At 43.3% G+C, this 72,089-nt stretch overlaps 1 protein-coding gene and 1 pseudogene across 1 annotated transcript; one reads left to right on the forward strand and one right to left on the reverse strand.

The window, feature by feature from the left end:
* Positions 1-434: 434 nt before the first annotated feature.
* Positions 435-26,148, reverse strand: LOC142587587 (uncharacterized). The gene is made up of 5 exons (XM_075698718.1): positions 25,948-26,148; positions 11,001-11,137; positions 10,850-10,941; positions 3,870-3,956; positions 435-654 (listed from the first exon to the last, which is right to left on the reverse strand). The coding sequence occupies exons 1-5, from the start codon at positions 26,065-26,067 to the stop codon at positions 500-502; spliced, it is 591 nt and encodes a 196-aa protein (XP_075554833.1). The 5' UTR covers positions 26,068-26,148; the 3' UTR covers positions 435-499.
* LOC142588242 (uncharacterized) lies at positions 4,015-6,847 on the forward strand (annotated as a pseudogene).
* Positions 26,149-72,089: the final 45,941 nt, after the last annotated feature.

The raw sequence follows: 72,089 nt of genomic DNA on the forward strand, positions 1-72,089 counted from the left end.
CAAGGCCCAGCCAGCGAAGAGTACTCCGAGATAACGCGCGCGCACTCTGCTTCTTTCTTTGCCTCAGTCGCGCATTGCTGCGTCAATATATATATATATATATATATATATATATATATATATATATATATATATATATATATATATATATATATATATATATACGCAGGAAAGAGACGACGAACTTTTTGGAAGACTTCTTCTACTTAACGTTCACGGCTGGTGGACCAGCCTTCGTCAGAGTACAGAGTGACCTACGTCGGGTCCTGCGTGCTGAACTGTGTAGAAAACCCCTATATATATATATATATATATATATATATATATATATATATATATATATATATATATATATATATGTTAGAATTTTTGGTATTCATCTTGCATTCGCATTTTATTTGCACAAGTGTACTTACTCTCCATGAGATTCGCGCACAACCAAACATTATTTCCAAAGTGTTGTCTAATATAGTTTATTTCTGAAGTAACCAGGTCACTTTTAGTGCTCCTTATTTTTGATAATATTTTGACAGGTTGAATTATACAAACTTTTCCATTTCTGCCCGCGTAGGACAACCTTGTTGATCAAATTGAGGCATTTCTGAGGAATGCTTTCCACTGTTGAATTCAACCCACGGAGCTCATACCACGGGCCTAGAAAGAAGAACACAAGACTTTTAACAAGTCGAATATATGACATCGCAACTATGCTCCCTTTCCGGCACCGCTATTATAAACAATATTTCGCACCTTGATATCATCTACATATCCAGCCAAAAAGAAATAGTATTTTTTATTTCAATATTGAAATAAATATATGAAATAAAAATATTGAAATAAAATTAAAAATGCAGCGGTATGAATTCGGATGTGAAATTACTAAACGACAGTTTTCTTTTATAACTTATAGCCCCTACCCCATTTCTTTGAAAAGCGAAGTTTCATATTTACATAACGAATATTATTTCAGAGAAGTGACATTGCCTAAGCGGGTTAAATAGAAAAAATTGTAATCTGTATTTATTGATATATTCATGCCCAATACACGACGCAAATTTGAACAAGAATTTGAGACTAATTTAAATACCCAACAATGAAAAAAATGCTTTGGTCCTGAATATACTAATAGAATTATCGTAGCAAAACAAATGAGATTACTTATTAAATGAAAACAAACATACATTACTGAAATAAATGGTGATAGATCATCATACATCCCAGATATATTATAATACAGGTGCTTCAAGAAAAGTTAAAATGTCTTAACATCACACTTAGAGGCTCCCTCCTTAGAAAAACTCAACCTAAGTGATTTCGTTCGATCGCTGCAAATCCGTTCTCAGTATAACAAAAAAGGAGTAACGTAAGACAGAAAAACTGCACGCAAAATATTGTAATATACACACTATTGTACCAATAATGAGATGGCAAATTATAAATTTTTAGTTCCTCCTGAAGACCTTATAACGAATTTCCGTAAAAGTGGCCAACACGAAAAAAAGGTCGAAGAAGAAGAGATCATTATTGGAGATTTTCCGCGTCAGGTGCTCATTGGAGAGTGATTTTCTCAGCTAAAAAGTGCGTCGGTTCAAAGGAAGTTAGGTTTATGGTAGTAGGCAAGCAAATGTATGCTCGGCATGGTCGCGAAATGTGATTCTGTTGGAGAAATGAATGGACTCCAATCCACGCTGTGAACGTGGTTGGACAGCGAAGCTGTAAAGGACGACTAGAACGATTACCCAATTTGACGTAGCTTGAAATTATCCCCATGGCGACATTCACATGCACTTAACCTAATTGTTAGCCAAAGAGATTTCCACGGCCTCCGACTTGGCGTGCGCTGCTACTTCGTGCATTCGTGCACCTACAAAGTGTGCACGAGAGAGAAGAGAAATGCAGTTAACCACAGTTTCACCGGGCCTTGCTTGTACGCTGTCCTTCAGTAGTCCTCATGATACGTGGCCTTCTCATAACATTGTCACAACATAAATCAGTTGCTAGGCGTGTTCTTCTGTCACATACAAAGGTTAAGTTACAGCCCTTTCTGGTACTTATTTTAGAGTTGCCCCTTACCAGCAACTGCAGCCTACGTAACCGCAATTTTCATCGAGAAACGCTTTCGGTGAAGTGAACGCGTGAACGCGAGCATTGTGGTTGTTTTTTTTTTGCTTTTCCCTGCACAACCGGCGCGACCGCAGGTGCGCGGATACAAGCGCCTTCTGCTGGCGCTATGTTGAACCCAGGGGCGCACGCTTTCCGAGTGTTTGCTTACGGACACGACTGACCCGTCGCGAGGTAGCGTTGAATCAATGCAGCGACACAACCTGTCGCAACCGCCGAAACAAGTTATTTATAGGGTTTGTGCTGCAGCTGGACTCATCTATCGAGCTTCCCTAAGAACAATGGGTGCTACCTAGTGCTCCCACCGCGAAACTTGCGCGTGGCCTGCGAAATGCATGGCACGCCGGTGCATGTGAGTGCGTGAGAAACACGTCATGCGGCAGTCGGCCTACAATCTCGCGCTTCTTTTTGGAACGCTGTCCCATCTACTGATGAAACTCTAGTGATAAGTCCACGCGTGTCCTTCGAGAAGAGAACCGTGGTGCACCGGTATTCACCAACACTGAGAATTCTTCCCTCATATGCCGCACATCGAGCGGCGCATACTCACCAACCCAAGTGGTTGACAGGTTCATTCAAGAGCGGAACATTCTAAGTGTATGTATGGCAAGCTCGATAAAGCGTGGGCGTTAAAGCCGCTCATTCAAAAGCGTCACATACCCAATGCCACTGTGGCGCTGCCTGCTACAGCTTTTGATTGCTGTCCTTGCAAATCGCTTATCAACCGCTTGGATTCAGCCGAGCATCGGAGAAACGTAAAATATCTTTTCGGTATTGTAGAACGTAACATTGCCATTGGCACTTAACTAGTTTCCCCAGTTGGCGTCAAGGACGCGCCTTGAAGAGCGGTGCATACCTGTTCGTGCATACCCAGTGACAAAATTTGCATCCTAGAGGTTGATTTAAGTATAGCGCAGATGGAGTGGCGCATACCCAGTGCTTCAATTCGTAGTCAGAAAGATTCACTGAACAGCGCTAGCGGCCCATTTCCGCATCTAAAGCGACCCATGCCGGCATGAATGACGTTCGCTGTAGAGCGGCGCATTGGTACACATTGCATATACTCAGTGACCCATATTGGTCCGATGTTTGGCTTCCAAACTGGTTCCCTTAGCAAGCAAACACGGGTTACTCTTGTTAGAAGAATTTCCAACATATGCACAATTTTGTGGTAAGTTTAGGACGACAATGCGTGGCCTAAGGTTATAGGTAGTCGAATTCGAATAACACTTGCAATTGCTGAACGAACTTGAGAAACCGATAATAGCATCAGAAGCAGTTTCTAGAACAATAGTAAAAGGCACTGCAGAAAAAGAAGAATGTGGCCTTGTATGACACGATATAGTTACAACCCATTTTACGGTGACGAAACTGTCCCTTTCGATAAGTAGCAATAAAAAATTTTGTGCCAAGTCATATTCTTCAGTGTTACGCAAAGAAGTTTCAGTGCGTACAAACAACGCTTCCAAGTATTACGTGTCAACCACGCAATTCAGTATTTTTACCAATTTCAGGTTAGTTCAAATTCGTTGCCTATAAACAAATGAAAATGAATATTTTCTTACTGGCGGAAAAGACGACTTAAAGAGAGTACTTTCGCTACTTTGAGATGTTTTCTCAGCATTGCTTCCGGCGATCATATTTAAATTGCAACAACGAGTATTTGCCAAAAACATCGAAGAGTCATAAACAGATGTCATTGATTCTGTGCCCATATTTTATTAAATAGCCCCTTTCCCCATACTCACGACCAGATTGTAATTGCACAGAGAACACGCCACACGTTTTTGTTTCATCGAGATATCTGAGTTGCTCCCTGTAAGAGATCATCGCACCTGCAAAAAAACAAACACGGAAGCGGACGTTACAGTAAGTGAATCAAGTAGATATTTCATGCAGCTATCCTACAGCCATGCTCATTATGGAGCAAACAGCGGTAATGTACCTGTCAACTGAGAGGACGTTGAAGAAATTTTAGAATAAATGAGATGAGGTAAGACATTTATATTGTGTAGCAGTTATTTGGGTGTTGCTTAGATATAATTATTCAAAACTACCGCAAGCACAGTCCCTCAAGGCAGATGAGCTTATTATACACTGATGGAGATCAATAAAGCCAACCACTTGCACCTTTTGTAGCATCAACGAACAATGTATTGTTAGCTAACTTCTCTAAACAATCAAACCCAAATTCCATCATCGGGTTTCGGAACAAGCTCGGGACGCAAGACGCCATGATCTTACTGAGAACGAGATAATCGACGATACGACGGGCACCAAGGACCACAGAGCCATACTCGGGCTGGACTTGCAGAGCTCCTTCAATAAAGTGAGGCACTCGGCTATCCTGGCCCAAGTATGCAGGCTAAACATGGGCAGGAGGACATACCAGTACATCAAAGACTTCCTGATGGAACGGACCACCGAAATCTGCGCGGGAGACCTGCAGCTCGAAGAGAAGAAGCTGGGCAGTGTCGGAACTCCGCAGGACTCGGTGGTCTCCCCGCTACTCTTCAACCTCGTGATGATCGGGGTGGCCAACCGGCTAGAAAGAGTAGCGGGAGTCCGGCACACCATCTACGCCGACGACGTTACGCTATCGGTACCGGGTGAAGCGACGGACACATCGAGACAACGCTGCAAGAAGTGGTCAACGCCATCGAGGAGCAGCTGGACGGGTCTAGAGTCGTTTGCTCTCCGGCCAAGTAAGAAAGGCTGGTGATCCCACCGAAAGGAGCGGGCAGGAAAAGAAACAATGTGGAAGTCAAGTACGAGCGTCCCAAGATCACGGTCAAGACAGCGGGAGGTCAAGGAATACCGGAAGTCAAGAAGATTCGAGTGCTCGAGCTGCTCATCCAGCGAAACCGAGTCAACGGTGAAACGGTCAACAAGCTCGCGGGCAAAGCGGCCGCGGCAATGAGACTCATCCAGAGGATGTCTAATAGATGAGCGGGGATGAAGGAGGAGAGCCTGACTAGGCTCATTCAATCCTTCGCAGTTAGCCACATAACGTACGCGGCCGCCTTCCACAAGTGGAGGTGGAGCGAACGTAACAAGATAGACGCCGCCATACGCGAGGCGTATAAGGCGGCACTCGGTATCCTCGGTAGCACGACCACCGAAAAATTCATTGCGCTGGGAGTCCACAACACGCTGGACGAAATAGCCGAAGCACAGTGAACGGCGCCACTCGAGCGTCTCTCTGAAACGAGAACCGGAAGACAGATACTGCGGGATTTTGGCCTCGAGCGGAGGGAAGGCAAGCAGCAGAAATATGTATCTATACCGGATAGCATCAACAGAAAGCTCAGGGTCTGCCTCATCCCGAGGTACGTGAACCCCGAGCACAACAAGGTGTGGAGGTTGGCGAGGGGCAGGGCCCTCGTGGACCTCCACGCCAGAGAAGAAGGCGCCGTCTACGTGGACGCTGCGGAGTATCGAGGTAGCAGCGGCGCATACGGGGCGGTGGTTGTCGGGGCAGCGACGGGTGCAACGAAGACCACGGCGAGCGTCCGGACTCGAGAAGCGCACCGGGCGGAGGAGGTGTCCATCGTCTTGGCTGTCTCCGACCCCGTATGCACTACAGTGTTGTGTGACTCTAGAACGCCAGTGAAGAACTACGCCGAGGGTAGGGTAAGTAGTTGGGCCCGGTGCATACTGCGCGAGGCCGAAGACATCGGACGCAAAAGTGTTGCGTTGATCAAGTTGTTTCCGGCCAACATAGGTAGTGACCTGTCGGAACACGGGAACGTGAACCACAATGAGACGTTTAACTTGGCCGCGCGAGGACTAACCGACCGCGCAGCTGCAAGCACGGCCGACTCGGAGTGTTGGTCGCGGTGCAGTGCCAAGGACAAGATGACTATCTTCAACGAAATAATGAAGTGGTACAGACTGAATAGACAGACTATGCCGCCACCTCACCGGGGCTTAACCGGAAGGAGGCAGTGTTATACAGACAGTTACAGACGGGGTCCCTGCTCACCCCGGTGCTAGCTAAGAACGTGTGTCCGAGTGTGTACGCGAGTGACGTGTGTAGACTGTGCACGAAGGAAAGAGCCACCGCGGCTCACATCCGCTGGGACTGTCGCGTGAATCCGCGAGAAGCCAGCGAGAAGACGATGATCCCGCCGCAGCTAGAGGCTGCAACGAGAAGCTATGATCATGAGACACACCTCAAGGCCGTGCAGTAGGTCTCGGCAGCTCTAGTGAGGCAGCGACCGAGCGAATCCGAGGAGTAGGGGGGCAGCACACCAATAAAGGGGGCGGTGGGCCTCTCGGTACCACGGAAGTTCCGAGGGACCAAGACCTCCAGGAGCACAGCGCACGAGACTGACGTAGTGGCCGCGTCGCGGTAAAAGCTTGTCCCCCCTGCGTGGAGGGAGCCTAACCAATTCTACAGGCATTTTCAATAAAGTTGTTCTCTCTCTCTTTCTCTCGATGTCAGAAGTGACGGTGCCTATTTCGGTAACGCCTGTGGCAACTAAGCCGACTGTCACACTCAAGCATCCGCGTGATCCAAGAATCTTCTGCAGCACTGATGGCGCCAATGTTGACGACTAGCTGTAGATGTATGAGAGGGTGGGCAGCCGCAACAAGTCGGATTCCACAGTGATGCTGGCGAACATAAGTTTCAACTTAGCGGGAACTGCGTGAGTGTGGTTTCGAACCACGAAGACCTCGGTGATTGGGATACATTCAAGCAGAAGCTGTGAGATCTGTTCGGAAAACCATTGGGTCGGAAAGATGTTGCCAACAGAGTTGGCATCATGAGTTAACACGTCTACAGAAGACTACTTCACCTATATAGTAAACGAGATGGCACTCTGGCGCAAGGCCGACGCAAAAATACCGGAGTCTTAAAAGTCGTGCATGTCTTAAAAGCTATTGCCAATGAAGCCTCCAATTTACTCATTCGTGAGAATTGTACTTCAGTTAATGCGACGAACAGGGCGTACAAGCGTTTCGAGCAGGTGAGATGCCGTCGTATTTATCAGTCATTAGCAAGACTTCCGAAAACGGCTGCAATATCATCCTGTGAAGGCCGAGAGGACTCTCCTTAGCCGCAGCAGCTGTCTTCAGAGCAGCTGACGAAGATCGTGTGCCGTGAGCTGGACGCCGTGTGTCCGGCGGCTCTGTATCCACCTATCAACGACATATGCGCTCCTGTGGTTCCACTTCTTAAGGCTATTGTGCGCCAAGAACTCACCAATGTCGGCTTGCAGTCAGTTTCCGTCGGGACCAGTTCCTGGCCAACGGAACAGCGATCGCTCGTTCACGCTCAAAATTTACGGATGCCTCGAGGTTATCGCAACATGGGGGAGTGACGAACACCGGATGACCGACTTGCTTGCTTCAGTTGCCGTTTTCGTCACGTCGCCCGATACTGTCGCTACCGCTGGTCCTCGACAACCTTCTCGAACAGGCCTTGTCCGGACAGTGGTTTTGGGTATATCCAGCCGCAAGCTGACCCAAACCTGCCTGCCACTGATGGTACGACCACATGGCGCCGTCAGTCGTCCATTGTCGTCCAGGTCAACCCAGTCCCGTCACCCGTCGTCTTCATTCTGACCTGGACGCATACCGTCTGAAAACTAGGAGATGCAACTCCAAGGGGCGATGCTGCATTGTCGACGTCTCCGCCAAAGCCTTTCACACTTCGGACCACACGCAATATAGTCGATGTAGAAGTTTATGGCGTATTTATCTAAGCACTTCTTGGTACGGAAGACCATATCTCGGCGATGAGCTGCAGTGTTCGTTGAGGCTTGAGTAATATCCTTAAGCCGGCCGCACCTCGTGCTATCCGGGTTGCTGATGGAGCAACTCCCATTATTCTTAGCATGTGCACTGCCCAAAATAACTGCTGCTGGTTTTAACACTTCCGTTTTATTTGCTGCTCTGAAACGGTGTTCCCGAGACTTGATCTTCGGCCTCGAGTTTTTATCGGGCCAATCAGCACTCACGGAGTGCGCTGCTGCCCCCCTCCAACTCAAGCTCCAACTCACTTTCCCCTTGTAAATAGTTGTAAATACATTTGTGCATCGGGCTTCCTCTTGATCCAACACGGCCACAGCTGAACCAGAAGGCCTGATATCAGGATGTCGCGATTCCTCCGGTTTTTATAGCGAGGACGAGCGTACGAACTTCGAGGTAGATAGGGTACCCTGAGTGAGCGGTAGTCGCATCTACTGACTATGCAAATTGATTGGAGTCCTACGTTGGTCAATTCTTCCAGCACAAAGGTCTGGACGAGGTATATATTTCTGCGTGGAAATTGTCTTGGGCACGAACCCTGGGGGAACTAGATAGGCAGCTTTATTCTCCGGGCGAAGAATGCGCAAAATGCCGACACGTGTACTTGTTTGTCTTACTCGGGTGAGCGCTTTTCACCGTCTAACAAATGTCATCGCTTAAGACACGTTCACAGCGAAGGCGGAGCGGACAAGCGGTTGCGGCTAAGCGGCCGCGGATTTTCCGCTTTGCGGAAAATACGCGGCCGCTTGGCCGGATCGCGCCCGGGCCGACTTTTTCCGCGCGGATAAGCTGGCCGCTTTGGCCGCAGCCAATCAGAACCCGACACTGCGGAAGCGCTGGTGAAGGAATGTAAACGAATGTCTTTCTCTGGGCTTTTCGCTTCTGTTACTCAAAAGCGTTAAAACGGCAAGTTGGGCCAGTTGGTTGGGGTTCATAGTAAGGTTTGTTACAGCGCCACACAAGACAAGGACAAAAGAAGGTATAAAACGACGACACGGCGCGGTGTCGTCGCCCTATACCTTCTTTTGTCCTTGTCTTGTGTTGCGCTGTAAGAAATCTTGAAAATCGACTAGACAAGTGGCGAGTAAAATGCCAATGATCTTATCTTCTTCGTCTGAGCTCATCATTTTGCAGAAGTAGATAGCGGACGGGAGCGCGCCAACCCACGAAGAAAAATATATCGAAAGTGCGCGCACAAACCCAAAGTGCCGCGAGATGGCGGCACGTCCCTGAAATAGCTAAATAAATTGCGAGATGCCCCGCCTTCCAGGCGGCGCGGACAGCCAGACAACGCGGCCGGTGAGAGCAGGCGCGGGCGCTCGCCGCCTCGCAGCTTTGAAAATCCGCTTGTCCGCTTAGACGCTCCGCTTTCGGTGTGAATGTGCCTTTAGCGCGGGATGAGGCCGCGCGTATCGGAAGTTTCTCGAATGTTATCGATGGTTCTATCCGCTGTCTGTTGTCGCCGAAGTTTGTGTAATCTGATTGCATGTGTGACGGGAATTGTGTAGAACCTTTTGGAAGGCACGTGGGCGCCAGAGATTACTTTGGAACCTTCGATGGCTAATGTATAAATGCCGATGCGCTTGACCGGCAGATCAGCTTTCGATGACCGCTGACCCCGTTGGCCGCCGTCCCTGTGCTTTGAGTGTAGGCTGTTTTGGTGGACACAACTTCCCCCAGTAAAACCTACTTTCGTCATTAAGACATTGGCCGCTGTATCATTCACCGTCATTACCAGGTGACAATACTGTCGGATGCAGCAGACAGGGGTGGGAGTCGGAGCGACGGAGTTCCTCGAAGAGACATGTGGCAGCCGTGTAAAGAAGGCGAGAAAAGTGGTGGGAAACGCGACGGCATTTGGCTTCTTCGAAGCGACGGCATTCAGTAAGAATGTCTTGCACAGTCGAAGACTTCTTGAAAGCGAGGAGCGTAAACTTGTCGTCCGCGATTGATTTCACGATATGCGCGACCTTTTCTAATTCCGTCCTCTTCTCGACAACCTTGCGACAAAGCGCAAGCACGTCCTGAAGATACGTCACATAGGACTCAGTGCAAGTCTGAGCTCGGCACGCAAAGCTTTCGGCGCGGCACGCTGGCTGCCAAGAGGCATGTTAAAAAAATCAGTGAGCTTTCGTTTGCAGGAGTGCCACCAGGTGAGTGTGTATTCGTTAGTGTCAAGCCAGACGCGTGTCGCTCCAACGAGGTAAAAGATCAGGTTAGCGAGCATGGTGCTCTGGTCCCAGTGATTGCTGGCGCTCACTTGTTCACATAGTTGCAAACACGGAGTGGTTGCAACCAATCTTGAACTTCGGTGTTATCCGTTTTGGAAAATGTAGCAGGGTCGCGCGTTGCGCAGTGATGACGGAGGGTGCTGGTCGCACTTGCCCGATGCATTTTCGCCTTGAGCTGGCATTGCTGATGCAGTGAAGGAGCGCCCGCTGGATAAATTTGTTCTGCATCTGGGAGAGCCCGCAATCTTCAGAAACCTTTACTAGGCAGAAGAGAGCTTTAAAATATATTTACAGGATACTGGCAATGCACCTAGTGGCATAAAAGACGGAAGACAGTCCGCGGGCTTCCAGCGAGCGTCATGACCTTATGTACCGTCCCCATCTTCGTCTCTGGCAGTGCTTACGTCAGCTGCACCTTACATATAAGTCAATTTTTTGAAGTCCTATTGCTCGCGCGGTATCACAACGTGCTAGTAGGCGCTGGCGCATTGTGGCGCATTGCGTAGCATTGACGCTGTTTGACGCATTTTGGCGCATTGTGACGCACGGGTGCATTGTGAAGCATAATTTCATGGAATTCATGAGAGTAACAATGTGATTGACAGACTAAATTACGAATTCCGCTTTTCTATGAACCGTGTTAAGATATCTTGGACATTTGCAACTGTGAAGTGCACAGTGGGTAAACAGAACGTACTAGGCTTGCAGTTATACTGGACAGTCGAGAGTCTACTGCTTACCAGGCCCATGAAGAAGCATGCCATCCAATTTTCCACGTTCATCCCCGAACATATTCAGACGCACCAATTTTCCTTCCAAGGGGTTCACTGTCCTGTAGAGACAGCAGAGTTCAATGCCAAAGTTTTTTTAGCAAGACTACTGACAACTTACTTGTTATTCTGCCAATAATACGTTCTATTAAATGTGACATATGTCGCATTCGCGGCCATAACAACGTCCACTCGGCAACTTGATTGCGTTTGTGCTGTCGTATTCACAGTCCATACCAGGCTTCTATTACAGTAGAGCTGTAAATGATCAAACACAAAGTAAGCATGGATGTCTGCTTTTTTATGCTAATCAACAGAATAAAAAGGAATCTGTCGTGTTTATTTAGGCGTTGCTATGTTCCAGGAAAAAAAAGGAAGCGACTCCGAGACAGGGACAAATATCTCAGCAGCGTGAACGGGCCTTCACTTTGTAAGACATTTAGAGTGATGCTAAATGAAATATTTTATTTCACATGCTTAATGACCTTATAATAATTAGTACGTCATTTCGTCACACGGTCGAATAATGCACTAAATAATTTAAGAAGCCAAATCAAATCTGCGAAGCACGTCAGCTGGATACAGATTCCTCAAGGAGTGATGGCCACTGACCCGCAAACATCATGAAAGAGCTACAAAGGAAACCAATAATATACCTTGGAGAGAGAGTTTAACGGCTGCAGAAAATTTTGTCCTGATCGAAGAATGCGTTCTTGTAACATTGAGGTAGATAACGATGAATAAGGATCACTTGAAGCCAAAACAAAGGAGCAAGGAAAGCCTACTGAAAATTACTTCATTTTATCTGAAACCTACAAGTAAGGATGAAAAGATAAATTGCATATTAAGTCAATTTTACGCAAGTTCAACATAAATTCATACCTTCACATTACACCTGAAATCCTCCAAAAATCGCATATCGCTGTCCCCCATCCAATCATTTTTGTGTCTGCCACTATGATTGTTAGGTTTATACCTGGCAGTGCTAGGCAGCCCCACTCACAACTATGGCGAACAATGCTTTTAACTCACAAGAGTCACATAGTTTGGAAACTTGCGAGTGGGCAAGATGCAGGTAAGTTCTCGTATGCTGATTCAGAACACCTGCTCGGCGACGAGTGTGGCGCAAAATTTTGAAGCACGTTGGCTTAAGGTCCCAGTTTTTCACATTCCCCACAGGGGAACCACAAAGATTGTGGAGAAGACAGAGGCCGTGGCAGTTTAATGATAAATTGACACATGCAGAAAGCAAGTGTGTTTCGGCTCTAACACAGGGCTATTTCGCTTTTCATCCAGCTCCAATTTCTATTCTAATGCGTAAGTCTTCTTTGGCCAATGGCCAGGCAATACATGTATGCCACGTGAGGCCTTATATCTGCAAAATCAATGCATAATTTGTCAAGTTGACCTAACGCAAGCGGCATGCGGCCTCTTTGACGTCACACTTGGACTTGATTTGGAACATCACATGACTCCGACGGAAATGGCTACGACGATGACGGAAATGCGCCTATAGTTTCAATTGCTACCGAAAATTATAAATAAATAAAGGCGGGCTTCCATGAGCTGTTCCAGAAGGCTTCCATTCATTAAAGTTAGCTTTAAGCTCGTGATGGTGGGAACGGGCATGAGCTATGAACATAGCCCTAATGACGTCGTTGAAGTGCTTGTCTGCCCTGGAAATGAGGGCTGAATGCTACTTTTGGGAGCTCCTGGGGTGTGTTGTATGAATGTTAGGCCAGGCCATTCAAAAGGCTTGATGGATATCCACGTTCTTCATGAATGCAGTGCGACCAGCAGTTTCCGATACTGTATCTGGCATGCTGAGCAGGCACCTTTTTGCACGAAAGTCAAGCCGGTGTATTTTGGGGGTGGGAGCTTAGACAATACACGTGCCCTAGGAATAAAATTTCAAGCCAAGGGTGACTCAGGAAGGACACTCGCACATCGAGGAGAGTCAGTGGATGTCTCAACTACTGAAGATTGGGACCTCCATAGTGGTACCGCACAGTATAACGCCGAAACTCTTCAGTAGAATATGTCTTCCTAGCACGAAGACATTGCTAGCCGTTATAGACTCTTGGAAAGACAGGCAACGCCACGCAATTTAGATTCAGTGGACGTCGCAGAGGTTGCAACGGAAGCGTTGCTGTATGGTCGTCTATATTGAGAAGCAGCGGGCTCGTCGAGAGGCAATCTGATGTCGTCGGCAGCAAGAACGAATACTGTTCAACATAAAAGCGTGAATGAGCTCATGAGGCATGGCCGTGATGGCATCTGTGCCTAGTGAATCTTTTGATATCGGTGTTGCAGGAGGCTTGACATCCGTGACATAGGACTCAGCTAATTGAAGTTGTGGAGATGAAGACATAATTGGAGGGGTTCTGTCCGAATTGCGGGATGTCAAATGGAATGACGCCGAATAGGTTCCTTGATGATGCATTGCTAGGCTGTATAAGTATAGCAATTCACTTTTCAGGCTGCTCTGCATGTTTACTTTTGGCGGCACTCGTTCATGATGATAGAAAACGTCAGCGAGGATGTATCTCTTCAAAACGAAGTACTGCCAAAGATGTGGTGGCAGTGCGGTTGGAGTACAGCTGCGCATCCACACACTAGAAACATATTATACGGCATCGTATACGATAGAGGCACAGATGCAGACGCCACGGGTTTCTAGCATATGTGGGCGCATTATTTACCCGGCAGTCCGATGGCTATAAAAGGGCTGCTGCAACGGTTGGTGTGGATCTTATTGTCCGCATCCACCTTCTTCGTAGGTTCATGGTCACACTTATGCGGTGGCTGCATCGACAGATTGCCACCACGTTTAGTTAAGGAGCTAAGCTAGGCATTGTGAGAGGCTTCCTCATGAAGGCTGAAGAATTCACTGTAAATTGGTGCGGGCAGAGGCATCTCTCCTTTATGCCTCTCTCACTTTTTGTTCAGTTATGGCGAGCATACAGAAGTGAACAAGCATTTTTTCCTCACGAATCTACGGCTACGCATAAATTTTCACGATAATTGGTTCATGTCTGTGCTCAATAAGTCAAAAGCGCTTTGGAAAATGAGGCGTACGCATATGCCGTTGTGAGGATAATGCCAATTTAACAACACTATTTTGACATATGGCACGATTCCGCATGTTGAACGGTCAGTTAATGGCGTTGGCTCAATAAGTCGACACGTGCCCTCTAGCCCCAATCTCAGAACCCGCAACACCGAACATAGAATAAACCGAGAAAACGAAAGTATTACCGCAACGTGCGTACGGTTAGGGCAAAGCGGAAAGGCTACCTTTGTTGTTTGGTGCCCTTGGTCTTTGACAGAGTAAAAAACTCGTGCTGATAGAACATGACACCTCACAGACCAGATTTGCATAAATTTTGAATATTTCATAAGTTCTCCAGAATAATTGTAGATAATTTGCCGTAAAGATAAACATTTCTTTTTGTTTCCACCAACTTAGGGTATTTGCTACCTCTGGGCAGGGCCCCTAAGAAACCTGGTACTGAGCTGAAAAGCAGAGACCGGAACCGAACCAATGCAATATTTTTCGCGGCATCTCATAACCGAATCAAACCTTGAACTTTTTTTCATAACTGCTGTGAACTAATTAAATCACAGGTTGAGCACAGGTTTGGGTTTGTGGCACATGAAGAAACACATCGCTGTGATTGTAAAGTCACTCCGGGAACGTTGGTTGTACTTGAATTTATGTAAGCAGCATGCTTTTTGGTTGAAGCGTTCCAAGTGGTAATATTTTGAACGCTTGATGTTTCTTTATTTACAAGCGATCCTCTTTCTTGAAATATAACGAAGGAATTGAATTCCGGAGCACTTGCATAACTATTAGATAGTGAATAATTTTTAAGCTCAGTACTTTGTAACAGTGGTTTGTTTCCAAAGTAAGAAAATATCGCCAATGATTACGATACTGCCTAATGCAAACGTTGAGCACCACTTTATATGTATTTTCATTTCGCGACATACGCGCTGGCGCGGACATTTGTGTCCTGTGGCACACTGCAAACGGAGCGAAATATGGCGCAACTCCCTGACTAATCGGGGTATCGCGAGATGCAGCACATGGGTGACGAGTGGGCACCATTCACTGCAGTCGCCACAAACAGACATCGGCTCATCAACACTCTGTCTTCATATATAGTTTCGGTAGACGCGCTCCCCGCATGTCATCAATGAACTGACAACGGCGCGCTAATATGGCGCCATCACGTAGCTGCCATCACCGCAAAGCCCATCTTGCGTGGCGCAACGCTTTCTTTTCCTGACAATTTAGTCATACCCTGGCAAGCAGAAGTAAGCGGAGGAGGGTGCAGCGGACCCATTTTCCGCCTCATGGTTCCGCTGCACCTTCGCTTACTTCCTCCGCTTACCTCCTCACGCTTACTATGCTATCGCCATCTTTCAACTCCCGTTCTGTTCCGCTTTTACTCTTTCATACTTCGCTTTGCTTCTTCGCTAGATTACAACGACGAATGGCGCCACCACGAAAGGCAGGAACGAGCGCATAACTGCGCTCTAAAACCAACCTGCAGCAAGGAAATATATACCCCGTTAACTCTAAGCACTACTACTTATTCTCTGCTTTCTGAAGAGCTTTTATTGCAGCTCCTGTATGCAGCCACCGCCATCCACCGTGAGACAGATGAGCAAGAGGGCAGTTAGGGAGCAGAGAGGCAGCAAAAGTTACTACCTACGATTGAAAAGCCCGCGGCATCGCATGTGGTCCCATCAATCAGGATGGACTGTTCGGTGACCTCACGCGAATCTCAATTTCCTGCAACACCACCACAAGATGATGCCCTCTGCGCATTACCGGTGGTAAAATAAAGCCATTCTACGTGCTGTAACGCCGAAGTTCTGCCTCGTCGCGTTCACGTGTAGCCTTTCTCCTTGTTAGTCGCTGGCGGAGTCGGCGTCCTTTACCAATCCGGGTCTAGCCTCGTTAGTAAGGTTGTGCTTAACTTCATGGTGGCACGAGCTTCAGGCTGGTGGTGCTCTGCACTCTGGTGTGTGCGCCGCAGGGCTAGTGCATGCTTTGGAAGCTTGTGAGCACTCGAAAACCATACACGACCCTAGTCGTGTAAGCGAGAACGCTATAAATTACTATGTGCACCAAAATACTATAGAGGAAGCAGGACCTTCTGTCCAGAAGTGATTTAATGAACTCATAATCGGAAGCAAAAACGGCTAGCCAGCACCAAACAGCCAACGCTCTAACATTCGCATTGCGTATAACCTCTGAGTTTATCTTTAAGACCAAGAACATCAATACAAAAAAACTAGATCCTCAATAAACTTGTGGATAAGGGTTGGCGAATGTTTAGTGTTTATGGCCTTTGAGTAAACTTCAAGAAGGTTATGTACTTCTCGTTTTCTATGTACATTATGGCTCTTTAAAAATCGTATAGTGTGTGCACGCGGAAACCGACAGTGATAAATTGAAGGAATATTTGTAGGGATGGGGAATCACGTTACGCCTTACACAAGGGGGAAGGTTATTGAGTGTATCCTGCGTAGAGTTGTCATTCTTGGTTTTCTAGGGAAAGTACACGTGCCAACGACAAAAATATTGCACAAAATTGGTTTCATGTGAACAGGCATCTGCAGGCAACGTCCTACGTTTATGGCTATTACAATTAACCGAAATTGCCTATGTAAATGTTCGAAATAAACACATTCTGCTTTGTTTCCATTACAAATGTGATGCAGGGTACCTTTCTGTGAAAGGGCCAATTGATAGCCCCCTTTATTGTTGTGGAGTTTCAGGGATCTTCAAAAAAAATGTTTCGTGAGATAACCTGGTGGCATTTTCACATCATCATATGAGAACATCCCTATTAGTTTTCCTATTAGTGATTCTTGATCGAAGTTCGACACATTGTTTAAATTCCTACTGAAATGTAATTCGAGAACGCGCGATATTTTTTTTTAATTTACCAATTTAGTGCCTATTCAACCAAGTGATTTGAACAGCATTCTTGCTTCATGAGACTGGGCGAGAGATAAAGAGAGATAAATGCTCTCTTATGGTTGATCACTCATAACAGAGGTTTTGGACATTTCCAGTCATGAAACAAAATCTGCAGCGGGTAAAGTTCAAACTTTTTCATATAAATTGGGCCGAGTACGTAAATGTTAGCAAAGTTCAGTGTATGACTTGTGTGACTGCTTCTGAGGAGTGTTTAGCGGATTTCTAAAATGGTTTGTGATGTGACAGTTTTTTTTCGTTCATGAACATCGAAAGTTTAAAAAATTTTAAACAGGCATTTGAAATGCAAATGTGTTTCTGTAATATGTTCCTGATTTCCACAAAACGATACACTCTTCAGTGATGAATGACTGTCGAGTACCACAAATTTTAATGCTAGCATTCATGCCAGTTTCATTACTCCAACAGTAGTCGTTCCCAGCATATCTGAGAAATGTCGAATATTATTCCAAAATTGCAAGCAGCAAATTTAGCGGAGCTCATTGGCTCAGAAAAAGTAAGAAAACGCTAGTGACCAGCTGTTAAGACATTAGATTACCATTATTTCACGCAAGCACCACCTGAAGCTTTGGGTTGATATTCAAGATGCTGAATTTTTTACAGAAAAAAGTATTGAATTATCATAACAAATTAAATCCTATCTTCCACAGGTGCTTGTTATCGTGTCACTTGCTAGCCAGCTAAACTATTCTTCTCGATTACTTTGCGAATAAATTCGTCATATGTTCTTGTGAGCACTGCATGTTGAATATACTCAGTCATGCGAGTTTAATACTTCAAAACAGAAATCTCCTTCGATAAATATAAGTGGGCTGGTGTCTGAGTACGTGAAAATTTTAAGGTATAGATTAGCGACGGGTCCAACACGCGCCTACTGCTACCTTCTTGTTTCCCAGGCAATAATTGCAAAGTTTCAGTCATACAAAAACCAAGCAAAACACATTGGAGCTTTCCATCTAAGTAAGGAATGCAACCCATTGAAACTTATTATTTATTGAGTGTTTGTTTCTATTTGGCTTCTACTATCCCGCTTTCGATATTATAACTTCCAATGAATCTTAATTACGTGTTGAGAGCTTAAAGATGAAATAATTTTCGGTAACGCATCTATATTAGTCCCAAAATTGCTGCGGGATAAATCAGTTTTCCCGCCCGGCATGCAAGATATATCAACACTGCTTACCGTGATCGGTTAAACGCCCTTGCTCGAGCTATTAAAACATCCTTACTCTGCAAGGTTGTGCTAAAGTGCATGAATATTCTAGAACACTATTCCCCAAAAATTACCATGGTAACTATATTTAGCGTGAGCCCCACCTTAATCGTGTGCTAATCATGAGTGCACACGGGCTTGTACGCTGCGCGTATCTTGGGAATAATGTTACTTGTTGTGGCACATCCTTATTACCTTGCTGGCTCTTTTCTTTTCTCGCCATGAATTCATGCACTGGGCATTCGGCTGCGGTTTGCCTTGGAATAGGGTTTGTTTGAATTTGACAAACTTTTAAACGTTGCCGACACACTCTGATGATGAGAATTATTTCCATTTCATGGCCACTCATTGTTTCAGGCATGTTGCCACGTGGTCGTGACGTTTAAGAACACAGTAGCAACACTGTGAAAGACAAAACTAACTTTTATTGGGCGATCCTGTGCCCACAAAAAACAGGCGACACTTATAGCGCAACGATAGCGGCTAATACAGCGGCGATCGTCGAAAATCTGATCTACGGGTCAAGCCCGTCGGCTTTTGTTCATCAATCGCCGAATGTTCCAGGCTACTCTCTGGGTTCCCGCGTGTCTTCCACAAAGTTCTACACTATTCGCGTCGCGCATGCATGCAATCAGATTACACAAGGCTCAGTGACAGACAGTGGATGGAACCATCGAGAACATTCCAGAAACTTCCTATACACGCAGGCGCGTCCTGCGCTGCGTGATGACATTTGTTAAGCGGTGAAACGTGGTCGCCCGAGAAAGATAAACATGTAAACGTGTCACTATTACTAAAGCTTTTGCAGGCTGCATCTGCAGGCTTGGAGTAACGCCTGTCACCGGTAAAAGCTGGCGACAGCGAGTGGGGCTATACTAATCTAGGTACAATCAAATTAGGAAGGCCCAAAAAGCTTCCACAAAACACTCCCTCACCAGATCAGCAATTGGCCTCCCTGGTGCAGTATACAGCAACCCCCTCCCAAAAGGCTAACTGAATTACCCAATGGTCTTCAGTCCCCAGAAGCTGCGGAGCACCTGACCAAGGCGGCGGTCAGACCTGTAACGCAGCAGAGGGTGGTAAGAATCTCTGGATCCATACAGGCCGCAAATGGAAACTCACTCCTGCAACGTTTAACACCCAAACCTCTCAAGTGAGGCTAGCTTAGCAGGACTCTTTGGGGAATTATCAGACATTGTTTGGGATATCATCGGCCTTAGTGAGGTTAGAAAAACTGGTGAGGCTTATACATTGCTGAATAGCGGACATGTCTTCTGCTATAGAGGTGCCCTAGATAAGAAGCAATACGGGGTAGGATTCCTAATCCATAAGGACATAGCGTTCAATATTGACCAATTCTACAGCTTTCATGAGAGAGTAGCTGTAGTCGTAACCAAACCTAATAAGAGGTATAGAATAAAGGTAGTACAAGCCTACGCTGCAACCTACAGTCGCGATGATGAGCAAGTAGATCAGTTTTATGAAGATGCGCACCCCCACCACGCAGATCCCATGGCATCAGTCACCACATTTGTCCATGTGGTGATTGATGTCCATTTGTCCATTTTTCCTGTCCGTCATCATTTTCGACTTCTGTAAACGCCTGCATCTTGTAAACCCCACCCCTTATGTAACAACCCAAAAGGGGTCTTTAAGGAAAATAAAGTGATGTGATGTCATGTTGAACTAGCGATGAGAAAAGTGCAAACTCATTGTATTGTATTTTATGGGCGACTTCAATGCAAAAGTGGAGAAAAAGCAGGCTGCTGAACAAGCAATTGACAACTACGGCGTCGATTCTAGGAACGCTATCGGTGAGATGCTGGTAGAATTCGCAAAAAGAAGTAAGCTTCGCATAATGAACACCGTTTTCAGGAAGCGTAGCAGCGGAAAGTGGACCTGGAAAAGCCCTAATGGCGAAACCAGAAATGAAATTTACTACATACGTTCTGCTGACCCAAGCATAGTGCACGATGCAGAAGTGATAGGTAGGGTAAAGCGAAGTGACCGTAGGTTAAGAGGGCTAGGATTCAACTAAATTTGAAGAGAGTAAGAGCAAAATTAGTCCAGAAGAAACAGCTCAACCTAGAGGCAGTAAGGGTAAAAGCAAACAAATTTAGGCTGGTACTTGCAAACAAATATGCCGCCTTAGAACAGAAAGATGATGATGACGTAGAACTAATAAATGAAACCCTAACTAGGTTGTGCTTCAGAGGCAGCAGTTGAAGTGGGAAGCAAGGCGCCAAGGCAACCAGTAGGCAAGCTCTCCCAAGTAACAAAAGTTCTAATAAAGAAACGACAAAAAATGAAAGTGTCCAACTCAAGAGATAAGGTAGAATTTGCGGAGCTGTCAAAACTGATCACCAAGGCGAAAATAAATGATATTCGAAGCTATAACTTGAGAAAAAGTGAAGAAGCCGTATAAAATGGACGCGGACTGAAATCAGTGAGAAAGAAACTTCGCATAGGAAAAACCAAGATGTATGCACTAAAAGATAAGCAGCGCAATATCATCAGCAACATAGAAGATATAGTAAACGCTGCCAAGGAATTCTATACTGACCTGTACAGTACCCAGAGGAATCAGGATACCTCAATTCGGAACAGTAAATAACACGATAAAGAAACTCCTCCCATAACTAGAGATAAGTTCAGAATGGCCTTGCAACACATGAAACGAGGAACAGTGGCAGCGGAAGGTGGAATAACAGTCGATTGAATCAAAGATGGAGGAGACATAATGCTTGGAAAACTGGCGGCTCTCTATACGAAGTGGCTATCGACTGCAATAGTCCCAGAAAACTGGAAGAATGGAAACATTATACTAATCCACAAAAAGCGAAACGGTAAAGAATTGAAAAATTATAGGCCCATTAGCTTACTCCAAGTATTATATAAAATATTTACCAAAATATTCTCCAACAGAATAAGCGCAACACTGGACTTTAGTCAACCAAGGGAAGAGGCTGGCTTGAGGAACGGATACTCTATATCGATCACATCCATGCCATTAATCAGGTTATCGAGAAATCTGCAGAGTACAATGAGCCTCTCTATATGGCTTTCAAAGATTACGAAAAAGCATTTCATTCAGTAGAGATACCAGCAGTTATACAGGCATTGCGTAATCAAGTAGTAGAGACCGCTTACGTAAATATCCTACAAAATATCTTCAGAGATTCCACAGCCACCTTAATTCTACCCAAGAAAAGTAGAAAGATACCTATAAAGAAAGGGGTCAGGCAGGGAGATTCAATCTCTCCAATGCTATTCACTGCATGCTTGGAAGAAGCATTCAAGCTATTCAACTGGGAAGCCTTAGGAGTACATATCAACGGCCAATATCTCAGCAACCTTCGGTTTGCCGATGACATTGTTCGATACAGCAACAATGCAGACGATTTACAACAAATTATTGAGGACCTTAAAACAGAGAAGGTAGGAGTGGGATTGAAGGTTAATATGCAGAAGAGGAAGATAATGATAAATATCCGGGCAAAGGAACAAGAGTTACGGACCGCCAGTCGACCTCTAGAGTCTGTGAAGGAGTGCGTTTACCTAGGTCAATTATTCACAGGGAACCCTGACCATGAGAAGGAAATTAGCAGAACAAAACTTGATTGGGTCGCATTCGACAGACACTGCCAGCTGCTTACTGGAAGCTTACCATTATCATTGAAAAGGAAGGCGTGCAATCAATGCATTTTACCAGTATGGACATATGGGGCAGAAACCTAAAGACTGACAAAGAAGCTTTAGAACAAGTTAAGGACTGCGAAAAGAACGATGGAACGAAGATTGCTAGGCATAACGTTAAGAAACATGAAGAGAGGGGTTTGGATCAGAGAGCAAATGGGTATGGGTGATATTCTAGTTAAAATTAAGAGAAAAAAATGGAGCTAGTCAGGTCATGTAATGTGCAGGTTAGATAACCGATGGACTGTTATGGTTACAGAATTGGTATCAAAACAAGGGAAACGCAATCGCGGATGAGAGAAGAGTAGGTGGAGCTATGAAATTATGAAATTCGCGGGGGCTTGTTTCAATCGGTTTGCGCAGGACAGGGGTAATTCTCGATCGCCGGGAGAGGCCTTCGTCCTGCAGTGGGCATAAACCAAGCTGGTGATGATGATTACTGAAGCTTTTGAAGCATTTCTCAATAAATTATGTGGTTGCTAAGGGTGGGGTATTGTATGCAGTGCTCTAATGGCCTAAGCACAACATGTGGCGCTTTGCTAGAAAGTAGCATCAGTCAGAATTTGTCGATAACAATAAACGTTTGCGTGAGTGCGAGAACGTGGCTTTGGTGGGCGGAAAGCGGTCTGGTATGACGTAGGGTGAACAGGCTCAGAAAGCAGAAAGGAAGTCTCAAAAGACAAATTCTGGGACTCGTTCATGGAATTCCATTGTAGTTAACACTTAGTGATTATTTTATCTAAAAGGGGAAGATTCTCCGAGTTTCACAAAAAGACTAATGCTCAAAGAGACTGTATTTTGCACAAATCGCTTTATTATCAGAAAATCAAGCACAGTCACACATAGCGTCGTCGTTTACAGTTCAATGGGAAATGTCGATGACCTAGTTATGAGTTTTGTGGGTTGTGAAACGTCCGGTAATTCTTGCAGAAGGCTGGACAAAATTTGTATGAAGACAGAATGTTACCAAAACAAAGTGCCTTCTTGTTCGAATTCGACCATAATATGTTAGAAATGAAAGACCTCAAAATGATAGAAGGCATCAGGGAGCCTCACAAGCTGTCATTGGTGCTGTCGCATGTAATGTGTCTCTCTTGCACAATTTCATTCGTTTCATAAAAAGATTTACTGATTCATAGCAGTGTGGACTTGCGCAAGAAAATTAAACCAATAAATTCACAATGAGTCAACTTCGCTTTTGCACGTTAACTTGGCCACATTAACCTGAATTAAATGAATGAGTACCCCCTACCATGAGTAGATCGCAGAACTCTTTCGCAGGCGAGATTTTTCCAACGAATTGAATTGGCGCTATAGTGTGTCAAAACCACGCGATAATCTAGGTCGAATCTCCTGCGCGTTGTCTTCAATAAATACCCTTCTCAAAGCACGCGTCATATAAAATGGACAATAATACAATCAAATTGAAAAGGTGAGGTTGCGCTCGTTCTGATATGACGAAATAAATGCAGCACTGCATAATTCGCGATTACCAGGTGAGTGACCCACACGAGCGCAATAAAACTGTAATATTGCCGTTTTATAGGTGATTTTTCAAATTGAAAAGGTGAGGTTGCGCTCGTTCTGATATGACGAAATAAATGCAGCACTGCATAATTCGCGATTACCAGGTGAGTGACCCACACGAGCGCAATAAAACTGTAATATTGCCGTTTTATAGGTGATTTTTTATAGCAAGATATTCTAAGATACCCGTAACAAAAATATCTGTTTTGTGACGGGTTTGACATCTTCTAAAAACGTATCAAATAGACATAGACAATCATCACAATCTAAATTATTCAATTTCTTTTATTACTCATACTGGGATTTATTGGAAAGAAACTAGTGTAAGGCATGCTTGACGCTTTCGATACATGATAAGTCCTGGCCCAATTTCTGTTCGAACGTAACTGCTTTGAACTGAAAGAACTCGTTTTTTCTCATAAATAAAAGCTGAAAATGTGTCCCACCAAACAACTGGAATGCTGTGCAATGTTCAGCTACACTAATGAGGCGCAAAATAGTGATTCGGCTTAAAAGAAGCGTTTACTCCAGAAAGAATGTTCGAACAATAATTTTTGCTTACCTAGTATCAGGGCTGACATATATAATTTAAGCATTGCGAAAAATTGTAAAGTTCCAAGATAAGTAAGCGCTGTTCAACAGCTGTTCAATACAGCTGTTCTTCCCAAAACATAGTACAGGACATATGCGAGCACCCTCAATGATGTCACGAGAGCTCCGTTCGCACGATGCCCACAAAGACGACAGTTCCAGAGTATTAAACAATCTAACAAGGGTGGACGCTTGAACTAGATTGTAATTCATTACAGAAACGACGTACATCCCAAAGCACAAGGACTGAGAGACACTACACACGCTGCACTGACTACCACCGCTATTTTATTCATGAGCATGAGCATCATGAGCATTTATTTATTTATTGATTTAGTTAGTTAGTTAGTTGGTTGGTTGGTTAGTTCGTCCGTTCGTTAGTTGTTTAGTTATTTATTTGCTTATTTACCATACTTTCAAGGCCAGAAGGCATTACAGAAAGGAGTAGGCGAACATAGAAAAACGTTTGCGCAAGATACAAAGACATTCAATGTGGCGTTTCCTGAATGGTGGCTTTGGAGGTGTCGGTATCCAGGGTGGCTGCCCCAGTGCGTGAAGGTGGTTCCGATCTTTCCTTGGGCTAGGGATGAATGCATTGCTACAAAGTTTAATACATGAAGACGGCACACCAACTTTGAAACAGGGGTCAGAGCGAGATGATATGTATGACGGTTGGATGACAAGCTGTCCTTTCAACAAAGAGTTGTGGTGGTAGATTTTATAATAAAGCGAAAGGTGGAAGCATATACGACGAAAAGAAAGCTCTGGCGAGGAAAGTATTGTTTTCATTGAAGTAACGCTGGCATATCGGGAGTAGATTGATAAGGCAAAACGTGCGGCACGATTTTAAAAGTCTTCTATTTTCTATAATACTGTAATGTTCGCCGGGTCCCATATGGTGCATGCGTATTTTATTTTGGAGTCAACTAATGTTTTGTAGAGTTAGTTTCAGTGATGATGGTGCGGATGAGAAGTTTTGATGCAAATCGCTCAACATTATATTGGCAATGCTGCATATAATGTCGACATGCATGTGCCAGGAAAGGTCGCTGGTGTTGTGTACTGCAAGGTATTTGTACGATGAGACAACTGAGAGAGGGCAATTATTGAGGCGATATGCATGCTGTGATATGCGCATGCATTTACATTTGCTTAAGTTAACTTCATAGAGCGCTTGTTAGACCATAACAAAGCGTTATTAATGATGTCTTCATGTTTACGAGAATGGTTTAGTTCAGCAATTTTATAATATAGGACGCACTCATTAGCAAAAAGCCTAATAGTTGAAAATTTCACACAGGAAGCAAGATCATTATGATAGATTAGAAAAAGTAGAGTACCTAGAACCGATCCTTGCGGCACGCCTGACGTTACCGCGAGGGGCGCAGAGGAAGAATTGTTCGCGATTATGCATTGGGGCCATAAGCTGGGAATGAAAAGCGGACAAAAGGGATGCTCTACCAGCAAGTCATTTCTGCTAAGCGCATGCTGGCGTGAATGAAATACGTAATTGGAAGATAACAAAAACTTGTTGAACTACCTCACCAACAGATCATCACATCAGCGGTATGAAGGAATAGCCGAGAGAGTAAACCAGGAGTCATTGGTAAATAGTACTAAAAACGCAATTATAATATATCTTATGAATAAACGTAAATGTACCTATGGAATCGGCACAATTTTTGCACACGCGCGTGGTCTATCTTCAACAAATATCAAGACGCGATCATGTACATAAATTAGGTGTTTTCATTGGAGAAAATGTTTTCTGATCATTTCATGAGCAGGTGTACTTTACATAACTATTCTGTGAGACATTGGTCCTTGATTCAATAAGGATGTTAATTTCCGAAACTACTTGATACGTCAGTGCAGTTATCTATTTCTTATATAGAATACATTTTTATGACGTAGGCAGAAAATTTATGCCTTGGGGGGTAGATCGGTGACTCGCACATGACAAGAGCATTTTATAACTCACTTAATGAAATGTCGCGCTGATGACAACCAAAATCCACAAATTACCTTTGTGATATCGAGTGTCTCCGGCAGAGGAATCGTTGTAGGTGGAATGCGGCACTGACATTGCTGATATATAGTTAGGAGGGCGCACAGCAAAGTGTTTAAATGTATATGCATCGTCATTCTTTAGGTGAACTAGCTTCAGGAAAGCTACCAGCATACCAAAACTTGTTAGCATCTCTCTGCTCGAAGATTCTTTATGTACCTTTTCCAATGCCGGATGTACGTATACTTTAATACAGCATTTCCCTGCAATAGAATATTACAAAATACATGCTTCTATTTTTTTTTCTTTTTGACACTTTGGTAGCATGCACTGCTCGGTGTAACAATGAAAGCCTCTATGATGTAGGCCATACTATGGAATATCAGATTTTTTTTTTCAGAAGAGCACACACTTGCATGCGGTCAATTTCACGTTTATTTTTTTTTTTCGCTTTTAAAACAGCTGCAATAGCCTGGGACTTCAGTAACTTTACTGAACGAAATGCGTAGCTGTGTTGCGACGACTTCAATTTTTCTGTTCATTTCTGAACCGAATTCTTGGTACACAAGTGGTCTTCGACAGTGCGCACGTAATACTTTAGGGCTATTGGGAATGGTTATGCTTAGATTTTTTTACACTTATTTTATTTCGGGCAACCAAATTCTGAGTTTAGTGAGTTCACAATGGTAATATTTTTAACATATTGTCAACTACGCATTATTTCCATAAATGTATCCCACATGTTGAAAGAACTATAGGAAAAATTATTATCTTGCGGCTCAGTTTTGCTCGCTAAGGTCTCTCAATTTCACTCTGAATTATTATACTCCCCAAATAAAACTTTTCAACGAGATGCATTTACAATATTATTACATTTTGTGTGTTAACACTGTAGAAATACGTCGCAGCGACAACCACAAAGATATCCTGCGTATATGGAAGGCTTAACAGTTTCAGGTATACAACCTGCTCTGGCATAGTTGCATGATAGAACTTTAAATTCAATTGATCTCAACCTATTTTAATTCGTTAGCGCGCACTAATACTCCTTTAACTATAAAAGAAGCCAGATTTCACTTTTTTTCTCTTCTTGTGTTGCGCTTCTCTGGTCAAAAGATTCGCTACCTGAGTGCTATAATCAAGCAGAACAGGATAATTTTGCGGTGTAATTTTTCAATACATGACCATGCGACTGGTTGTGCACAATCGAAAATTTTTGCACTGTAGTGACCGAGAGTAGCGTTTTGCAAGAGCATTACATTTACTTATATATTCATTTTTATTTATTTATTAGTACATCAAAGGCCCCATTGAAGGGGTATTACATGAGGGGTGGAATTTCAGCAGTACATTCCTTCTATGGATGCATATTCTAATTTGGGACGGATAAGTGTTAAGTAAGCAAGGGATTTCATTGATGGGGGTGCTAGTCGCAGGGTACATCGAAAGTAACCAAGGGCACGATTTGCCTCGTTAGTAACCTGTGAAATATGAAAACATCAATTTAGATCAGATGTCAAATGGATGCCTAAATAATTGTAAGTTGCTACTGAAGCGATTTCTGCATTCCCGATTAGGTATCTTGAAGATGGTTGTGAGTGACGTCGGTGGAATGATAGCAGAGATGTGTTTTTTTTCACATTTAAGGGCATTAGCCATGAATTACACCAGGTTAGTACGTGCTGAATGTCAGACGGAAGAAACAAGCTGTCATCGGTGTTAGTAATAGGCCGGTAGACAACGCAGTCATCAGCGAATATGCGGATCTTAGAACATATGTTAGCAAGCAAATCATTAATATATGTGAGAAAAAGAAGGAGGCCCAAGACGGTGCCCTGAGGTACCCCAGATATAACAGAGGAATAAGAAGATGAACATTTATTAGCAAAGACAAACTGCTGCCGATTAGTGAGAAAGCTGCATATCCAATTAAAAACATGTTCGTTAAGATTGAGACGAGAAAGTTTTAGGAATAGTCGTTTGTGAAGAACATTGTCAAAAGATTTTTCAAAATTAAGGGAGAGGGTGTCAATAGGAATGTTATTTATTTGTTTTTATTTATTTATTTATACAATATTGTGGACAAGAAGTCCAAGCAGGGTGAGCAAAAAGAAACATGATATACACAGAAGAACAAGATGAAACAAGTGTGTGACACGTTTTTCACGCAAATTGTTTGGTCGTAAGGTAGACGATTAAGAAAAATTTTAACTTGATTACAATACAACTATAATAATACGTGAAATAACAAGATTTACACAAATTATGTACAGCTCACGGGCGCTGGGGGTATGTTTCAGTTAGTTTATTCCAGTCATCTATTGTTTGTGGAAGAACAGAGTACCGAAAAGTGTCAGTCCTTGCGAAAATAGCTGTTAGAGAATGAAGGTAGTGGTGCCGAGTGGGTCTGCTTGTCAAGGGGGATACGTATTTTGCGGTGTCTAAGGCAATCCTATGATTAATTAAGTTCGAAAGAAACTCTAGCCGACTTTTCGTTCTTCGAATTTGTAGTAGTTCAATACCGTTATCGGTTAGTAATGCAGTGGGGGAGTCAGTAGCCTTAAATTTACTGTAAATAATTCGTACTGCTTTCCTTTGAATTCTTTCTAGGTTCTTAATTTTAATTTCTGTGTGAGGGTCCCAAACTATGGAGGCATACTAAAGTTTTGGCCTAATAAGGAAAAGTAAAAGAGTAGTTTAACACTAGACGGAGCAGACTTGAGTTTGTGGCGCAGAAGGCAGAGTTTCCGGAAAGCGCCAGAGCAGCTGCTATTTATGTGCACGTTCCATGATAAGTCACTCGCTAATGATAAGCCTAAATATTTATAGCATGTTACATTCAGTAAAGGTGATGCAGTTAAATTGTAAGTGTAGTCTAAGGGGACTTTTTTGCGCGTAATGGGGATATAGACACACTTAGTTGCATTAAGAAGCATTCCCCATTGCTCGCACCATTTCAACACGTTGTCTAAGTTAGAGTTAAGGTCATATTGGTCAGTAATGCAGGTAACTTCTCTAAACAAAACACATCCATCAGCAAATAGACGAATCTGAACTGGAGTGTTAACGACATTGACAATATCAGTAATATATAGTAAAAAAGTAGAGGGCCAAGTACGGTCCCCTGCGGAACGCCAGAAGTTACCGGAAGGCAGCCAGAGACTTGTTCTCCACCTGAACGTATTGGTTGCGGTTGTACAGATAGGCTGAAATCCACGAAACGAATAATTATGGTATGCCAATCATCCGAAGCTTAGTAATTAGTTTATTGTGTGGGACTGTTTCGAATGCTTTGCTGTAATCTACGAATATTACATCAATTTGACTGTTCGTGTCTAGACAAGCTGCAAAGGTGTGAACTATAGTAACCAATTGTGTTGTCGTAGAAAATCCTTTTCGAAATCTATGTTGACGATTTCATAAAACTGAGTTTTTTTGTTAGAATTCGTGTAATTTGTGAGCTATTATGTGTTATAAGTTTACAACCCGAAGATGTTATGGAGATCGGGTGATTATTTTGTACTAATAGACGGTCGCCTTTCTTGAATATAGGCACAACTCGGGCTGACTTCCAGTCATCTGGCAATTCTGCTGATAGCAGAGAGACACAAAAAATAATAACTAAGTATTTAGCAACATACTCGGCAAAGCGACGACGAAATACGTTCGGTATATTGTCGGGACCACAAGAAGTTTTAGTCTTAGAGTCAAGCAACATAGCAAGGACGCCAGGATAAGAAATGAAGTTTACATTTACAGCATGGTCCATATTTCTGGTGGGTAGAGAATCAGTATCGGCAGAAAATACAGTATGGAAATAGTCATTGAAGTGTTGAGCAATGGCGGTCTGATCAGATACCAATGAACCATCGACAAGAACCTGGGATATGGGTTTCTTTTTTTCGCTGATATAGTTCCAAAACTTGTTTGGATCATTTTTTATGAAGTTTGGGAGTGACGTATTGAAGTAGTAGTCTTTCGAAGTAAGCACCGCACGTGCGAGTTTATTTAGAGTGTCGGATATAAGTGGGGATCAGCATGCTTTTTCTTTAATCTTTTCGCTTTACGCTTGAGGTGAATGATGCTTCTCGTCAACCATGGTGTATGCTTATGCACCTTCTTACGTTTAAAAGGTATAAAGTTTTCAATGCACTAGAAGAATATGCGTTTAAATTGGTCCTACAAACTGCAAACATCCGTATTACCAAAATCTGTTGGAGAAGTTTCTAGGTGGTCAATAATGCGTGCATCACGGGCACGTGTATAGTCTTTCACATAATGAAAGGACGGGTTTGCAGTCTGCGAAAGCGGCACCAGGGGAATAGAAACTGAGGCAAGGCAGTGATCAGACAGCCCTTCATCAATTACAACGGTGGATGTACCGAAATCACGAGGAATAAACACCAAATCTAAAACAGATTTAGAGGCGCCTTGATAATGCGTTGGTTCATGAACTAATTGTATCAAATTATGTGCGAGCATTATGTCAAACACAGTATACGCATGTTTTGTATTGGTTGAAAAGGTATCAAAACGTTCCCAGTCTATTCCAGGCAGATTAAAATCGCCAATCGAAAGAACTTTGTTGTACTGGTATTTAGACATTTACCTTTAATTTTAGTAAGTATCCAAGAGGTGAGTCAGACGGTCTATATAATGCGTATAGGATGAATGAGTGGCCCCACAAGGTTACTTTAATGCAGATACATTCAAGTTCCGGTACGTCCTCCAGCAAGACAGCGTCAAATTTCTGTTGGATCAGAACGGCCACACCACCTCCCCTTGATTGCCTGTCCTTACGAAAAATCGTACGCGAAGGCGGGAAAATATCGTCATCATTCACTTGTTCATGTAACCACGTCTCAGTTATTACGGTAATCTGAGGATCGTACTGCAGCAGCAAAACTTCAAGGGGCCCCGTTTTATTCCTAATACTACGGGCGTTCAAATTTAAGAGACGAAGATGCTTGTCGTGCGCATGCACATTACGTCAAAGTTTTGACGGTTGAGTTGTTGTGCTTTTGTAGCTCGTCATTTTCACCCGCCTCTTTTGCACTTCGCCCCAAAAATACATATCCTTATCGATCTTTAGTTTGCCGTGTATCAGGTTGATTATTTTGCCTTGTTCTATCTCGGCCTTTGCGCTTTAGAATAATCATTCTTAATAAAGGTATTTGAGCCCATCAGTTTGCTTGCGTTTTTCAGTATTTGATTCTTTTAAGGTCAATGCTAGAGCTAAGGTCGTTAATAAAGAGGGCTAACTGTGTTTCGCAAGCCAAACCTTTTAAAAAGCCATGCTGGTTAGGGTGGAAGAAGTTGACGGATACTAGAAATTTTATAATTTGAGAGAAAATTATATGTTCCATTAGTTTAGAAGTGATACATGTGATAGATATTGGTCGATAATTATGGTGAGAAGATGAAGGCCCTTTTTGGAGACTGGCATGACTTTGCCTATTTTCCAGTCAAGGGGGAAAATGGCTGATGAACGGGATTGTTGAAATATATGGGACAATATGGTGCTAGTTGCATGTTTTGTATTCTTTAACACTTTAGTATTAATCTTGTCGACACCAGCTGAGGCGGTTAATTTCAAAGAGTCGATTATTTTGACAATGCTCTCAGGTTCGCAGCTGAAGCCTGGCATAGGTGGAAAGGTAAAGGAAGGAAAATCGGGTAATTCGTTATCCGGTTCGTGGGTGAAAACTGAGCTGAATGATAAATTCAAAACTTCCGCAACGTCATGATCTTCAATTGGATTATTATCATCGTCACATATCGTTATGGTTGTGATGGGGTTAGGATTGATGCATTTCCAGAATTGACGTGGGCTTGTACGAATCATGTCGCGTAGAGTAGAAGAAAAAAAAGAGTGTCTAGTTTTGTATACTTGTTGGTTATAGGATTTTTCTGCTTCGTAATAATTTTGCAACGTGGTGTGGTTATTGTTTTTTTTGGCGGTTCGGAAAAGTCCTATCTTTTTGTTATTCATGCGTTTTCGCACGGAATTGAACCAAGGTGATTCATGGCGCTCAGTTACCTTGATGGTTGGTATAAATTTTTCAATTAGAGCATGAATTTTGTTCTTGAACAGTAGCCAATCAGTTTCAGGAGTCCGATCATGAAAATCGGTTAGAAACCAGGTTTGGAACGCATGAAGTTCACTGCTGATGCTTTCATAGTCTCCTTTGTCAGAAAGTGTGATAGATTTATTTATTTTTTGGGGTGCGGTAAGTGGTTGAAAAACGTGGCGTGTATTACTGAGTGGTCACTGATTCCCGGCAGATTCAAGAGCGATATCAAGTTTTCTGCATGTGATTTTAGTATTAGGTCTAATATGTTCGATGATTGAGCATTCTGCCTTGTTGGGATGGTGACCAGTTGGGTCAGGCCAAAAGTGTAACAAGTATTCAAGAAATCGCGCGCACAAGAATTAGTCCTGTCAGATGGGTTCTGCCAATTAATTTCGGGAAAGTTGAAGTCACCTTAGACAAAGAGACAAGCGTGTGGAAGTTCCGAAGTTATCATATGAAGGGCGTTGTGGAAGGAAGGTATAAACGAAGCATCACTGCCTGGAGCACGATAGCAAGCGCAGATTACTGTCGGCGGAAATGAGGCTTTAGAACAGATGAATGATATTTCGATGGGTAAATCAATCGGCATAACGTGAACTTTCAGGCTGTGGTGTGTTGCTATTAGAGCGCCACCGCCTAGTTTACCGATGCGGTCGCAGCGGAAGCCGCCACAGTTGCTGAATGCGGTCTGTACTTCGCTATCCGTTACGTTCTCGTTTAACCATGTTTCTGTTAGTACGAATACATTGCTTTCTGTGGTGTTGATTAGGCTAGATAGAGCATCGCGTTTAGGCAGGAGGCTTCTAATGTTAGTGTAAAGGACTGATAGCGAGTTGGGAATGTTTTTGGGTCTGTTTGGATGACAGCTATGGCGTTCGAGGTAACACTGATTGCGATGTGTGATCGAACGTGTATGTGGTGGTGCCGATAACCATCCTGTCATGTCAAAGGGTAAACTTTTTTTATGACTTTTAGCATAATCGATGACGTTTTTACATGCAATGCGAGTGTTATGGGAGCAGTGTTCGGATACGCGGTGGATTGTACCCTTAAAGAGTTTTGCGTTTGAAAGAAACAGTTCCTTGGTTTTGAAGTGTGCGAATTTGACAGTAATAGGCCTGTTCTTCTCAGTAATAAAATTGCCAAGCCCGTGGGCCCGTTCTGTGTCCATATGTTGGATTGTGAGATTTAGTTCGGCTTTGCAAATGTCTATTACGAGATTCTCCGATTCGGCCCAGGTTTCGCGGTCAGCATCCTTCACACCACAGAATACAAGATTGGAATGACGGGCTCTGTCCTCGCTGTCGTCTAGCCTATGTACAAGGTCTGAAAAGTTGTTTGCGTTTTCTTGGGTGAGGCACTGGACGTCGTTAACTTGGGCTTTAAGGGGCTCTAGTGAGGTGCATTCTTCTTCAATTTTTGTTAGTCTTGATTTTATCTCTTTAAATGCTTTCTCTTGTTGAGCCAGTCTTGCGTGAATTGATTTCATCTCGTTTAGAAGGGTTGTTTGCCCATCTTTTAACTCGCCCAATGCCTAAAGCAATTCTTTGTGTGAATCTGTATTGCCTGAGCGGGTGTGAGGTCCAGGTCCAGGATTTAGTTTGATGTCCCCACATTGCAATAAAAGGAGAGAAATGGCATGTGCGCAGTCACTTGCAATGGCAATACAACACAGTGGACTCCTAGATTCCTAGATCTAGATCCTATATTTCTATATCTTTTGCCATTGAGGAAGCAATTGTTCAAACGGCAAGGAATTCTACTGCGTATTTGTCGCTCCTATTGCTGATGTAACCCTCCATTGCCATCACTTCGGGCTGATGTCCCAGCAAGGTTAAAAGACGTTGGGTGAGGTGGCATTGTACATGGAGCGGGGAACATCGCTTGTCACATTGTGTGTTAATACTTCAGTGAAATGAGCGCGCTCTACAAAATGGCGTTATGAAGTCCGTCAACTGGAGGAAATAACAGCTCATGATCTGCTGTTAGGTGCAGTGTTGGTTCCCATCAGTAAGGCTATCGCCCCAGTTGTATTTTAATGAGCAGCACCTGTTTCGCTTATAAGGAGGCGTTGCAGTTACTGCGTAAAAGTTCACTTCACAAAACCACGTAAACGTTGAGAAAGCACAACGCCCTAATGAGAATTGCCACGAGTGTGCTTGTAGTGTGGATAGTACATTATTTCGGATCTCGCGCATATCTTTGGATTCGTCTTAAACGAAGCATTGCTTCAATTGCATTCATAGCGCTGGATTGACACGCACATGAGAGACCACAGGACGTGCGCTGGAACAGGAAGCAGAGTTGACAGGACGTAGCCCACGTCCTGTCGTCTTTCTTGTCCGTGTCAATCCAACGCCATGGCTTCAATTGATGGAACGAACAAACTAGCCCAAGAATCTGCACTCCTGAAGCATTGCTTGGTGTTTTGCGGAAATATTGGGGCTGAACTTTTGAAACACATTTATATTTTCAAATATTTTCGCATCCCAAAAAATGATAGTATGCTACTGCAAATGTAACGCAAATTACGCGTACACCCCATTGCAATGTTTGTGGAAATAAAACGCAACAAGGCCATGTTTTTTGTGGGCGGTGTCCGAATTATCGAAGCACGAATGCACGTAAAGGATTTGATGAACGCAACATGTGTGTTGGCGTTTGTCATTGCATCAAGAATAGCACTGCACAAGAAGAAATTAACGTGCAGGTTCATCTGCCTAGCGCTTTGTGAACCGTATCCTCCATTGTTGCCATAGGCAAAGATAACTGACTAGGATTAAAGACGATAAGACGCACACAATATTCATTGCTGCAAAAACGTGTAACAGCCCAAGACACAGAGCATTAGAAAAGAATGACGAGGCATTTCGTCGACGTCCTTCTGATGTTCTATGTCCGGCACTGTGATTCGTCTTTATGCAGCATGTACCAACCGGCGAAGAATTCTCACTTTGTCACTAAATACGTCTTACATTCTGGCCGTTTGCATCAAGTTTTCTGGTTTTTTAGGTAGATGTGTCTTTAATGAAGATCAGTGCCATCATCTTGTAGCAGCCACTATCGAAATCAGTGATCACCGCCCTAGCCGTTAAAAAAGAAATCGCCGGTTGCTGAATTCGGCAACCGATTTCATTGTTGGTGTCATTCATATTTTTAAAAAATGTGAACGATAATGTACGAGAAATGTTGCACGCTATTATTGCTCCGTATACTTTACCATTTCGCATAGACTGAACGTGTTCTCGTACCATACGTCTGTACGAGATTGCGTTCTTGCCACTGAACGAGATTCTCGCACATCGAGCAGGAGTTTGTTTGTACGATCTGAATGCATATGAGCTGCACGAGTTTGTACGACCTGCAAGCTAAAAAATATTGCCGCTTATTTTTCACATTTACTATATTAATGCAATTACAATTGTTGTTGGTCAACCATATGTATCATCACCTCTGCTGAGATAACTACAGCATTGCCTTGGTGTAATCGTTTGTTCAGATTTATACAGTAAAGAGTAATTTTGAGTTGCGAAAAATGTATTTGTAAGAGTAAATTTTTAAGAGTAAGAGTAAGGTTCATTTTCACAGCCATTCAATGTTTCAGTAATAGTGATGCCCTCTGCATTTAAGCAACTGCATGTCACACATCTCACAAGCATTATTTGTTGGGCCTTCTAATTGCACTTCGATACACCAGTCCACTGACAGATGACCATTGGAATGTGTTGCTTGGCTGAGAGCTCGCAGGGCACTTGAAGAAGCAAAGAAAAGCCACCATTTTATTTTGACCTATGCAATAAGAAAACGAATAAGAAAAGTAGTTTCACCTACATTCGCGCAGGTGAGAACGCTCTAGTGTTCAGAACATATAGGGTACTGAACAATGTTTAATAAATATAAGTGGTTCCCTGCAATGCTTAAGACTCCTCAAGGAACATGCATTACTGTGGTAGAATAACCTGTCACATTAGCAGCCCACTGAAACAAGTGTTATCTTAGTAAAGACAGAAAGACAAACACGTTGTTTACTCAACAGTTGTTACTAGTATTGAAGGAACAGGAAGCAACAAGCCTAAACTGTGACTTTACAAAGTAACACAAACAAGTCGAGCGAGCTAAATTACTTTGAAACTAACCTTTCTACCAGCAAGGTAAGAACTGTAGTGGCATAGTGGCTTTGACACTGCACAGGATAAAATCCCAGCCACAACTCCCGCATTTCAATGGTGGCAAAATGCAAACACATGAGGTGCATTGGACGGACATTAAAGAATCCCGAGTGTTCAAAGTTAATCCGCAGTCCCCTACTTATGCGTCCGTCGTAATAATATTATGGTTTTGGCCAATAAAACGCCAGAATTTAATTTACTTAGGGAAAATTGTATGTGCAGAAGGACAAATGTTTATATAGAATTACCTCAGAGCAGCTACCATCTAACAAATTTCATACTTTCTAAGAGAAGAAATTGTCAGCTGGTTTGAGCAAATATTTACGCATGCTAAAATCATTGCCATTGGCTTTATGTGACCCATTCTGCCTTACATTCTTTTTAACAAAATATATGTGGAGTGCATGTGCTCGCTACACCAAAAAAAATTGGCACCACTCACTGAAGCACATGGTATTGTTTCAAGGGACAGCACAAGTTTGTTTTATGATTGTTAACATATGCAAATAATTTTCACAATTCCTGACATCACAGACTCCTGGGAAAGATCACTAGTCACACTGGGCCCCTTTTCATCTGCTGTTGTTCACAAAATTATGTAGATCAAGACATTAACCTCAGTCTGGAATTGTTAATGCATACTGCTTCATACTGATGAATTTAGGGTCATTGTCTCAAGTCAAGTCCACAGAACTCAGCAGGTGAATCTGTGGTCTTGCATCAGAAACAGCTTACTGTTCGCACATTCACTGGTGCAGGCCACTCTCGTCAGCGTCAGGTGAATTGCCACAGTGTCGCCAGTTGGCAATTGCCAATTGCCACATGGCAGTTGCAGGTTTGTGGGCTTGTAAGAAGACAACATCAAGATGATTTCGTGGTTTCAACGGGCTGCTTTGGTTTTAATACATGAGCTTACCTTGAGGCTGTCTGCACAGGCGGTTAATTAGTGTCGCCATGAAGCTGACTATTAGCTATATGTCCCAGATGACACAACTAACGACCTGCTCCAGTTCACTCCTTGCAAAGAATCCTCGAGTTGCCGAGCCCTTCGTTTTCTGTGAGCACTCAGCTCTTGCTGCAAGTAATTTCTTCCCAGCTGGGCAAGTAATCTTAAGTTTCCACGGTGACACTACCGATGCCTTCAAATGCAGACTTTATGGATTAACATTCTTCGCCTTGCAAGTCCGTCTGAAGGAAAGGTCGCACTTACAGATTTTTATTCTTGATGCGAGTGAGGTGAACCAGTAAGTCTCCGTTTTAATGCTTTGTCAGTGAGTTCTGTAGAAGGTGTTGTCAAACAGTCGATGAAAATTCATTTAGGCAGGTAACATGACTCTAACGTTGTGGTCACTGACCAAGTGATTATCATCACGTCAGAAACGAGACAAATTTTCGTGAAGCTTTTAGCGCCTGCACAACTAAACACAAGATCTAACCAAGATTCGCTGGTTCGTTTCGCTCACATCTAGAATAGCCACCTGTGAGTGCCACCTTTTCTTTAACCACAATTGTAAGGACAGGAGCCTTATCCTGACACGTCTGCATTTGAAGACATCAGTAGCGTTAGCTTGGGGCCTCATGATAATTGATCAAGGTGAGAAGAATTTACTTACAGCACAGCACAGGTATGTCAGCAGAAAATGAAGAGCATCAAAACCAATCCCTTATTCGCAGTGTGCAAACTAAAGGTTCATTGTTCCCGAGTCTCTAGATGCGCGACTTCATGCTAACTTCATGCCAATGCTAAGGAAGCACCAGTGCCGACAGTTGGAAAAAAAAATTCATGCCGAAGACAAATCTACCCACTCAAACCAAATAGGGTATGTTTAACTTGTTCTCCTTCAATTACACTGAACCTAAGCCTGTTGTTTTGGCAAGGGAACAAATATCAACACTGTTGCCTTGCCTGTCTCAATGAGAGTCATCTGCTCCGTGAGTGGTGCGCTCAGTGCACTTACTTCTGAAGATCAGGCCCACAACTGCAGTTTCAGCGCGCTGTACAAATTACATAAGCACATCCCACAAGCTTGTCTGCCTTAATGTGAGCAAATAACCCATGTGGGCCTCCTAAACCCATCAAACTGATTAACGCAAACCCAAACCAACAAACTTAGCTTGTTCAGTGCTGAGAAATGTAGCCTCACGTCGGCTTTTCCTACAATTTTTTCTCGGTATGCCAGAAGTTTGCTTTACTTTGCAGGCACGTAAATAATGAAGAAGCATGCATCACTACCTGTAAAAGAAGCCTCCGAAAAAAGTACGCAGAGTATGAAGTTGTCGATGAATATCAAATACCACTATGATGCGGTAGACCCTATATCAGCAAAACAGGCCTATGTATAAATCACTGGATTTGCAACCACTGGATTTGCAACTTGATAGTCATTTGGTGATAACCTGGTAGTGAAAAGCTCACTTCCAGTATTTTGTTTGAAAACTGCACGACTGTGCCTATATATAAGAACCACAGGGCTGGTGAGATTTGTGAGGCCTTCCTTATATGTGCGACAGGGAACCTGTAAGTTGGCTCCCCCTCCAGAGGATTAACATAAAGCAAGACTGTTTATTTATGATTGTAAAACACGTGTCATAGTAGCCATGGCATGTGTCCTTTTCCATGTTGTGCGAACAACATGCAGTGCAGATTTATCTGTTCTTCCTTTTCGCATCTCAATATATATTGCTATGTAAGCAGTACAACTGGATGGTTGTTAGACTGTGCTTTTTCCTGTAACCTCCTTAGCTTTCTTACAAACTGTGTGTTAGATAAGGCTTTTTCTTGGTGAGAGTGTTGCTTTAAGGCATGAACCAGTTCAACGGCAGTTTTAAATAATTAGTGTATGTATCCTCTGATAACATTTCCATGACGAACGTTGCAAAGAGCGTACTTTAAAGAGATCATGAGCATATTTATCACCGACGCCGAGCCTTGCGTCCTGTTCCTTAACATATTTCTCATAACCTAAACTCAAAACTGATACTGAGGTGCAAGCTCTCCATGTCATATTGCCTTGTCATTGAAGCAAAGCACAGCGGTGCGTGGATGTTGTGGAACCAACTCTGATGTGGAGGTTAGCACTTGATCAGCAACACGGCAGTCGGCTTACACTTTCTCTGCAGGCCTAGCCACACCTTTATTAAAACAAGTGAGCTTAGTGTCACGACAGTATAATATAAATAGTCAAAAATGCCAAACGGGGCTAAGGCTAAACCTTAGGTAGCCACAACCTTCTAACTGTAAAATAATGTCCGATAGATATGTCCTTTTTTTGCCGTTTTCAATATTGTGTACCTGTTGACGTAGCACCTGAGATATACTTATTGTAGGACTGCACGGCTTGAGCATGGCGCCCATGAAATACTTTTGTTAGGTGCGAAAATACTTCCTGGTACTCTTCGGGGAGCGCCTATGTATTATTCACAGCAAAAGAACCTGTTTGTTGAGTATATCACAGGAAATTACATATTTCAAATTTACCATAATAATATCCACCCAAATTATACCATGGCTTTGGGTGTGCCTCAAACTACTAAAATGCACATCACCCAAGTTCCGTAGTCAGCACCATAACCAAACCTCTAGAAGTTGTTCATATCAGCAAGTTGACAAAATAATAATGAGAGGGTCAGAAATATGGTGTCACTTAAAAAAAACAATAGAATAGTTCAAACTCTATCCCACTTCAAGTGTAGAAGGGCAAATCATACGCAGCTTTCAGTTATACTCTCACCTGTGACCACTGCACCAGGCTGACTGACATGCGTAACCAGCTGTTTGTGATAGTACATTATCACAACCTGCAATATATATGACATGGATAACAGCTTGAAGATTGATGCTAAGCTGTACTAGGGATAGATTATGAACTGGCTACATTAAACTCTAATGCAAAAGAGTTGTAAATTTTTATGCCAAACCTGCCAGTCTTTATATTTATAGCTAAACACTTTATATTTTTGCAAAAGATACTAGACGGAAATTCTGTTTTGGAAATACAGCAGGCACTTTCTCAATGCTTCCTCTCAGCGCCCATTCTCCTATTAATTTAATAATAAACCTTATTTACCTTGACATACAGCACAGAAGCAGCACACATGGAATCGCAGCAACTGGCATAGTTTTAGATCAGTGTGTTTTTCTCAGTGCTTTTGCTGCTGCCAAATTAGCCTGCTTCAGGAACGTATCTTAATAAACTAAAGCAAGTGCCCCTCTGGTATTTGCGTTAGCGATGTTTCATTACTACAGGAAAGCAGCACAAGGGCCATGACAATTTATTTTTTTACTTTTCGCAATGTCATGCCACCCGATCTCTCAACAGCTTTAAAACATCTTCACTAATAGAACTTCATTCTCATAACTTAATGGAACATAAGCGAAATTGTAGAATGAGCAAGATTTGTAGCGAAATATAAGCGAAATTGTAGAATGAACTGATTTACTCACCTGTGATTTACTATTTTTATTTCGTTAAAATCTCTATTATTATGTTGAAATGAGATCTGCGCTTTTTACGGCTGCAATACTTGTGCGATTTTCTCGCCAGTACTGAAAGCGTATCTTGCTTTCCTCGACGGCTCTCTTGAGCACTGAATTAAAGCTTCTGCAAGGCGAGAATTCACTTCGGGTTTAGGGCACTGATTTATAGTGATAACTTTAAAGCGTAGTACCAGTTTCGCGAGGTTTTGTGTGGCTTGGCGCTGGACACGTGAACGTATACGGCAGACAGCGTTTCTTTAGCTGTGCGAGGCTAGCAAGAATTGAACATTGCAGCCACCATCCATATGTGTCAACACATCTATAGTATGCGCCTAGTCATACTAAGTCTTCCTACATCCATTCTATTTCTGAAACTGCTCGCTCAGCATACCGCCCGTAAAATTGTGAATACCATGAAATTCTAATACAACGTGAGCAGCCGTCTTCGTTATTTTTCAAATACTTTTCTTACAGCGACCCCGGAGTTCTATACCACTTCTAATGCACGTATTCGCACCAAAAAGAAAGTTGGGCGCCTAGTTATTTATATTTTACTGGGGCAAAAGCTTATATTGGTCACAGTTTTATGTTCGAAAATTGTGGAAAACAAAAGGAATGACGTGAAAGCAAATTATAAATTTTGTGCAATATAAGGCGACTAAATAAAACTTCCTTAACCTTAGTTTTTTGTCTCTATGAATGTGTCACATGAAAAGCTTACAATGTTTGGCCTTCACACTTGGTTGACCAACAACTGAAATGAAGTTTGATAAATAGGGGGAGAGACTGTGTGGGACTTTTGTCGAATCTTTGAGCCGTATAATTTAAACTTACAATTTCACAATAACTTGCAATTACTGATCTTGTCCCAATTTTAATGTGACATGCGAGACATGTTTCATGCGAGGCAAGAAAGAGCACATTATGTATGTGTATAGGTATATTTCAATATATGTGGGTCCATTCCTTCCTTCAGAATGAATTACATAGGCAAGCATTCAGGGTTCTTAGAAGTGTTCAACACGAGTGCCACAAAATGTGGCTTCTACTTAATCTACCAAACAACATTACTAACACACTTGAATGTCAAGCTTAGTCATTATAACGTGAGGGATCCTGTATATTTACTTTTATTTTATTATATTACAATACCAATAATGAAGATTGATTGATTGGTTGATAGGCGAACATTTCTAGTTGATATCGGGTTCGAAGCATTACACTTAAGGCGTTGTTAATACATAAAAGTCACGATCATCAGACTACGCAATGGAATGCCTGTATGCTTCTTTGGCTTACACAGCAAGGTCTTGGTCTGGGCGCATGTGCATATGCGTGGAAATAGATTATAATAGTTGTTATGCTGAAGAAAAGTGAAGATTGTTATGAAGAACCAAATCGCTGGCCTATTGTCCAGACTAGGTCTTTTTGTAATGTTTTCGAAAGCGTTATAAAGCGCCGGCTCCTGCATCTTGTAGAGTAGAATGAGATACTCGATCCATGCCAAGCTGGATTTCATGCAAGTCGGTATAGCACGGATATTTTAGTATTGTTTAAATGGTACATACGGGAAAACTTGTACAAAAGCATATCTTTTTCGTCTTTTTTGTTATTTGAATTAGGCATGCCTTACTGCATGGTGCTATAGAATACCAATAGACCTACATATCAACGGTGCGCGCGGCTGCACTCACATTGTTGTTCAGAGTTACCTCACTTTTATAATGTTCCTAGAGCGGTTTGCAAACGTATTTTTACAACATACACTCAAGGAAACGCAATGCGTATTGTTCGCGAAATATAAATAACTGCTTCCAGAAGAACGCAATGTTAGAAATGGATGGACCTTTTTAGTCAGGAGTGCACATGTGTTTCTGGGAATATTTTGAGAGTAGAAAAATTTTCGTTCCTAACATGAAGGCACTCATGTTCGAATGTGTTAAATCAATAAATTTGCCCATACTGCTGCCGCAGCATTCCGGGGGAAGGGACAAAAAGTTATTATTTTATTGACATATGAGCCTTGGTAAAAGCCAACTGGACTATAGCTACATATTTTATCAGTCTGTGACAAATACTGCAGCTAAGATGCTAGTCCCTGTACATTTTTTTCGGCGTTCGTCATGTCACTGTTGCATTCAGCACGGGTCAACTCAGTAGCATCTTGTAGAAGCAAAGCAGTGGTGTATGGATTGACCCTGTAGATATTGTAGCCTCAGGTACGCTCTGAATATATTCGCTATTCCTGAGCACCCGAGGGCAAAAATTACGAAGGACAGTTACTTTCAAGGATGGTTTGACAGGGCACCCTTGTCTTGCGAAACCTTCCTGTCAAACTTATCTTGCAAAAGCTTCTGACGCAGGAATACCGCTTACAGATGTGACCAAAGCTCATCCTCTGGTGCTTGGTGCCCCCCTAGAAAATGCTGATTTAGAATGTGACATGTCGTTTGGGGAAATAGATGAACAATGCCCTCCCCAAGCTGGTATAAAGAAGCATATATTTGTATATAACATGTGCGGCAGTGGAATTAACTGTTTTACAAATACGCATCAACAGCGAAACACTCAATATCTGTAGCAGCCACGGAGCCCAGTTAAGATATGCTGCTGCCTCAGTATCTCGTCGCGCAGGACGTCGGTGACAAGCAGCAATGGTACCGCAGGCTGCTGCTGCTTGCTGGCTCAGGCAGCACATTCGACTATGGTTCAACTCGACATTAATTTTTTTTTCGCATTCACAACTCATATGAAGTGTCAACATGTCCTCGTATTATTTAACTACGTACCTGCATTCTCAAGTTCACGTGTTACGAGTCGCAAATCGCGAAAAATAGGACGTTCCACATCTGTTCGCCGCGACCATGAGCTGCGTTGACTAACACTCACTGGGCTACATCTACTGCACATAAATACCCAAGATAGTAGACGGCTATAAAACCTCAAGCACAGTTGGCAGTACAACGCATGCGTAATGTGGAGGTTCAGCGTTCGCCTCTTACCGGTGGGAAGTTATGTTTTCGTCCATTTTCATTTTCGCATTTCCTCGATTCTCCGCGTTATTCATTTGAACCGCACCTAATTATCTCTATAATTTCCTTAGCTTCAGTGCCTGTTCACTTTATATAGGCGTCATTCAGGAACTTGTGCCCATATCCTAAGGTTTTTGTATATTCTGTAAAATACTAGAGCCAGTTGAACATTGTCATTATATTGCCGCATTTGTAAGCGCCAGGTCATTTTAAGGGTAACAAACAAATTAAAATGGTGTTGAGTGTCCCTGATGAAAAGCTCTCTGAATATTACTTCGCCTCGTGTACGAAGCTTCGCTTTATATATTATAAACGATTGCATGCATGCCGCGCTCACGCCAAAGCCGGCTAACTAGTTGAGACACTTGAGCCTTCGTCATTTCCTTTTCGCGCGACAACAAAAAAATTTGAGACGTTGTGTTAGATGTCACCGTTTCCGAAATAAGTCAAATTCTCCTTATATTTTTTCCTTATAGCAGCTAACGCTACGTAGCAACTAAATACAGCACTGTGGTACTTTCATGATTCGCCCAGGTCAAACAGGTTTTTCGGTTTCATCGCTGAATTTCAAACGCAATCGTCATTTTTACATACACCCCAGGACGAAGCAATAGCTACGTACGAATGCATAACAATTAGTCGTTGATGACGTCACAATCCGCCATTCACTCGCGTATGCTCGTTTAGTACCTGTGTAAGACCTAACAATCGGCGTACAAGACGGTTCGAACGGCCCCAGCAAAGAACACGACATCGGAATAACAGGATCGCCGTTGCCATTATCTTCGTGGCGTCGTCACACACATGATCGCATCAGAAACATAGGTGTCCGTCTTTTAGGAATAAATTAGCCCACCTGGTAATGTTCTTTCGTGAACCGAAAAAAAAGCACGATAGCCAGCTACCGGAGAAATGCATTGTAAAACATCAATTCACACAGTGCGTTGGACCTGCTTTACTTTTTTAGCAAGTCCCAGTGTGCGCAACGCAAGCATTCTGTTTCACTAATTCCTTGCATGGCATTCGAAATCGAGTGTGCTGGGAAGACCGTTGTCTTTTTTTTAATTCTCTAAGGCCTTCGACAACACTAACCATCACATCTGGCATGGCATTCGAAATCGAGTGTGCAGGGTAGACCGTTGTCTTTTTTTAATTCTCTAAGGCCTTCGACAACACTAACCATCACATCTTACTCCATAAACGTATAACCTTGAACATTTATTGTAGGTTTTTCACTTAATTTCTTTTTTTGCGTAATCATGAACGGTAGGTTGCTGGTAATAATTCTAGTTCACCCTCGTCTGCTCTAACGTCAATGCTACATCTGGGCTTTGCATGAGGCCCCTTGGTTTTCCGTGTTGAACTTAGCGATTTACCCTATTGTGTAGCTTCCACAATTCACCTCTTTGGAAATGATCCTGTGGTTTGTTGTGAACTATAACATAACGTACATATTTTTATATGAAGCTGAAATTACAAGTATTCTTCTAAGGTGCAAAACACAGCACCGTAAGTTTAAACCACTAAAAAACACAAAGCCTTCCGCGTCTGACCTGCTAGTGGACCTCCTCCTCGCTACACTCTAACCAACGAGACTGTAGATAATGTTACTTTCTATACTTACCTGGGGATTTATGTAACGTCTGATCTGACCGGGAAACTTTTCATTAAGTACGTTAATGAAAGCGCTAAATGCACAGCAAGTTATGTCCAGCGCTTTTGTAGTGTTGCCCACGTAGCTCTGAAATTAACAATGGTTATCAGACTAGCGCGTCCAAAACTAGGACATATATGCTGCGTTTGGAATCCTTCTCAATTGCACTTAACAGCCACTCTCCCAACGATGCGTAACAAAGAGCCCACTTTATTTTGCTAAAAATGATCATATAACATCAATAATAGGTGATCATTCTTTGCGTTACTTGAAAGAGGCCTCAAAGCGTTTGTGTCTACACTTCTTTAACAAGATATATAATTATCCTGTTCTGAAATTTCTCATGTTTGAAACCTAGTCTGATTGTTTGGCCCGCATACATCGCCAGTATGAGGTACACGTCAGAACTTGTAGCAATAACGGTGTTCGTGATTGCTTTATTCCACACGCTCTCATATAGTGGAGACACCTGTCTTGTAATTATTTTATTTCTATTTAGAATTATAATATGTATCGGTCGTGAGTTCACATGTAGTTTAATAATTATACATGTAGGAAACATTATTTTTTTCCATGGACCGTAGACTGCATCGGAGGGCCGTTATTTGAAACCTGCACGCGGAAATTGCATACGGGAACCTGCTTCTTCCATTATAAACAATTGTTAATTTAGTCGTCTTGGTTTGTAATATTTATGTACTACACTCGCCTCTCCAAATATCTGTGCCATTTGAGTGTAAAAAACTAAATGCATCAAAGATTCACCATAACGATGAAACAATGATAGTGAAAGCAACATGTTAGAATTATACACTATGTGTAAAACTCGTAGCCGCACTCAAAAAAATTTATACCCGTTGGGCCTTGTACCAAAACAGCAATCATCAGTTGTGTTGCCCCGATTTCCTTTCTTTCACGCTGTCAGCTCGGTCTTTCCAAGTCACGAACGGCATGTGCGTTATCAGCGTGACGTAGCATTCTCGAAATTAAAGTAGCGAGTGCAGTTTTTTTAAGGAAGGAAGCGCAAGCAAGGTAAATGACCATTATTGTTGTGGGGCAAACTTACACCCCAAGAAGTTCCAACTGTTTTAGGAGTGTGTAGTGGCAGTATGAACTGAAGTAAAGGCAGGCTGACTAAGTAAAAACGAGCTGTTGTACTAGGGGTTCTCTCTTTCAGTCCTACCATCGGCCAATTTATGTTTATTAATTAACACGAGCGTCTTCCTTAGCGACTTTTCCAGCACTTTCCCGTATCGGGGATACCTCAAACTTCTTTCCCGTGTCAAGGCGGTAGGTGGAGCACAGGCGCGACAATAAAATTTCATTAATTTCAGATTTGAGCTCACTTATTATTTCGCACTTTCATTATGTCGGTCAGAGAAGATATAAGATAAAAGTCATTCGCTGCAGTTATATTGTTTTATGACATTTCTTTTCGCGCTGTCTCTCTCAAAGCTCTGAGGAATAATATTATCAAGAATTTAAGGCGTGGTATAAGCAACGCTAGGTATAGCATGTTTTGGTAATATAAACAGCATACACCGCAAGCCATATCGCATTACATGTCACGTAGCATCCATATACCTAAATATATGCAGAACCTCCTGACGCTTTCGACAGCAATGACGACGGCAAAAGTTAGTTTTTGTGTTCATATCATTGCTATCGCAATAATAAAGTTTATTGGGCCTAATGACTTGGCAGTCAGAGCGCCATGTAGTCACATTCACCGCATTTGCCACCTTGCCTCACTAAAGCTTTGTTCTTGCTGACAGAAACACGTGCGTTACAATAATAAGGTAGTTTTTCACATGTATGTAGTTGTTTTATATCTCTTCTAAGTATTTCTCTTAGAAAAGAAATAATGGGTCCTCCCTATGGCTGCCATCAAAATAAATAGCCTGTAGTTTGCTTTTCACAAGACGAGTTGTCGAAACGTTGGGTCCAACGACATTCTTTATTACATCGCTGCTCATCATTTCAAGCATTCATCTTCCAGTGAACTTCGGTCTCATTCGTATTGCCACCTGTGCACTGCAACGTTTTTGTCACAGTTATGCCTTAGTCTTTAAGTAATATTGTTACGTGAACGAAGGATTAAGAACTGGAGGTCATCTACAAAGAATATTTACAAACGATAAATGGCGCGCTGGCCAGTTCAGCAGACAGCTCGAGAGCCAGAGAGCGTTCGTCGTCTTCGTCGGGGCGCCACGGGCATCGTCCACAAGAAACAAGCACTACGCATGTATCATTATCTCCAGTGGCAGAAGTACCATCCTGGTGCGTCTAAATGTCGGTGATAACAGGAGAGTAACATGGCTTGAGGTGTGCGACATGCACAAGGTAGGTGGAATTCGGGTCAGGTGAGGCACTCGTATTGACTGGGGAGATTTCGTACATAACTGGAGTCGCGTCACGCAGCACTCGATATGGGCATGTGTACCGAGAGAGGAGTTTTTCTGACATGCCAACGTGATGAGTCGGAGAGCACAGAGATGCAGGCGAATAGTGGCGGCCTCTGTGTTGGTGATCAAGCAAACGTCGTTGCTTCTCTTGCGAGCTCAGGAGGCGAACGCAGGCAATATCGCGTGCTTGGGCTGCCTTGGTGATGGCTTCAAGCGCATACTCACGGGTCTCTGCGGCGGCGGATGGAAGGGATACATCCAGTGGCAATGTGGGTTCTTTGCAGAACAACAGAAAGAACGGGGAATAAACGGCAGGGTCGTGGAGACGCGAATAATTATATGTAAAAGTGACATAGGGTAGGGCAAATTCCCAATCAGTACGGTCGGATGAGGCATATTTTGCAAGCACGTCTTTTAGGGTACGATTCAGACGCTCCGTGAGACCATTAGTCTGTGGATTGGTAAGATGTTGTCAGCTTATGCTTGGTTGAACAGGACTGTAGGTTGTCGGTGATGACTTTAGAAAGGAATCTCCGACCACGATCAGTGAGCTGTTGGTGTAGAGCGCCATGCTCCATGTTATACATGAAACATGCCACTCCTTGTTGCCCAGTTGTCGTTTGCAATTGAAGTGTCCATAACGTCCCCTCCCTCTTGTAGCACTTTAAACAGAAAAAAATGTATACACTCAATGCAAATAGAACGCGTGGTAGTATAATTAGGCGCCACAGTTGTCGCAGGATATGCTCCTTGTAATACCGTAATCACAAAGGTAGCCTGAATAGTAAACGAAATCACCATTTATTAATAACCTGGGCTTGATGCCGTTTATGAAGGGGAGAGAGGTCACTGTTAAAATATCTAGATATGTGCGGCATTGTTTAGCTCTGTCAAAAGCAAACAAATTACTGCAGAAAAATAATTTCTCTATTTGTTTAGCGCAATTTAATGTTTGTGATAAGCATGAACTACGTGCACACCAACTTTCACACTCTCTTTTTTTTTGTGAAGGCGGCATCTTTCGTCTTTGCACTGAAGCTCGACTGAGTCGCCGTTAGCAGCATCTACTATTGATCCTAACACCCTGTCTTTGATTAGAACTTCATTTGACAGATCATTGCAAATAATGAGGAGGGCACCTAGGTAGTGTGGTTGTGGGATTTTCTGGGCAGTCGCAAGACGGAAGAAACACATTTATGTATTGTTAATTCTCTCTGTTCTCCGTTTCTCAGTTTTTGCTCTAAGTGTGCACGCAACATGATGCATTATCAATGACGATGACACAGAGAGCTGACCTGCGAAGAAACTCCGGTAATCCTGTGCTGGTCTTGCGAGCTTGGAGCAGAATCTCTTGCACCTTCGGTTGGAAGTATGCGCAGTTCTGCTTCTCTGAGCCAGTCAGAATGTGGTGAACGATAGGATTGTGAAACAATCTGACACAGTAGCAATATTAGCAAGTCGCCTAATGTTAGCACAGGAATTTAAAGCGAAATAGAAAACCGTGTTGTAATCCAGCACATTAAGAGAGCGACCTTCAGGACAACTGCATATTTGCGTGGATGGCATACGCTGAAACCCATTCTAGCAGCAAAGAAACACGCAAAAGCAAAGAGTGCACACTGGCGCCCACGTTGCCATTGGAGTTGTGGGCAATGTGCTTTTCTTCTGCGTCTGCCCTCTTTGAGGGAAATCTGTCCTCTAGAACACATTTCACCTCGCATGCCCAACTTTAGGTTGGGGTCTTTGCGAACACATATGAGCAGCTAACATATCATGCGCAGAGGAAAACTTGCTGAGAAGGTGGCTGGTAATTGACAAACTTATCACATGCAAGAAACAATAAGTAAAAACCAGCATGAGCATGTTTGTTCAAATCTTGGCAAGAATTAAAGAAACTCGATTACGAAGACGTCTCCGCTTAAGGAAATTCGAGCTACGTAAGTATCTTTAGGCGATGAAACAAAAAACCTTCGTCAAAAAATTTCGGAAATATTTGAAAAGGGTGGGACTTTAAGTACCAATTGATCTGTTCTCTGGCACCATTGAAAGATTTCGTGATTTTCTGAACTTATAAAGTTTTATCATGCCCCCTGAGGAGCAGTTTATCATAACGTGTATTCCAATTTGTTCATTTTTAGAGATAGTAGAAAATTTGAATATCTTAGTTTGCTACGCTGCAACGAAACAAGCTTCGCGTAGACATATGCAGTCTATTCCTTTGCATTAAGTAGTACCCGCAAGCCTCCATCTCTACCCTTTCCCATACCGTAGACTAGAGACCACGTGACCTTTAAATCACGAGCCCTAATAGCTATTTTTCTTACTTTTTCTATGCTGCAGCATTCCAGGGGCATTAGCGGGCTTTCTCCACTGGCTGATTTAGCAAATTACTGTCTATAAAAAAATATTGTAGTTAGTGCGTCCTACATAAGGGCATTAGACTGTATGACGCTGATTCTCTAGCTTGAAGCAGGGCATCCTCGAGAAGCAGTGTTTGAGGAATTTTTTTTCACATTTCAGCTCTTTTAGCGCCAAAAAGCCGGCTCATGGTTTGAAGGCAGGATTGCTAGCCCGCGATGTGCGTCACCGCACCTCTTTATTTGTGATGTCCAGACCCTGAGAGGAACTTTTTGGCAAAATATGGCGTCCGAATTTGTACGTTTTATAACGCATAGCTTTATAAAGGAAATTATTCTGGATATTGTTGGTGATTAATTCTGGATCTTACCGAATCGATCACAAAGAGCACCTTAATCTTGATACGAATTGGCCTAAGGTATAAGAACAGTTATAAAATTGCAATTTTATTTTTAAAAATTCCACTTTTAAACATGATGCATTTGTTTCTTCAAGCCCGCACACCACTCTGTATATAGCTTCAAATTGTGCATCCAACTTGTGCAATCCAAATGATACAGACTAATTGAAGCGTACATGGTACAATTGAGAGCGAAATTCGGTTTCACTTTTTTATTTTACTTCTTTTTCATTACATTACTATGTACATGAAGTATTATTTCTTGCGCGCTTATACAATATGCTTCAAAGAAAATAATGTCTTAGCAATTTTGAAAGTGTTTATCCCTAAAGTTTGCATTAGAAGTGCTTCAGTGTCTTCAGTATCCGTGTCTGCCCACGATACAGTGCTGACAGACAAGTGATGTGCAGAGTACTGGACCAGTTGGACAGTCGTCCACTTTCAGAACTCAAAGCTTTAGGCCAATGCTCCGAATGAACACCCGCGCTGAAGGCCTTACTCGCGCTATTGAGGTTCTTGCGGTCTACGAGGCTTCACGACAGACTCTAAGAATGCCGCCCCCTACCACTCTGTAGTGCACGCGCTTTGTTCGTGCTTGTCTTCCTTTCTTTTGATCTCCCCCTTCCGCTCTGTTTCTTTTTTTATCCCCCTTAACTCTTCACCCTGCGCAGGGTAGCCAACCGGAACTACCTCTGGTTAATCTCCCTGCCTTTCTCTGCATTATTTTATCTCTCTTTCTCTTCAGTGGCCGGATTTGGCGAAACCGTAAACAAGGCCCGCGTTTTAGGATAGCAGGAATTTAAATCACGTGGAAGCATTTCCTGGTCATCAATCCAAAAAGAAGAGCGCTTGCTGTATTGGTGGCAAATATATAATGAAGATATTGATACAACCGAAGTCGTTACTGGTACACACAAACGTAAAACATTGAGGTCTGAATTTTAATGAAGAAAAGATCCAGCAAAGATAACTAAACACCTAAAAAGCGAGTTTCCGTGCGACCTCAATAAATCAAGCAGTAACGACGACTATTTGTGGCCGCCTCCGTTAAAAGAATCGCCAATCAAATGCATAATCGTATGCATTGGAAATTGGTTGTAGAAAAACGCGTATGTGTGCCCGGCAATCCTCGAGCTTGCCTCCTTTTGAAATTTCTTCGATATAACAACAACAAAAACGCAATTTTCCTTCCCTTGTGGCAAAGCAGAATGGAATATTGAAAACGAATCTCAGCTTGCGTTCTCTGTCAGGGTTTGGCGCGGTCGGTCGGTCGGTATTCTCGCAATGCTAAATTCGCCGACCGTGGAGATGGTGCAATACGGTACTGGCAGCATGCAGGAGATGGCATACTGGAAGCTAGATGAATTTAGGAGCCAGTGTATTCAGCATATGCATGCATCCCGTGAATTGCGCAGTAGGTGTTTCCGCGAATAACTGATTCCCGTCAAGGCATATAATCTCTTGACTTCAAAATGCACGGCAGAAGATCAGCAGCCTCATAGCGTTTGCTTAAACGCTGCACGAAAGCTTCAGTTCATATGGATTCAAAATGTACGTTGTGCCAGCACACTTTGACATGGAACGCAGGCTTCACAGCAGCGACGACGTAAGTGTTCTTAGGAAAGTGCAAAAGAGGAGTGCCGCTGCAGTACCTGCGTCATGTTTTTTTTTTAATTTTTATTTTGTGTTACTCGCGCACTGCCGCCTGACCGCCTCTTCTAATGCCACAAGAACATGCCGCCGAAGATACCCCTAAATGCTTCCTAACCTCCCGCATCCCGAACGCACACCCAGGCCCCCCGTCTTTCTTAAAACTTTTTTCTCTTTCTTGTTCTTTCTGTCTCTTTCTTTTTCTGCCTTGGTGTCGCCCTGGCTTGCCCCCTCCGCCTTTTTTTCTTTTTTTCTCTCTTCCATTCTTTCTTTTCTTTTCTCCCCACGCTCCCACTCTACTGCTCTTGTCCCACCGTCTTCTGAACGAAGCTCACAGACGTCGGACGACAGCGCTCGTTCCCTCTGAAGTCTCTTCCTTTAAAACCAGCCGCGAGCGACAACACCCGCATGTGACGCCACTGCACTAACCGTTTAAAACTAACATGCCGAGGATGGCGAGGCCACCTTTGCCGAAGATAGGTCCTCCTATTTAAACGTTCGCCAGCCTTTCTTAGGCACCTTATCCATGTTTACAAACTTTGTACCACAGTGTGCTATTCCATTTGTCAACCCCTTTCTTGTTTCTGCCTAATACATAAGTATTTTCGACGGTGGCATTAGGTTACGTTACTGTATTCACTCAATGCTAACATATTAGCGACGACAGTCATCGGGAGTAGAATTCAGCTAATTTATGTACATTTGTTTAGACCAGCAACACTGAACGGAAAGAAAAAGACAGGCACGGGACTGGCGTTGTTCATAAAGCGTATGCAGAGGAGACATAGCTATCCAAAATGTCCAGCTACACTGGTTTCTCACAGGGGACGTAAAAGAAATGTCTAAACTTATATATGAGGAATTGTCTCTAGAAATTTCAAGTGAAGCCATGGACGGCTCGTGGGGATTCCCACTACCAATTTACCGCTATCTGTTTCCCTCCCATTTCTGGAAAAGGCTGCGTAAAATATCGCTTTGGCTTTGTTGATAACGTTTATTAATGCTCATCATTTTATGCCCCCTTATTAGAAAATCTGGTGTTATCGCCGGTGGCGTGACCGAAATAAGGCACCAAAAATACCAACGGCTCGACGAGTGAAAACACTTCCCGAATGCTCCAATTGGCGTCATATTTGTCAGGCCGGCTTCTGTAAACAGAAGTAGCAGAATTTAAAACAAAATTAGGTACATTTTCGTCTTGGTCGGAATCGAAATCGGGCGTCCAGGGTGCGAGATGAGCATACTTTCCCGTCGCCACGGTGGCTCCGCGGTTATGGCCAAGTATTGATGAATTGCAATGGCAGGTCGCGAGCGCTCGGCCGGATCACAAACGGAGCGCATCGCTCCGACTGATATCATTCTCGTAAAATGCGCTAATGGAATGCGTGCGCGTCTACGGGTGCTCTTTGTACAGGGAACTCAAGTGACAGGGCGTTAAACTACATAGAAGTGGATCGCGTAAGTCTGATCACGATCATCTGGTTTATCCCAGCATTACGCTGGCTCTAGCCAGTGTACCAGCATTCCGTGCGTTTTTTTTTTCCGTGTCGAAGGAATCATCACTGGACTTGGAACTTACAGTGTCTTACAGGAGCAGTGTCTTACATGAACTTACAGGAGCAGGATCAAAAGTGCACCGCACGACATAGCGTCCATCTTTCCAACACGTTGATAGCTGCCCGCGAGCGGAAAAATGCGACCGTGAGATGAAGCAAAGGCGGACGAAGGAAATATGTCATGCAGTTTTCCAGTCAAATCGGCGGAGCAAATATTTTTCCTCCGCAGAGTGACTCGGAATCAGTGGCTCGTTTCAATCTTCCATTGGAACACAAAACTCACGCTCTCATTTTGCCATTGGAATAGGATTGCTCCATACAGGGCAGAGAGCTTGATTGGCATCTACCATTGGTATTCAACACGAAGTTGTGCCCGGTGTGGCACACATCACGTCACTGCCTCCCATATGTCACTTGCGCTTCGAATTTCGCTGGTTCTGTGTCTGCTGCGATGCGCTCTCGACGCCAAATCAGGAGTAGATAAACTTCGTGTGTCATTGCACACATCACGTCGCTTCCTACCGCATGTCACTTGCTCTGTGGACTGTACCAGTGCTTTGTCTACATGAATGTACTACGGAGCGTCTACTTGAGCGTCATTGGTGAAACTTGGTCGCCCACGGAAGCACGCCGCAGAAGAGGAGGCAAGAGAACAAAATAAGGAATACCGTGCAAGTTCACGACGTGCAGGACGACATGCGGATCAATATCTAAGCGAAACCATTTAGCGAAAGCGATTACAATGCTTTCCAATTCGCACACGTAAGCAATCTGAAGTGCCTTTGTGGAACTTTTTTGGATCTTTCTTGCCCTTATAGACCGAAATAACCTTTTTCAGGCATTCTATGGGACGTTAATAAAGTGTTTGAAGTAACAGACGCCCGAACAGGAACGAATGTAGGTTTCATGAGTTAGCCGTGTAAGTAGTCAAACTCTGTCGTTACGTTATGCAACTCAAGAATTAACCCAGGCGCTTGTGGAATACGTGAATTACAAACGTTACGTTAATTTCGTTCCTTTAAGGCGAGCTCTAGAAACATTCTGGTGCCTTGCCACGCCGGTTTCATCTGCGAACTAGTACTGCCCGAGGTCCAGCATTGTCAGCACGCGTGTCATGCTCTTTCGGTACGCCCAATGTTGCAAGCTTCTGTTTCGTGCTGTTCGATGGCCGAGGAAAAGGGACTGGCACTAGAAAAGCCCACCTGAGGATATGCAGTTCCTCGTTGAACGATGTTGGTGGATGACTTTCCGCGCGGCATCTTTGCTGTTTTTCATGACGCTCACACAGTTCCCCATCATTCGTCTAGACCATGCTCAGGCGAATGCCCGTGGTATGCGCTATCACTGCGAGTCTCTGCAGCTGGCGCCTGCCCTTAGCTCTTGCAGCATACGGTTTCTTCGCACAAATCTCTGTGCGGAAGTGCAACGGTGGCAGAAAAAGGTCATGCACACCACACTACCCAACTGTTAACGTGGTTCAACGCCGACAAGCAAAAAGCCAGATGTCTTCCGTCGTATCGAAGTGAAGTGTGCCGATAAATCAACAACCATCGGGCTGCAGGCACCTTCAGCGGTACCATGAACGTTTTCGCGCAGCCCTTCTTTAAAAGTGCGCACTTCCCTCTTTGCCTGCCCGCTGAATTACGGATGATGGGTACAGGATCGTAGGAGTAGGATGCCATTATCTTCGATACATTTGCGAGACTGTGTACTTGTAAACAGCAGACCGGTGTAAGAAAAAACTCTTCGCGGCAACCCTAATCTGCTTGAAGTGCTTCGCAATGCTTCGATGATGTTAATTCGCTGGATGTTTTCAGTGAAACAACTTAGATTAAATTGGTATGTGAATCCACTACGATCACCAATTATTCATGATCACCAAAATCAACGTTGGTTCTCGACCATCGCTCAAATGTGTCCTGCCACAAAACCGGATCTTATGCGCATGACATGCTGTAGTTTAGCTGGCGCACAGCACATGCGTGCACAGTATTCTGGATGTTCTTGTCAATTCCGAAATACCAGAAGAGTATCAGAACCAGCTTTTTCATCGCTGCCAGGCCTTGATGGGTATAGTGCAGCTGCAGCAGCATTGATTTCAGAGCCGTTGCTGCATCACGGCCCAATGGCCCATGGCTGCTTTTCAGCTCGTCTTTCTTTTGGAACAATGGCGGCAGTGGTTCTTGTGTTGCCGGCTGTTTCTTTGGCCAACCTTCGCGAAAATAACACATAACCGGCGTGTGCATACCATCAAATTCTGTCATTTCAGCCAAATTGCGCGGATACACCAGTGCAGTGCGCAGATGGTCTGCTAGTGGCACATGCTTTCGTTCGTCTTTCAATACTGACTTCACTGTCTCGTCATCATGTGGCACTTGCACGGGGAACGGCTGAAAGCGTTGGCCACAATTATGTCTTTTCCAAATTTGTGCTGAATGGAGTACTTCTTATCACTGAAGCCTAATGCTCTATCCTTGCTGCTGCCGAGGGTATGTTACTGCTTTATCCCGACTAAAAAGGCGGATAAGCTGCTTATGATCCGTGACCAATGGAAATCCGTTTCACAGCAAACATTCTGGGTACTTCATCACGCCTAATACTAGCGCTAAGGCTTTGCGCTCAATCTGTGCATAATTTGACTCAGCTGAAGATAGGGTGTGACAGCGAAACCCGATTGGTTGGTTTGCGCGTGCACTCTTTGGTACAAGACTGCCCCGACACCGCATGAGGATGCGTCCGTTTCCAATATGAATGGTGTTATTCAGTCATATGATCTCATTCTTAGTACAGCACCTGAAACAATAGGTCACATAGAATATTTGGATGGTTTCAGCGACCACCATTTGCTCCAAATAGCGATAAACACAACGCCACCGGTTACGGGTAAAACGACAAAACAAATTCGTGATTACAATAAAAGGAAATAAAAAACAATAATCTCAGAATTTGAAACTTTCGTCGAAAACACAATGTGGCCATCATTTTACGATAGATCCGTAGAAGGAAACTGGCTCATGTTTAAAAATACACTGTGCGCATTAGTAGACAAGTATGTTCCACTCGTTAATATAACTAACTATAAGTTGCACCCTTGGTTTACTAAAAAGCTTCAGCGCATAATGAACAAGAAAAAACGCTTGTATAATATCGCTAAGTGAGATCGCACATCAGCAGCGTGGCAGAATTACAAAACGTACCTTAAATCGTACTGCTCAGCTTTAGGCGAAGCTAAAGATAAATATTTTTCTAATGATCTTCCTGAGCTGCTAAAGAACAATCCTGCCAAGTTTTGGAAAATAATAAAGCCTAACAACGAATCAGATAAATTGTCATTACAAAACAGCAGCAATATTTCTATTCCACTCAGCAAATGTTCGGAGGTCTTTAATTCTTTCTTCAGCTCTGTATTTACACAAGAGAACACTTCAAATATACCTTTTGTTTCAGAATTAGGCTACCAATACATGGAACCTATTGAAGTCACTTTGGAGGGCCTCTCTTCTCTCATAAATAACCTTAAGATGTCTTCTTGATGTGGCATAGATGGCATAAACTCAAAGATTTTAAAGAATACGGTAGAAATATCAAGCAAAATTCTTTTTTACATATTCAGACAATCACTTGCGACAGGCCACCTTCCCGCAGATTGGAAGATCGCGAAAGTCATACCTGTATTTAAAAATGGCAACAGGAACTCCTGTGAGAATTATCGTCCCATTTCATTGACATGCATTTCCTGCAAGTTGCTTGAACACATTATCGCTTCGCAGATTTACAGACATTTTGAGACTAACAAATTCCTTTTTCATAATCAGCATGGCTTTAGGAAGGACCTCTCGTGCGATACACAGTTATTTGAATTTACAACAGACCTACACACTAACTTAAGTTAGAAATTACAAATTGATTGCTTGTTCCTTGATTTTTCGAAAGCATTCGACCGTGTCGCACATTGTCGCCTAATATCAAAACTCTCCGCACTTAAATTGGACTGTCTTACCTTGTCATGGCTCCGAAATTTCCTGTGTAATCGTCAGCAGTTTACTATTGCAAATAACTACTCTTCCTCCGTAACAGACGTTTCTTCTGGTGTACCACAGGGTAGCGTCCTGGGTCCCTTGCTTTTTCTAGTATTTATTAATGACTTACCTCAAAATTTGTCCTCCACCATCAGAATATTCGCCGACGACTGCATAATTTATAGCCCAATTAAAAACTCAGATGATCACCTCGTTCTTCAGCAAGACCTTCAACAAATCCATAACTGGTGCAATAAATGGCTAATGATTTTAAATACCACAAAATGCAAAGTAATGTCTTTTACCCGGAAGTCGGTAACCTCACAGTATCCCTACCATATTAACAATTACACTGTTACAACAGCTACACAATATAAGTATCTAGGGGTTCTATTCACATCAAATCTTTCTTGGACAGAGCGTATCACGTCCATTTCAGCTAATGCCTCCCAATCGTTGGGGTACTTGCGACGCCACTTAAGAAATGTTCCTTCAAATGTTCGCAAGCTGGCTTACATAACTCTCGTTCATCCCAAGCTCGAGTATGCATCTCCCATTTGGTCCCCTCACCAGAAATACCAAATTGAAACGCTAGAACGGATCCAGAATAGAGCAAGCCGCTTCGTCATAAACGATTACAGCTACCAGTCTAGTGTTACACAAATAAAACTTAAGCTTTCATTACAATCCTTGAGCACTCACCGAGACATTGCCCTTTTATCACTGTTCCACAAATTCCTTCACTCCACTCGAACACTCGCATGCTTGAAACGACCCTACTCCACGTCACATAGGCTTCATAATCATTTCAGCTATGCCCGCCTTTACGGGTCTACAAAAGCATTCCATTACTCTGCTCTTCCTTGTGCTATAAGAATATGGAATTCGCTCCCGGACAGCATTGCAAGCCAATCTAACTATGATTCATTCCGTGATGCCTTGACTGAATACATGACTAAAGAAAACTGAAGTTCTACGTTTGTCGCACAATGCTTTCTATACTTGCACTATATTTTACAGCTTATTTTCGCATTTTTACCGTTATGTCGCTATGTTTACCGTTTCGTTGGAATGTCGCGTCCGTAACTTCTCTGTCATTGTTTTTCATTATTACTGTTTTCATTACTTACACGACATCACTGAAAACAATCTGTGTGATTTATTCCTTGTTATTATATTATGTTTTTTATGTTTCTTCTTTTCCCTAGTGAATCATGAACTAATTAATCCTTTTTTCATCTCAGTTGTACTTTGGTTGCAGGTTGTAAACAGATACGGTTTATAGATGTCTTGTATTCTATTTATTTTCCATGTACTGCCCCCCTTACTCAATGCCTCACTTTGAGGCCTGTAAGGTATTTTTAAATAAATAAATAATGGGTCAGAACCTGCGCCTCCTTTATCAGTCACTTCATTACCTTGTATGACTCGTCTTGCTTAGCTTCCTATTCCCAAGGCATGTTCTCTCCTACCGACTTAAGCAGCGGGGCAAGTAGAGTTGCCAAATTCCCCAAGAATGCGTCGTAATGTGTAACCAGATTTAGTAGTGTGCATAGTTCCACCACACACGTAGCTCGAGGCATTTGTTTAATGCGTCGATGTTTTCAATCGATGTCTTACGTCGCAGAACCAGATTGCTCGTCCTTGCTTCTTCCTAATGCAGAAGCTGTCTTGAAACGAAGTTCGTTCTCTTGTCCGAACCTGGACACATCGCTTCTAGATCAAAACTCTGCAGCAAACTACGCGTCTCTTTCTTGACTCTCCCAAGGCACTCTTTAATTCCGCTTAACGAAACTGCATGTACACTATTGATATCGTACGTATTCACAGTTGCAGCAGTTCTTTCACGCATGTCCACACTTGCCGGGATGCATCTCCTAGCGTCAGTCTCAGGACCGCTGCTGCCAATCATACGTGCCCTAGTTGTATAAAACAATATGTAACTTTTCCAGATTACTGAGACAGTGCCCCATTGATGTTGATTGAATTCGCCATAACCTAACTGAGCAAAGCTCTACGACAGTGCAAACGCCCAGTCGCAATAGGAAACACGACAGAAACTCTGGTCTGTGGACTTTCCACGGCAACTGTATTTGCAAGAGCCGGCGTCTGTGTGATACTGCACCGAAGGGAACAGTATGGAGATCGCACGCCGATGGGCGCGTCCTCATCCCATGGGTCACGTGGGAGGAAGCAGAGTGCTTGGCATAAAGTCATACAAATTTGCACGCCGGCTTTATGCACGCGCCGATGTGGGCGCCGGGAAATATAGACACGTGCTGCGTGCTATTGTAGAAGTTTAGCATTTATCGCAGGAGACTGTTTGGTGTAAACGGCCAGAAATTTCTTAGAATAGTGATACATACAAACTTACAGTGAAGCACAAAAGGTTATGGACCGCCGTATCTCCAGAAACATTCAATCTATGATCAACGTGTAACAGTAGTGAGCAAAACAGAACATCACAATGATGTTCACATATACCACTATAAGATATTATATATGCGAAAACTAGTATCGGTTGAAAGGCTGCACCGACATTCTGGTTTTTCTAAGATCTCGTGTGCCATAGAATATTGTGGTTGACGTACCATTCTGGGCTGTTGCATTTCATTCATGGAAGCGCTGGTTACGGCAGCCGCCAGCCTACCAGTAGGAAGGCTGACAAACCGACGTTAACTCCTCGTCGTGGCCCCGCTTTTGTTTCCATGTATGCGCACCTTACAAATTGAAATGTTGATTAATTCGGCTCTCTATGGCCAGAAATGAAAAATAATGCAGTTCCTTTTTCCAAAGTGCTTATGTATGAGTCCAGAACTGACTGTGCTACGTGCTAACTCTCGTCGGTGGTGCAGGCCCTCGGAACCGCTGATCAAGATGGAGACCACCTCAAAGTCACGGTGGGCGAATGGCAACATTCATCAGGAATCAATCAGTTGGGGCAACAAGAAAAAAATGTAAATGTCGCAATTTAACTCGAAAGGCGAGGCATCGAATGCGATAGCAAATTAGTAGACAGCAGTACTACGTAATGAAATTACGTTTGTCCGCCGTATAATCTCGGAACGATTCGCTTACTAACTGAATTAATAAGGTTGGTGTGAACGCGCACCACCAAACATGAACATATCCAATTCTATGATCGCAGACACTCACTGTCAAGACGCTGGTGTAAGCAAGCACGGCAGCAGCAGCGAGTGAACAGACCTTCGTGTGGGCTATCGCTTCAGCGCAAGAGCGGCGAGAACACAACGCGCACATAGGTACGAGCTACAGTGTTCTAGTATGAGCCGTCTGCAGATCCCTTACAAGACACGGTGCGCACGACCACGCGGGGCCATGCAAAGTATGCGCTTGTTGGTAGGAGTCGACGCAGCTCTCCTCCCTCCAATCCGCGGTGGCTCCCCGCCTTACTAAATATGTAGCGCGCGATATTGAGCCGCGATCGTCAGTTGCCTAGCGCTCGGCCGCGAAGCGGTCAGTTGCTGCCGAAGCACAACGCCGTCCGTCCCCTCCTTCGTCCGTTCCACCAGGAGCTTCCGCGGGACCGAAGACGACTTGCTGTCCGCTTTCTTTCAGCGCACGCGCCGAATTCAGCCGCGGCTTCCTTCCCGTTGTTTTTCTTACACATACAGAATACGACACGCGGAGACAGTGTCATCGCACTTGGACTTCACACAGAACTTCAAGGTGACGGCAAAAATGCGCCTCGAGTGTCCACATAATTGTTGTGGCAATAAGAAGACGGCTTACAGCACTTATCGTAATATAAGAAATTAGTAAGAGCCAAAGAAAGCTGTGATACGTTATTATCTTACGTGGTTAAGCCGAGAATTCTGCCCCGTAAAAAGTAAATATTGCTCTACGAATAAGAGCAAATACATTTTTTCCATGCTTATGAAACATACTATTTTATTAATATTATGTCAATACTTTTCATGAGCTCGCAACTGCCGTATGCTTCAAGAAATTGCGCGTAAGTATTTGACGTCACTGGAAATGCATCTGATAGCGCACTTCACCAGCGATTCGGACATTCCTTCGTCCAAGATTGCCCATTAAAAAGCAGCATTGTTAACTTGCAGTTTTATAGTGTTTAGGTTGGGCATCATCCTTCAACATAATATTGTAATTGCTTTATTAAAATAGGCGCTTATGGCTGAATTTGATGTAAAGGTCAGCTAATGCTGTGAAAATGAACACGTCAGAAAAAGGCAATATATATTTCTTTATTGAGCCTTCGGAGAGGTTGCGGCAGTATTTTCTGCTTACTGAAATCGAATTGAGTTATTCTTTACGAACAGCAGAAATTATTTCTACGTTTCAGGAATATTCTGACATAAATTACTATAAAATGTCGTGAAGGTCTTTCCTCGTGGCAAAGCTTGAAGGAAGTATTTTGCGCAATCCACGGGCACGTTCTCGACTGACGAATTTCGCAGACGCAGGTGGTAATATAACTCTGAAGCAGACAAAAATATGAAATCATAGTCTCTGATCAAAGATAACGGAAGTGTTTTTGCCTACAGTGCGAATGAAAAGAGTAATAAATAGCGAGTTGAATATATGAAAATTAAAAAGTTAAACAAATTTTTGCGAAACATTGCATACGAATGCCGTCGAAAAGGGCAAATCTTTTCAGTGAAGCAATCATAATCTTAATAGGAAGCATCTTCAAAACCGTAAAATAAACTACTCAGATATTGAAGCTTTTTTGGCGGCCATGGACATTGAACGCAAGTCATAAACAGACATCCCCAATGCTCAGTTGTACACGGCTTTTCTTTTCGTGCGACGAGCTTTCTCACCGTAGACATGAATTTGCATTTGCCTATTATTAATATTTTAAGACTGATACCAACGAACCAACCTGCGTTCGGTGTGCACAGGCACACGGTATTTCAGGATTGCCTATGGCAGGTAGTACAATTCTAACCCATGATCTAAATAACTCGATGAGTGGGTTATTACTTCTACGGGAAATAAAAACGTTCATTTGCATAAGAAACGTAATCACGCCAATTACCATATTTAATTATTTTATGCAACAAATCTTAATCTGCAAATTATAGCGGCAGCTTTCGCATGTCACATTCACTTGGAACGAATTCTCTGAACAGCCCTAGTTCCGAGATATTAATTTTCAGTGATCTGCGATGTTTGCAGAGGGCACGTAGTGCCGGTAGCTTCGTGTACGCTATGCTTTCGCCGTTTCGTTTAGGTGAAAGCGACCGGTGCACGAAGTTTAACTCGATCGCTCTTGCCGCCGTGATTCCTCACTTCAGCATTTTGACAGAGCATTTCCGCGCTCATCGAGCGAGATGTGTTCATGTTTATCTGTGTGCGCGTGACACTGTCATTGTTTACTTAGTTTAAACAGTTGGTTTGAATCCATGATAGCATGTGTTGGCGCGGCAGAACGATGACGTAGAAAAAAAAAAGAGATTGAAAGAGACAGTGATTCCTGGGTCTCTACTTTTGTACCTCCTCGTTGAGTCGTGCTAAAACATTATCATTGGCAATTTATTTAGTAAGCGAATTTTAGAATGTGTAGACGGCCCATACAGCTGCTATGATTACTTCGTAGAGCTATCTACTAATTTGCTGTCGCAATGGGCGCTTCGACTTCAGGGCGAAACTGCGACTTCTTCTACTAAACGACAAGAAACCAACTAATTATCCTCTTAATTATAGCCTTTCCGGCACATATTCAAATTGCTAATTGCAGCTGGTGAGGTTCGTTCAATTTGAAATGAATTTTAAAGCTTGTAGCAGTTTCGATATGATATTTCCGAAACAGTTCGGTGAAATTCATTGGCATTCCAGTTGCTTCCGTGCTTCGATGCATACAAAAAGCAGCCATGATTTCAACGAGTTGACTTCGGAAGAGAGTGAATGTTTGTCTTGACGCCCCTCCGCTACGTTTAGCGCTCCTACCAGTGTTACCTGCAGTGCCTCCGCCGTCATTTCGTTTCAAATGACTTGCTGCTAGTGTAAATATCAGCCTCTGAATTTGTTATCATGATCTCAGAGGTCCACATGTGCAGCGTGGAATGTTTCTTTGCGCGTTTCAACTGTTTCAGTCAGAAAGCGTCTAATCTACGAGGTTTCATCACTTGTGTGGTGCAGGTTACAACCGTGTCGTCCGCAATTGCTATTGTGTTCGTGTGTTAAATGTGCGCGGGTTGCGCTCATGTCGTCCATGCCTTGTGTGTTTATCTGGAGGGCACGAAGTTTCCTAAAAAAAGACAAGACCACATGTTTATGCAGTGTGCATGTGTCCCATGTGTTGTGTGCCACAAATATGCGCCTGTGTACGATGTGTTTCCAGCCAAGTACTGCAGCGCATTCCAGGGAGTAGACGCAGCTGGTTAGCCGCAGCTTCCTTTCTTTCTTCACTTCCTTTGTGCTTCGCATTCTTCAATGAGTGTTCTTCTAAATATATTCTTGCTCGGTATTAAAGATATCTGTAAAGGGGTTGAATTAGTCCCGCTGTTTATTCCTTGAGAATTGCAGTGAGTGGTAATTTTACAAGATCTTAGCAATCCAGCTCTCCACATTGAGCTATAATGCAAAACATGTGAACTTGTTCCAGTACAGTATTTTTACTATGATGTGTCAGTGTCTCAACAAGTTATCAGTGCTAATGTTCTTTCAGTACGTTAAACGGAAATGTAGTTGTCTAGTCATTTGAAGAAGTGTATATCATTTGTTCATATAATTTGTTCCAAGTACAATATTTTCATGGGTGCACCGCAGGCTTTTCTACTTAAAACACACATTGACATACTAGTGAACAGTATGCGTCGCAATGTGTCGACAAGAAATCAGGAGTAATATATATTGTGCCGTGCACATTTGCTCCATACGAATATTTGTATGAATGCAGCTCTGTACACCGAGCTATAAAGCAAAATTTTTAAATGTCTTACAGCATTTAAATCTTGATATAATGTGTCAATATCACATGTTCTCAAATCTGAGGGCCTTGCAATATGTTAAAGGGAATTGTTATTGCCTACTCATCTGAAGCGAATATGTGTGGTTTTCTAAGTTAACATTTTCCAAGCCCAGTGTAAGCACAGTATCTGTGTTTGGTAAACATCAGTCCTTTTTCCCCTTCACATTGTAGAACTTTTATCTGGTTTTCACTTAATGCTTAAATTATTATATCGTAAGTAAAAGCAAGGATTACGAACCATGAATGTGGGGTATGAGTACCGCCTTTCAGCACATCACTAGAAAAAGATTTTATTGAAGTTAGAAGCAGAAACTTCCATTCATCACAACCGCTTTCTTTTCTGCCTTCTTACGAAGTGTAGGATTGGTATGCATTCATTAGTCATTACGCTAATATATTAGGATGCTACTTGTTTTCCAGAGCTACATACTAAACAACGATGTGGAAGAAGGACACTTGGTGAAACTGAGCAGTATATAGATAGTGCTGTTTGTCTGTTATTTCCCGTGGAACATCAGTTTCTGTCAAACATGGACCATAGAAGTTTCCATTCGTGTCGTAAAGGTGGAATTGTAGGGAATATAAGCAACAAAATTTCTTGGAAATTGACACACCCTCAATATATATATATTGACGTTTTTCCTACATAAGTTGGCGGCAACGCTCTCATGCAATGGTTTGCATTGTTATTATTCCCTTCATTGAAATCTTGAGCTGTCCAATCTGTTTTACTAACGCCACATTGAGTCATTGAGTCTGGGTTGAAGACCCCAGATCTTGCACTCCATCTTGTTTCGTTCTTGTTTTTGATTTTTTTATTCTTTGCTAAATTTGTATTCTTTACTCCTCATTCCGGCAATGACCGTTCGGGGCGACAGTATGTTAAAATAAATAAAGGAAATAAATTTGAATTTGATGACTGTGCTAACTTGAAAGCAGCCAATTTAGAGTTTAGAAAGCCTTAATCATACATGAACCGGAAAATAAACTGTAAAACCCAGCTAAGTTCGCAAAAAATAATGTCACATCACAACATACTAACATGTAGGCCAGCCAGCACCACCCTGCAGTGACTGCTATACCAAGTAGCAATAGATTGTACTGTGGTGTGCGCACTAGATGACACCAGACCACTCTGATGTGCAAGCCAGAACGCACTAAGCCTCCCTGGTGCGCACACCAGAACAAACCAAGCCACTCATTTGTGCACCCCAGATAGCACCCAGCGACTCTGATGTGTACAACAGAACACACAAGGTAACACCAGACCATGCTGGCGTTTACACTAGAAAACACGAGAACGCACCAAACCTGTCTGGTGTATTTTTCTGTTGGGGTATCTCGAAACAAGGGCTATTCTGGAAATTCGTTCCAAGTGGATGCGAATTGTAAACTAATCGGCTGCGATTCGTAAACTGCAATAGGTGCTGGAAATTAAGTATTAAGAAGCTCTTTAGGGAAATATGTTTATTAGCGTAAAATGAGCTATCGATGTTCCTGCGAGTAATGTACCTCTCTAAATAATCCATAGGAGGATCTGTAACCACATGAAATGAACATGCACGCACAATGAAAACACAAAGAAAACGCGTTGTTTTCCCTTGAAAGCACAATATGAGACACTGTCTCTCCCGCAGTTTAGGTTTGATTATTGTGCGGATCGTAAATTTATTTTCATTACTATTTTTTGGCAAAACTTCCATGTATAGCGAAATGGTCTCAAGCCTTGACCTCATGTTTCCAGATCGTGAGAAATTCGCTAAATTAAACTGGATTGTATTCAGCCATATATGCTGAGACAGAGAGAGAGAGCAAATGATAAATTAAAGGTAGGGAGGTTAACCAGGACTCAGCGCGGTTGACTACCCTACAATGCGGAAAAGGAAAAAGGACATGGGAAGACTAAAAGAAGAAGAGAAAGTCCAGTCATTCGGTCAATCATTCCGGATCCCAGTCGCTGACTCAATCCGGTAGCTTTCAAATATCGCAGCTGAGAACTTCGAAACCGCAAATTAACGCACTTTACTACTTGTTTCTATTCACGTTTATGTAACGTTGCGGACACGTGGAATAGACGTGCGGAATTTGTCGCCATTTAGAAACGGTAACTTACTATAATATTCCTGCTAACATTTTCCGAGTTGTTTCTTTCACAGGGTAGTAGAGAAAGCAGCTTTCTTTATTTCCGATCACAGTTTATGAAAAGTGCTCAGCTAAGCATTACTGAAAACCCATTTCACCTTTCTGTTGGGAAAATACGTGCAGGATACACAATATATTCGCCAATTTTTTCGACGTTCACTTTCACTTGAAACATTTACTGTCTCCTCTACGTGAAGCGTTTCTTGGCGTACTTAATATCGAATTTTATTATTTCACAGTTGTATTACGAATAATATCATTGTATGATTATATTTTTACGTACCACCAATACTGTTCTTTATGAGGAACACACCACAATCCATGTCACTACTCTGGTACATCAGATACTCGAAAAAGGAATACTGACCTATAGAAGACGAAGCAAAAGGAATTATAAGCGTTCGTGGAAAAAGGTTGCTTACAGAGGACACCTTCATGTCATGAAATTGATTTTTCATACAATAAATTGTTTTGTGATACTCAATATTCAAGTAAGAAACATTAGGCACTTTAAACGTAAAAAAATATTAGTACGCATGTTCTACTAGTTCTCCACTATATGCACCATGATAGTTTGAGTTTGCAACTACAGAATGTTGCTGCCATCCAGTAGAGAGGTCAAGAAAGTAGACCAACCTCTGAGTCAATAGGCAAAGAGTGCCATTATCAATGTTTTGTATATATATATATATATATATATATATATATATATATATATATATATATATATATATATATATATATATATATATACATTGTTTCCATCTTTCCCATGTGGTGCTTCTTCTGTGCTGCAATGAATAACGCTGTTTACCAAGCGCTTTCTATTTCCTGCACCACGAATATCTCTTTTTGTGACAAAATCAACTTTTGTTCTTGGTCTGTTGTACCACTGTCCGGCTTGCGACCTTGCGAAATACAACAATGCCTAAGCGCTGCTCAGTACATCTAAAAAAATAGTTGTGTTGAGGCATGCCGACCCCGTACTGTCGCAGTGGCGTAGTGGCCCTGTCGTAGCGCAGCTAAGCCCGAGGATGTGCGACCGGATTCTGGCTTCCATGACCGCTTTTCAACGCGGAAGAAACAAAATAACGCCCGTTTACCTTGAACTGGCTGAGGGAATAGAACCCCAGTTGGTCTAAGTTAACCCAGAGTCTCCCACTACTGCATGTCTCCTTTTAAAATATTGGTCTTGGCATGTAAAATAATATATTTTTTTCTTTGGAAATACCGCTACTAGAGGTACAGGCTTTTGACATCTGTGGTGTACTTTTTATGAATGAGTCAATACCGTCGCAGTTTGTTAGGACTTGGAAATAACATTAAAGCAGCTTAGCGTGCAGCTTACTATTTACTCTGCTCACCACAGTGTATTCACCAAGGTGTGGTATATCCAACGTGATTGATCAGGAAGGATAGTGGGTGTGCGCACAGTGCTCGCGGTATCAATTCAATTCAAAAATATGCTGGCGCAGTGCAACCTATGTTGCTTTTGCAACAATAAACCAAATTCAAACATCAAAGGGTTCCTCTGTAGTAACGACGGTGTTGTATTTCCAAGGTTGTTGCAGGAAAAATAATGTTTGTGCGCCTTGTTCTTATGGCAACAGTAGACTTCCAAATGCTCCGTGGCTACTGCAGATCTGACCAGGCGAAACGTGATTGCCTGTCCACATGGCTGCATCGGTTTTGCAAGCGATCGCAACGCGTGTCCGAGAACGCCTTGTAATTCTCCACCTGCAGTCAACGCATTCGGACCGCTATCGCGACAGCACAATGGTGGCCGTGTCTGATACAACGGCGCGAAAGCGTCTATGGAATCATTGAAGTGCTATGTCAGTAACATTACACAACGATAAGCAGCAGTAACGGAAATTTGCACTAAGTGCTGCAAGCCGCCATAATCATGAGGATGCAAAGTACGCATTGTTAGATACGGCACCTTTTCCTGAGCCTCCTTCGAGTTCTCCAGACCACAGCGAATTGCGCCACACCTAAGTAAGGAACGCAGAAGCAGATCTACCACGTTCCCGAGGCGCAGCACGTCCAAACAAGTTGTCGTCGCCCACCTCATGCGCCGCATCTGGAGCTATTCACTGCTTGACTCTACCAGGAAGTGTAGCGAGAGCCTGGCACTGTTCCAGGTAACGTGGGTCCCGAGGCAAGACGGCTGTAATGCACCATGAAGCCCTGGCAGCAATCCCCCGTCCGCCCTTGAGAAGGCAGTTGCAGACTGGGAAGGCAATACCGCCGACAAATAATCCCTCGGGCAATTGGAGCCCAAGGAGTGACCCTCTGAGCCGAATGTGACGTACACTCGCACGGCCGCCCACAATTGGCCGAAAATGACGCGACTTGAGCGGGCTCGCCGATTGGCCGAAAATGACGCCACCTGAGCGGGCTCGTCGATTGGCCGAACGTGACGTGACTTCGAGACACCGAAGGGGTTAAAAGCCAGAGACCGGGAGCAGCAAGAGAGCATTCCTTCATTCATCTCTTTCGAGCTTGTTGCCACGGGCCGCAGTGTCCGAGTTGCTGCCGGCCCGTAATGGCTTTATGAGTCCTAATGTCTTGGTACTCTCACTGTAAATAATGTAAACAAACCTCCAGTTTTCATCTCAAAGTCCTCTTCAACCTCGGCCAACTCCCGCACAAAACGGCAAGGTCAAAAATATGGGGGACAGCAATAGGAATCGTCCTACAACCCCAAAAACATGCACTAATTAGGACAGTACTTTATTTAAAGAAAGTTGCAAAACAAGAAAGGAGAACACTAAAGATAGAATCAAACTGCAGACACAAAAGTATCAATCAGATACTGCATCGCGCGCACTCAATAGTCATTGTGTTTCAGAAGGAAGGAAAAATTTTACAGACATGCATTCAGTATGACCTAGACATTCCTAAACGTACGCCGTCACCCACTGGCTGTACATCGCGTCGACTCGCAATGCAACGAAGGAGTTACATTGCGCAAACCGTTTTACAACGAAGCCCTTAATGGCCAATTCCCCCAGGATCGTGTCCGTGTGTAGACACAAAATCCTGAATATAGTGCAATACCGGGTCGACCCGCGGCAGATGTGAAGCAAACGCTAAGAACTCCACATACGTGTACCGATCCAGAAAATACTGCAATAGCGGTGACCTGCGGCGAAGGTGAAACAGGCATTAAGCAATCGCCATGCGAGGCCGATCGCCAAGATAGTGCAATACTGGGCGACCTGCGGCGAAGGTGAAACAGGCGTTAAGCACTACCCATGCGTGCGCCGATCCTGAAGATAGTGAAACGCCAGGCCGATCCCAGGTGGACGAGCATTTCACATTTAAGGGGCCCACATACACAGTTTCGCGGGTCATCCTTTTTCACAAAGTGTAAGGGCACCAATTTTTTCTTCAGGTTTTTTTTTGTTTAAGCCTGCACACTGCCTTCACTTTTATCAACTACAGGCTGGGCAGTGATAAAGCTATGAATGAAGTTGGATTTACGAAGTATATAGGCATTTCTGGTGCGTAATCTGAATTAAAGTAGGGTAGGACATTTTATTGCATTGACTTTTTGCAGTGTTGCCTAAAATAATGCTTTCCAGATGGTCGACCATCCGAGCAACTGCCAAGTCAATGATATTTACGCTGAATGGCCCAGTCCTCATTACCTTTAAATGTAAAAAGATTATATTTGCTGGCTGTTCTTGGTGTTGATTCATTCGTGATACCATGGGTGCGATCGGAGATCGTTGATCGGCGCGTTCGTTCGGTTACCATTGCGCATGATTGGCCTATTCTACGCCGACATCGCCAGCCGCGGTGCGCGGCCACGTTTTCGGTGATGTCAAAATGACGAAACACTCCTGTCAATCATCGTGCAACCGAGCACGTCGTTTGCTAGGCGCCGAACCCTGCAGGAATTGGGAAGTTTGGAGCGATCATACGCTTGTCACGAAACCGGCTTCGCATGGCGCGTCTGGTGGATAGGAGTGCATCGAACCGGCGGCTGCGGCTGCGGAATGACACGTTCGGATCCAATCCATAGTTTAATACGAGAAAATGGCGCTTGCTTTGGGAACTTAGGCTGTTGCACTGGCGTTGCTCGAGGAGGAAGGAGAGCGGGTGGCGGTGCGAAACGCGTTTGAAGAAATGGCCGAAAGCGAATTCCGGCGTCGCTTTCGTTTCTCCAAACAAATAGTGCGTTTGTTGTACAGAGAAATCGACCCCATCATCGGTGTCAGCGAGCCACTGGCATGTTGTTGTTGCCTCTTGAAAAGTGCGCCGCCATTCCCGTCGTTTCTTTTTTCTTTTTTCTTCTCACTGTGCGCGACACCACCTAGGGACGACGGAGAGGAACTAATAGTTGTAAGTTGCATTAGTCACGCATACTACTATTTGAAAACGTGTTTAAGCTTGAGAACACAAGAATACATTCTTAGATAAAGATTTCATTCATTGGAAGACGTGAAACGTTTGGTTTTGTGGTATACTGTCTGCAAGCAGACAACAAACGAGGGAAGTAAACGTCTGGGGAGCGCACCGCTTGCCGATTGGCGGCTCTCGGCACCCCGTTCTCAGCAATGTTGCATACTGCCACTTTGTTACTTTGCAGCAACCGAACAGAACGCGTATCGAACAAAGATCTCTGATCGCGCCCCATACGTGCGTTATCACCGACGCCCTAGCAATATGATCGCTCCTAATCATATTGTCACGTAGTAGTGATGGTTAAAAAGGCAACAAAGCTGTAGTTAAGAAAACTAGCGCTTCATAGAGCGAACTTGTGCCTAAAAAGCAGGCTACACTCAAAGAACAACGATAGCGGCGAACACACTCGGCGATCGTTGAAAATAAGATCAGAGGGACAAGCGCATCGGCTTTTATACATCTGTCATTGAAGGTTTCAGAGTAATCGCTGGGACCGGCGTGCCTTCAAGAAAGTTGTACATCATTCGCGTCACTCGAGGAAATCAGATTACACAAAGTTCGGGGACAACAGACAGCGGATAGGACAATCGATATCTTTCGGGAAACATGCGATACATGCAAGCGCGCCCTGCGCTGTGCGATAACATTTGTTACAGAGAGATAAAACTTCCTAAAGTTTTGTATTAAATAATGTCCTTGATGGGGGTCCAAGGGTGGGGCGGTCGGGACACTAACCCCCAGTCCCCCCCCCCTTTCCTCATACGGCGGCCAGTCCTTGCCTTCTGGCTGCGTCTTCGGCCATCCGGACGGCCCAGAGCTGCTCTTTTGGTCTAAGCTAAGCAGCAA

This window comes from Dermacentor variabilis, chromosome 7 (genome assembly GCF_050947875.1).
Source record: "Dermacentor variabilis isolate Ectoservices chromosome 7, ASM5094787v1, whole genome shotgun sequence".
Lineage (NCBI taxonomy): Eukaryota > Metazoa > Arthropoda > Arachnida > Ixodida > Ixodidae > Dermacentor > Dermacentor variabilis.

What these genes read in the sequence shown, in the direction of transcription:
- LOC142587587 (XM_075698718.1), bottom strand. Translation starts at nt 26,067, where the DNA reads ATGACGATGCATATACATTTAAACACTTTGCTGTGCGCCCTCCTAACT. An exon ending in CATGCTTCTTCATGGGCCTG is followed by an intron (nt 3,957 to 10,849) that starts GTAAGCAGTAGA and finishes GTTTTTTTGCAG; the next exon opens with GTGCGATGATCTCTTACAGG. An exon ending in TGTGCAATTACAATCTGGTC is followed by an intron (nt 655 to 3,869) that starts GTGAGTATGGGG and finishes TCTTCTTTCTAG; the next exon opens with GCCCGTGGTATGAGCTCCGT.